This window comes from Pinus tabuliformis, chromosome 9 (genome assembly GCF_031772625.1).
Source record: "Pinus tabuliformis cultivar Carrire ecotype Pingquan chromosome 9, CPIR1, whole genome shotgun sequence".
NCBI classification, from domain to species: Eukaryota; Viridiplantae; Streptophyta; class Pinopsida; order Pinales; family Pinaceae; genus Pinus; species Pinus tabuliformis.
In genome coordinates this window covers 1,863,131,976-1,863,204,064 of record NC_142307.1, presented here as the reverse complement: position 1 = coordinate 1,863,204,064, position 72,089 = coordinate 1,863,131,976, and the positions used below count along the sequence as shown (strand labels likewise).

At 35.9% G+C, this 72,089-nt stretch overlaps 1 protein-coding gene across 1 annotated transcript; it reads right to left on the bottom strand.

Annotated features, from left to right (window-relative positions):
* Window positions 1-26,441: 26,441 nt before the first annotated feature.
* Window positions 26,442-28,728, bottom strand: LOC149156323 (GDSL esterase/lipase At5g22810-like). Its single transcript, XM_089444722.1, has 5 exons — window positions 28,476-28,728; window positions 27,718-27,848; window positions 27,322-27,555; window positions 26,973-27,228; window positions 26,442-26,678 (listed from the first exon to the last, which is right to left on the bottom strand). The coding sequence occupies exons 1-5, from the start codon at window positions 28,726-28,728 to the stop codon at window positions 26,488-26,490; spliced, it is 1,065 nt and encodes a 354-aa protein (XP_089300848.1). The 3' UTR covers window positions 26,442-26,487.
* Between the last annotated feature and the right edge of the window lie 43,361 nt (window positions 28,729-72,089).

Below are 72,089 nucleotides of genomic sequence, written 5' to 3'. Positions count from 1 at the left end.
CCAAATGTTTCTTTGGAGTACAAGAGGTGGAATATATGGGTCATATTTTATTCATGAAGGTGTGAAGGTAGACCCTAGCAAAATTAAAGCCATTAAGGAATGGAAAATCCCCACATCCATAAAGAATTTGTGAGGATTTATCAGATTGACAGGGTATTATCACAAGTTTGTTAATAATTGTGGTCGAATAGCAACACCTCTAACAACATTATTGAAGAAAGATGCATTTTTATGGACTCCATAAGCAACGAAGGCCTTTGAACATCTTAAAGAGGCAATGTGCCAAACACCGGTATTAGCTACGCCAGACTTCACAAAAACCTTTATTGTGGAATGTGATGCCTCAAGAAATGGAATTGGTGTTATTTTAATGCAAGAAGAAAGACCCATTGCTTTCAAAAGTCGTCCAATCAAAGGAAAGTATTTACACAAAGCTATTTATGAGAAGGAAATGTTGGCAATACTACATGCACTTAAGAAATGGTGACCCTACCTAATGGGAATACACCTCAAGGTAAAAATAGATCATGGTAGTCTTAAATATTTTTTAGAATAAAGAATATCTTCAGAAGAGTAGCAAAAATGGGTCACAATTATGTTGGGTTATGACTTTGAAATCATCTACAAAAAGGGAAGAAAAATGTTTTGGCGGATGCACTCTCAATAAAGGATGAGGATGTTGAAGCATTGCTTCATGCCATTTCTATTATCCAACCAGATTGGATAAACGAAGCAAGGGATGAATGGAAGAATGATGAAGAAGTATGGGAACTCATTCAAAATTTACAACAAGATTCCAGTACATCTGATACATTTAGCTAGAAAAATGATTCGTTATGGTACAAATATCGTTTATACCTATGTAAGAATTCCCAACTCAAATAAAATATTCTTATGGAATTGCACACCTCTCCCTTAGGAGGGCACTCAGGATTTTTAAAAACTTACCACAGGGTTAATAAGGATTTTTTTTGGGATGGTCTTAAATAAGATATTCAAAATTTTGTGATAGAATTTTTGGTTTGCCAACAAAATAAAGTTGAAACAATTAAGGTCCCAGGTCTATTACAACCTTTATCCATTCCAAGCCAACGTTGTGAGGAGCTTTCAATGGATTTTAACATAGGCTTACCCAAGTCCGAAGGAAAGAGTGTCATCATGGTGGTAGTTGACAAACTTAGCAAGTATGCACACTTTTATGCACTATCGCATCCATTTAAATCCAATATAGTTTCTATTGCATTTATGGAAACAATTCAAAAGCTACATGGAAACCCACAGATTATTATAAGCAACAAGGATCCCATTTTCACAGGAAATTTTCGGACAAATTTTTTTTCTTGTCTTGGTACTCAGTTAGCTCATAGCTCATCTTATCATCCTCAACCTGATGGGAAAACTGAGACAGTAAACAAATGTTTGGAAATATATCTTCGTTGCTTTGTATATGATAAACATACACAATGGGTAAAATAGTTGCCTCTGGCTGAGTGGTGGTATAACAATTCCTTCCATACTGCAGCAAAAATGACCCCATTTATGACACTTTATGGATATCATCCATCGTCTATCACATCATATTTAAGAGAAAATTCTAAGGTTCAAGCAGTGGAAGATCACATCGAACATCAACAACAAGTTCTCAAACTTCTAAAGGATAACCTCACTTTGGTGCAGAATAGAATGAAACAACAAGCAAATCAACATCGCATCAAAAGAAGTTTCAATGTAGGTGACTTGGTATTCCTACGGGTACAACCATATAAACAAATGTCCCTCAAGCAAGCTAAGAAGGATAATAAATTATCACCAAAGTATTATGGTCTGTATAAGGTGTTGCAAAACATTGGTACTATGGCATACAAATTAGAGCTTCCTTCAGCTTCTCGAGTGCACCCAGTTTTCCATGTTTCATGCTTAAAGAAGGTTATAGGTGACAAACTCCCAGAAATTAACGAGGAAGGAAAAATCATATTGGAACTTGAATCAATAACAAAAACAAGAACTCGACAACTATGAAATCGATTAATTTCAGAGTATCTCATCAACTGGAAGAACTTACCAGCTGAAGATTCCACATGGGATTGTGAGAATTTTCTACAGTAGCATCCATAACTACTTAAGCGTTGAGGACAACAATTTTTTGAAGGAGAGGGTCATGTTAATTCCCTATAATACTGGTGATTCCCCCATTACTATTGTCATTGTAGCCCTTATTGTTATTGTTGTGCCCCTATTGTCCCCATATTTTTATTATTGTGCTCCATAGAATCCCACTAATGTTATTGTTGTGCCCTTATATTATTATTGTTATGTCAACTTTGATTATATTGTGACCCCTTAGACTCCTACATATAGAAAGAAGGTTTTGTCATTTGTATCATCCAAGAATTGTTCATTTGTGTAATGTAAATGAGGTTTCCCTCTCAAAGAGGGTGATTTTAAAGGCGTTGATCTATCTTTTCTTCTATTTTATGAGCTCGTTGCATAACAATCTCTCTGCTCCTAATTCCACCAATGTTAATTATCACAACTTATTTTTTTGTCACTAAACATTGGTTCACTGGTCTTCCCACTAGAAGCCTTCTAACTCCATTAAGAAGTCTACACATAAAGGTCTTTTGGATCTTCCCTGAACTAGAGCTCCATAACTCTGCCTCCTAACAGATCATTAGTTCTTTAATGATCACTGTACATGAGTGCTTCAAGGAATTTTTCTAACGTGAATTCCGCTCTGATAGCGATTCCAGCTCTAATACCATGCAAAAATTTCTACAAATGTAGTTCTGATACCATGTAGAAATTTCTACAAATCTAGCTCTTATACCATGTAGAAATTTCTTGTAGATTCAAACTGCTTATGTAATTTTCTAAAACAAAAGACTTGAATCTACTCTACTCATCAACGAAAACAATTAAATGATCAAGAAATCACATCATAAACATGAGACAAGATTCAATCACATATGCTCAGAGATTAGTCTAAGGGGAAAGCAATTTCTCAAAACCCCTTCCTATTTTTATTACATTAATCAAGGAATATGGATGAATACAATATGCTATGCTCAAGCTTGAGTTTAACTTTCACAAGTATTTTCTATCCTCTGCTTGATTGACTGACCTTGGCCAATACTTAGCCAATTTGAAGTCTTCCCAAGCTCCTAATTATTTGCGTTATTTCTCAAGGAATTAGCCCCCTATTAAATAGGAAATTCCTGATCCAGAGTTGCACAATCCCTATAGTCCCTTCTCTAACTGCATGCACCACATGTACAACTAAGAAAATTATACAACTAATAGTACACTACCCTTTAACTTTAATATCAGCTGGGTAACCCAAATTTTGTGCATGCATGAGTTAATTTAGGCTGATTGATTAGTTAACTGGTTAAACAATGAAGTTGCACCCCACTGTTAGACCTCTAACTATTTCCTCCAATAGTTGGAATTAGTTTAATTGACCATAACTCAATTTAACTGAATTAAATTGTTACAACTGAAATTAACTCAACCTAGGCTCCTAAAATTTAGGAATCATTGTACATGACTCAAGTTCATGGCCCCAACTTGAATTAACTAAACCAACTAAGTCAAATTAACTTAGTTATCTTGTACAAGTTGTCTTGTGATGTGGAATTACAATTTTTCTCCTAATTTAACTAAAGGGAAAATTAAATCTAGATTTTCTTGTTGAATTTTCAACAAGATCCAACTCAAGCTACTCTAATATACAACCCTTTTATTATGAATTTGGAACATAATTACAAAAGGAATGAGTTGGAAAAAAAAATCTCTAATCTTCTTATCCCCTATCCTCTTCTCCTCTATGTTATCCTTTACTCAGATTTAGAATTGAATAACAACGAGCTATGTCCTCTCTCTCTTTTGAAAAACAACATAAATCCTCCTCTTGGCTCACATTTTTACCAAAAAATCAATGCACATGTAAGGAACTACAATAATTTTACCTTTAGTAGCTTCAAGGTTAGGTTGTAAATTTATTTATATAGTCTATTACTTGGTCTTTCTTTTTATTTTTTCCACATTGCCCCTTTTGATGTTCACTTGGGGGATTAGTTGGGACAATGCAATCTGTGTTTTATTGGGAGAGTGGTGAGAATTCTTTGAAACACATCTTTAGTTGTGTGTGGAGATCTGAGTTGGACACAATCTCTCAACAATTATGTACCTCATCCTTCCTTGGGTTTGATTGTTGGTTCCTTGTACACATCTCTTTTTTCATTCATTTAGCACTATCAAAATACTATCATGCCTCATGGAAAAGGAGGACACAACATGAGAGGTCATTGTAATAGTTTGAGACCATTTACATTTAGAGACCAAATTGCTATAGAGAACTTATCTCAGGTCTTTTTTAAAAATACACGACCATCAATACAACTTAAAATTGAATAGGTAGAAAGGAAGGTCACAATAAGATGAATATTCATATCAAATGAAGAAGTATTGGAGCAAGTTGGTCATTATGTTATGGGTAAAAAAATTGAAAGAATAAGGAACAACAAATATATGCAAACTATTGATATCTATTGGAAATTGAAATAAACCATGGGAAATGTATTGGTGGAAAGGTAAGAGGAAAAATAGAAAATCATTCTATTTGTAGATAAGATTAATAAATATATCAAGAAGCTATACATCGAGATGACAAAGATGACCAACAAAATTCATGGGAAAGGTATATAAATGAAATATAGTATATCAAGTGATGGAACCAACATAGGTCCAAACACATCATTATGCACCAACTGTAACATTCCCTGTGCCCTTGTATCACGAAAGGAGCATCTTAATCGATTCTTCTTCCCATATAAAACATGTTCATAGAAATCAAAATACAAAGAACAATCAGACATACCTTCTACCAGACCATTACCATGTAGTACTCGAAGGTCCTTCTCTTTGACATGCCCTAGTATTTGATGCCACACCATAGTTTACATGATCTACATGTATACTTGAAGAAGCCAAGTACACATTACCTCCTTCATTTGAGGAGGTTTTTTCTTTTGTAGAAGGAGCATCATTAGATCCCTTCACTTTTTTTAACAATTTTGCATCTACATCCTTTCTTGCAATGCTTTTGTTTTCCATATCTCCAGCATACCTTTACAAAATTTCCTTGTGATTTAGATTTGCTTTATATTTATATCTCAAACTTGAAGAATTATCTCTATTTCTATTATGTTAGCATCATCTTATGGACAAGGCATCTAGGATTAGACACTCCAAAATTTCCTTGTGATTTAGATTTGCTTTAGATTTATATCTCACACTTGAGGAATTATCTCTATTTCTATTATGTTAGCATCATCTTATGGACAAGGCATCTAGGATTAGACACTCCATGTTTTTTAATCTCATCTTGATAAAAAAGAATGAAATTATTTCCTTGAAACTAAAAGTAGTTGCATTAATACTTATGAAAACAAATAAACTACCCCAAAAGTTTGTTAAAGAACATAAAAAATTGATATACTTATCTTCATCTAAAAAATTGGTATCAATAAATAATAATTGATTCAGCATAATATTGAATGCATTTAGATTAATTATCATTGAGTTTCCATACTTCATCATCATGTTATAATTTTTTTTCCATAGGAACATTTTTTTCACCAGTTACTTAGACTAATACAATGTCCCTAACTTGTTCAAAAATTGCTTTACTATAGCTTCTCCTAAAACAATATGTAATATTGAATCTGAGAGACACACTAATATTGTGGTCTTTTCTTTTTGATCCAACTTAGTTTAGTCTTTTGTCTACATCCTCATTGATGTAAAACTTGGATTGATAATGATCCACTGATCTTTTTCCACCAATAGATCTACCATTTTGAGCTTCCATAGCTTAAAATTTTCTCATTGAATTTTTTGATATCTATCTTTGAACTTCTTTCCATTTCCTCTAACCACAAGAATCAATTATGCTGATCTCCCGGTGTAATGGGGCCTTCCACAAGAACAAGAAAAAACCCCTTAGCCACAAAAGTGACCCCTTGAATCCAAAACTACTTTGATACCAAATGTAGGTTTTAACACTATAAATTTAATTCCTACAAACAAATTCTTAGTAAAACAAAAGAGATGAAATGGTGTGCACACACATTAATACATAATTTTTATTTTCAAAACCAAAACTGGGAGAACTAGATCAATATATTCATCTTCATACATTAATACATATATCCAATTCATTTACCTTATGTTAGAATAAAACCATTGTTCCATAACTAGAATTACCAAACAATCGGCTAAATCACCATATGTCATACAACAACTAAAATTGAAAATCATGTATTGAAAACTACCAAAAGAGACATAAAAAATCAAAATTGTTTTTAACAAGGATGTTGCCTTTAAAATGCAATGTACGGGGGCTTTACCCCTTGTAAAAACCTTGAGTAGGGGGAACTCTAGCCCCCTACCCCATTACAGCCCCATTGAATAGGGTTTTTTTTATTCCCCTCCCCCCTAGTTGCCCTCAATGCAATGTACAATGCATGGAGGTTGTTGTCCAAATAATATAACACATACCAACAAGATTAAAGATATATTTTGAGATATGATGTTAATGGAAATTAAATGAAAGATGCTAGCTCCACTAACCAAGGTATAAATTATGAAAATGAATCAAACCAAAGGTAAAAGCCCTCCTATTTCCAAATGGTAAATGTGGGAGGTGGGATCTCAGATATTATAGCATTGTTGAAAGAATACTCCATAGTCTCCATAGGATGGGGGCCCATGAAAATACTAGGATTGGATGATGATAAAACAAAAACCACTATATTCTACACTCTAGATGTGGGATGTGGAATGCTATAGTGCACTCAAAATAAAATGCAGAGTACCCAAGACATTGCACTCCACATTCTACATATGGAGTGTATGACTATAGAAAGCAGATCAAATGAATACTTCCATAGGTGACTTGTGCTTGAAGTTATCTATTTACTAAAATTGGAAGAAAGTTATGCAATGCATTTGAAATTCTTAATATCTTTGTCTCCCTAGTTGAAAGGTAAGGTAGGAAGACTATGAACATGTTAAGAAGTGAAAATGGAAGTCATGAGTATTTGTTCAGTTGGTTCAATTTTTTATGCAAATATTAGGGAATTACAATGACAAATACTGCCTCACACACTTTGATAAAAATGGTGTTGATAATGGTGTTAAAGAGAGATAGAGTTGAAGCTTGATTGAGCCTAAGCATGAATTATGAAAGTGGAAGTTCGTTTGAACAAAATATTTTGTGTTGAAGTGGTTGCTACAACAAATTATTTGACCAATAAATTACCTATTTCAATTTTGGAAGAGAAGACACCATAAGAGGCTTGGAGTGGACAGAAGCACGATGTTTCATATCCCATACTTTTTGGGTGTGAAGCTTACATGCATATACTTGAGGTGAACATTAAAAATCTTGAAAACAAAACAATGAAGTGCATCTTTATTGATTATATAAAAGGATCCTAACAAGAAATTAGTGAAGTGCATATTTATTAATTATACAAAAGGAGTCAAAGGCTAAAATATTTTATTTTGTGTAAGAGCTAGCATAACCATAGTTAGAATTTAATGTTCAAGGACAAGAATCTTGTGAAGATCAATATGAATAATGTGTACTCATTGAAAGAGTATAATGTGTAACAATTTTATATTTAACTGAATTTAGGTTTTTGTGATCCATATCTTATCTTTTTGGAGAAATCACATTAGAGAAAATTCATCGGTGCGTTTTGGACCATCCGGTGTGGTTCATCGCCATGACAAGATGGAGAATAAGATCATGGCACCATATTAAATAGAAAACCAATATAGAGACCCTTAATATTTTAACGGCTATATTAAACCATTAGTTTTGAAAAAAAAATTAGGATGTTAAAATTGACTCAAGTCAAATTTTAAAAAAGTCAAATATTTAGATGAAGACTAAGTTAAATTTTTTTATTAAAATATAAATAAGTAGGAATTAAAATGAACTAATAAAATAATATTTTATAATATATAATCAAATATTTATATTGAATTATATTAAAATTAAATTTATTAATAAGTTATGGTTAGATATTAAGTCAAATATTTTAATTCAAGAATTAAATTATTTGAAATAAAATACTATATAAAACAAGGGCTACATAGTAGCTAGTACTTATGGCTTACCTTACATATAGCTTAATGAAAAAAAATCATCACAAAAATAAAATAACTCATAAATATTATATTATTGAATGCCATCACCAAAAATTAAGAAATATGATTAACTAATATTATTTATATCAAAATACATATATCTATATGTGTTTGTTCTATTTTTATTAATATATATAATTGTCTATAATTAAACTTATTAAAATATGTTTTTAATATAATAATATGTCACCTTAAATTCAAAATATTTAAAAAAAATTATAATTCATGAAAATAGAAATAATAGAAAATAAATAAATGAATGAAAAAGTTAAATAAAAAATAAATAAAACTAACTGCAAAAAATCAATAACTAAGGAATGGAAGTCACTAAACAACCCATAATAAGACCTCAACCAATCACCTTACAAATAAATAAATTTCAATAATAATAAAAATAATAAAAATTGAATTCCTAATGTTAACTAAGGATACCCAGTCAAAGGAAAAATTGAATGTGTTATACCATGCATACTGCAAGTATAATAAAGTATAAATTATTTAGTTTTAAATATGAAAATAATAAATTCAAGTCAATCTTAAAATAGGGTCAAGACAAAAACAAAAACAAAATAAAAATAAAAACAAACCAATAATAATAAATTTTTTTGAATGATAAAAAAAACCTAAAAATCATATAGATTTTTAATCCAAGTATTAAAGAAATAAAAATAAATTTGAAATCTCTCTCAATAAAAATAAAAATAAAATTATTGACCAATATATATTATTTAATTTAATTATTATATTTATTCCATTATTTTATTTTATTTTTATATTATATATATAGCGTTAAGGGTCAAATAAACACATTACAAAAGAGAAATGAAAATCAACTTTGAAGAAAATCCACTATTTTTATATTATATATAGCGTTAAGGGTCAAATAAACACATTACAAAAGAAAGAAAGGAAAATCAACTTGAAGAAAATCCACTATTATGACCGGAAAATATGCGTCATAAACATTTTCAAGTCAATAAAGGGAAGAATTTGAGAAAGAGCCTTTATGAGAGAAACATCATAAACATGTATGCTATGAACTAAATAATTTTAGTTGTTTATGTTTATATTCCATGATTAGTCAACCAAGAAGTTTTGAAGAGGATATTAATGGTGAAGAATCCTCTCAATGAAAGGAAGTCATGAAGAAGAAATGAAGGGCTGGGAATAAAACCAAACATTGCATGTATAAGATTTTCTTAAAAATAAAAAGGTGATTGGATGCAAATGGGTATTCAAGAAAAAGTTTAATGTAGACAGTTTTGTGGAGTGGTATAATGATCATTTGCTAAAAAAATGGTACTATCAAATAAAGGGTATAATGATCCTTTTCTAAAAAAGTGGTACTATCAAATAAAGTCTGTTATATTAGGAAAGGAATTTCTCTTAAGGGACTAATATGGCTTCTGTCAAGTTTGTTGTTACTATTGATATCCTTTTATGATTTTGAGGTGGAGATAATTGACTTGAATACTCCACTTCTTCGTAATGAGAGATTAAAAGGAATCTTTTATGAAGAAACATGAAATTGATAACATATAGTATTTAAGGTATGAGGGAGAGAATACTTGGTGTTTTAGTTAAATATGTCATTGAATGGATTAAGGTATGAGGGAGAGAATACTTGGTGTTTTAGTTAAATATGTCATTGAATGGATTGAAATAGTAGTCAAGTTAGTAGTACCAATAACAAATACGTTATAAGAAATGGGTTGTAAGAATTGAATTATAGCATTGCATTTCTTTCAAACAAGAAGGTGATAACTTCATTGTACATGTCAAATTTAGGAAGAGATTATTGAGCAATTATTGAGAAGATACTCAGGTAACTATAAGGAAATTGTGACTATGTTATTTTCTGTCAAAAAAATTCATATGCATGAGTTTAATGATGTTGATTAGGAAATTTATGTGGAAGCTACAAAGTCCATTGATGCATATATATTTACTTTATTTGAAATATTTATGAGTTGGAAGTGTAAGAGGTAACAAGTGGTTCCCATTCCCCTACAAAAGTGGAGTATATGGTAGCTTCATAAGCTTACATGGAAATCACTTGGTTGCTATAGTTATATAATGATATTGGATTTGAACATGGACATGTGCTTATTGTTTTGCTACAATTAGAGTGTAGGTGTTTCAATAAAGAATCTAAGTTTCATCCCCACATAAAGCAAATTTTAGATAAATTCCACCACATTAGAGAGATGGTGAAGTCTAGTTAGGTAAATACATCCAAGGATAGGAGTCACCATGATGTAGCATAGTCATTAAGTAATATAATGGACGAAAGAGAATTTACTTAGTGTAGAAGTAATGTGGGGATTCAATCTTGAAGTAGAAATTTTGTACATAAAAAGATGTAAAAAAAATCACTAGATTGCATTTTTGTGCTTTAAAATCATAATTATTTCATAGTTATGTTTTTGATTGAGTAAAGAAATTCTCTACAACCCATACACCGGAGATCTTGTAGTTACGTTAAGTAATAATAATAATAATAAAGTAATAAAAATAATAAATCAATTCAATTCACTTTGTTATATTACAATTTTTTTTTATTAATAAAATTAGAAACAATTTTTTATGAAAAAAATCATAATATGTAAATCACATGAAAATAAATTTAAATAATAAAGATTCATATTTATAACCATGATATTTCAAAACATATAATTAATAAATGTATAAAAACTTAATATATATGATTAATGAACATATAATTAGAAATAAAAATATTTGTTTTGAATCCCCGATTGGGGTGAGAGCTGGGACAAGGGCATTGATGGGATCTATGCCAATGGATTTCGGAGGCAAGGAAACATTACCAGGGTGGTTGCGAGAGGGATAAACAATGCTCGAGCTCAAGATGATGCAAGAAAAGTTTCTCCTCACAATCAGCTTCTCTGTGAGTATGTTCATATTATCAAACCCCCGCACACCATGCTCCTTGTGCATTGTATGTATTTAAAAGGGTTGTTGATGTTAGGTTCAGTCACGTCTTTTTGGTTTAGAATAAAATTAAGTCTGGAAATTCGAGGAGAAGGGGTTGGTTTGTATGCCAACCTGTTTGGGGGTTGGTGGCTCTTTACCAAGAAACTCACCACTATTCTTAGTAACTTGTCGTTCCCTGGGATCATGTATGTTGGGGATATGTATCTATCATGGTTGCTAGTCGATTGCATGCTTGTAACCATCAATAACTTGAAATTTTATATGCACCCTCTGGACGGGTTGACTCAAGGCAGATATGTGGGGGAGATACTATGCATACATTCTGTTTCCTCTCTCCAAGATGACAGGGTTCTTTATAACACGTGGGTCAGACACATTGAACACACAAACGATGATTGTGTGGGGAAATCACTTTTGTTTTGGTTTATTGATTATCTCTGCAATGCATTTGTTTCTCTAGACTCTGTAGGTTCACACCTTAGTTTGGTTCTCTAGTTACTCCCTCTAGGCCAACCTCCAAAATTTAAGTGTGCAGCCAGGAAAAGGAAATTTGAAGAAGGGGCATTTGTTTCCCTGACGATTTTCAGGCTCCTTCCTTGTTGCATTCAATTGCAGGAAATGGACCGACTTGTCTCGCAGTGGGGGCGAGCCTTGACTGTTGGTTGGGGACACAGTCGTGGCTGTAGGAGGGAACAATCACAACCCACCAGAAGTTGAGGTCCTCAGAGCAACAATGAATTGGTCTCAAATGCGACCAATAGCTATAGGACCAACACCCATCCTCGGGCTTGCCAGATCATCAATGGGTGGGAAACTAATATCAGGTAGCAGGTAGATAACAACGAGCACGAGATTAATGAGTGGAAGGATGTTATTCTAGACCTTGACCATACTTGTGGTCGTCGCACTCAGTTTCAACAGACCTTATATCTTTTCTAGATAACGAAGAATCTCTTGGCTAAAGCTTCGACAACCACTTTTATAGGAATCTTAGGGCCAATAGAAGAATTACAGGAAATTCACAAGGAGTTCCAGCTTATCCAACACTAGATCCAACAACAGAACACTTGCCTTGCATGCACAAAGTGACACATTCCTTTCCTGCCACAAACTGAGCTGCCGATCTCAAGTTCCAAAGACCCAAATGGTATAAGGCGTATGGTCAATAAGAGTTACAAAGACACTCAAGTATATTTAGCCTTACTGAACACTCTTAGACAATTCAGATTTTGGATGGCTTATAATGCAATCATATGGTCAAAAAACCTAGTTTCCCACTGGGCAGGTTGAGACTATCTGGTTATGGTTGATGATATTGTAATATCTGCCTCTTCTTGAAAAAGTAATAGAAAGGAATTGCCAAACTTACAAAAAAAAGAGCATTTGCTTTGAAATTGTATAAAATATGATGACAATGATGATAATTAACATCCACTAAGGCTTCAATGGTCTACAAAGATAAGAGCAAATAAAAAATGACATTAGTAATTATAAATTAACATCTATTTTACCATATAGATTAAAATAATTATTTGTATTCATAACCATTACATTTAAGAACTTCATATTTAAATTTAATTAAATTAAAAAAAATCACAAAATATGTCAAAGGAAAATATAATTGATATTATTAGGAATTAACATAAATTCACGTTAATTCCACATCTACCAAGTGCAATGAGGAAATCAAATCTCTAGCGTAAAATGAATGAAATCTCTTGAAGTGAAAAACCTTTCTTCAAGTTTTGCAATCAAAAGAGATTTACATATTGATAAATTTGATTCCTCTAGAGACTTCATAAATCCAAAATTAAGATGAATACTCAACACAACTTTTATAGGGCGAAAGTCAAAAGATTTTGTTTTTGAAACACCTACTCTTGAGGCACTTGGAGTCAAAAAGCCATCACATGTCATGAAACAAAATTTACAATGACTAATTATTTTTGTTTTAAAAAAGTTATAAAATCAATATATATATATATATATATATATATATATATTTCAATTATAGTTCATGGTGAGCAACTCAATTGGTGATAGCCATATTATGAAGTAATATGTAAACTATGAAATTCAAAATTAGTTCAATTGGTGATAGCCATGTTATGAAGTAATATGTAAACTATGAGATTTAAGGTTTAAATTTTTTTGTCAAACAGAAAAATATAATAATTTTTCAATTATATTTATGCACTTTAAAAATGAAAAATAAATTATAATAAAAATCCATAGAAGTAAAGGATCTTAAAGCATATTATTATGTTTAAAAATGAAAAGATAAAGAAGGGTAAACTTTGACTATAAAATCTCCTTGAACTTTAAAGTGTTAAACAATTGCTTTAACCTAAATATTTGTGTTTCATGGAATTGGGGATCCAAATATGCGGGCAGTAAATCAGGAAGACCCGCCAGATCGGCTGTACGCAGTTGAAATGGTTAATCATAGCACTGCCTCCTATATTCATCGCGATCGTACTATTATCTTAGTACATCGACCAATAAAACCTTCCGTTGTTTTAACTGGTTAACCCAACTGATCGCTGCTATTGTCTATATATATATGCGAACCTCAGTGTCTCTCTAACGGTCTTCCTGTAATGAGTTTGGAAAAATTATGTTTCTATTACATTCTATAATTGAGCATGGTTACAAGTGTTTTAAGTGTTTTATTTGTTTTATGTGTTTTTTTGTGATTTTGACTTTTTAAATTGTGGATTGTGTTTCTAGTTATTTTTTTGTTTCCTTGTCATATATTGATCGTATTGATCAACAAATTGAAACTACCTATATTTTGCTATTATTTTAAACATATAACCATATTTTTTTATAGTTCTCTTTTGTATTTGAATAAATAGCTTTCATACCCTAAGCTGAATTATCAAACTATGACAAGGTGAACAACCAGAGTAGTCTTTGGTGAAAAAAAGAGGGCACAATAGAATAAATAGCTATGATTCCCAACTTATAAATAAATATCAAAAACCTCACAAAAACAGTATAATTTGCAACATGCAAAACATAGATTTCAACAAAACAATACTCTGCCAATTAAATTCAAGTGAAAAAACTTTGAAAAATTAACTTGTCACTTAAATTAACAGTAAATCACAATAAGCATAAATTATGATGAAATACATTATTTAAAAAAATGATAAAAAATGCATTAAATAAAATGGTTCTAATGAAAAATAAAATTAGCATTAAATAAGATGGTTCTAATAAAAAAATAAAACTATTATTATCAAACAATAGTTTGATTTCTTAATAGAACCATCTTATTTATTAAATAATAGTTTGATTTTTTATTAGAACCATTGAAATAATATTGATTAAATAATAGCTTGTTTTTTATTAGAACCATCTTATTTAATGTATTTTTTATCATTCTACTAAATAATGCATTTCATCATAATTTATGCATAGTGTGATATGAGGTTAATATAATTTATGGATAGTGTGATATGAGGTTAATTTAAGTGACAAGTTAACTTTTCAGAGTTCTCTCATGTGAATTTTATTAGTTCTCACTTGCTTGTAAAATGTTATACCATTTTATTTTGAATTTTTAAATATATTTTAGGTCATAAAGTGATTCAAAATCAAATTTTAAATAAAATCAACATTTTTTTAAGATATAAATGTTTGTGGAGATATAATATTTGAATTACATAAATTTTTATCTTGATTGACATTTCATTGATTTAACTTTGATCTGGTTAAGAGTGCATTTATCACTATAATTAATTTTCCATCAAATTAGATTTTTTAACATTTTTATTTTTATTGATTTCATTATTATGCAATCTTGTAAAAATAAACCAAATCAAATATATGAATTAAACAAATTGTATAATTTAAAATTGATTGCAACTCCTGGTGGCAATTCGCCTTGTACTCAGTAGAAACTTTCATGGACACTGCTTAAATCGTGGTTTCAGGACCAATTGGTGTTGCATAATGTATCCAAGTAGAGCATTCTGAGTCACGTAGAAACGTGTTATATGAACATGTTAAAATTCGATAGCTAGTGTGAGTGTCCGTAGTGGTAGGTTGGGTGATTAAGCGTGGAAGTTTAATCACTTTACAGGTTACAATTTTAGAATTTTTCATTATTGCCGTCTCAATCCTTTTCCTACTATGTTCACTGTCTATAGTTTGTTTAGTCTTTTCTTATAACTGTTTCCAATCTTGCAAGTTATTATCAATATTATTTCAACCCTTTCCATTTTATGATTTTTCATTTAAATGTCGAATTCCAAACATGGTATCCTCAAATTTATTAGAAAACAAAAACAATTTGATCGATGCTTTCCACTTCAATAAGATGTGGCCACTGGAGATTCATATATCATTACACCAAAGCCATAAAGCTTCACTGGAGATTCATATATCATTGCACCAAAGCCATAAAGCTTCACATGGTTTTTTTTTAACTGAAGAAATCAAATCCATAAAACTTTACATGGTTTTTTTTCCAACTAAAAAATCAAATCACAATTAAAACAACTTTGGAACATATATAATCTTACCCAATTTCTGTTATATATTAATCTAATTTTCTAATTTTGGTGAGGACCAAACCTCCCTCACATAATTTCTGTTATATATTAATCTAATTTTCTAAAGGAATTGCGAAAGTTTAATGATAAATATATGTCAAATCCAATGTGAGTGTCATTGTGAAAGGCGTAGCTGGAATATTTTTGCACCGAATTCCTGGGTACTTGATATAAATGGATTAGGTATGGAATCTATTTATAATTAATATAACAAATATTATTTATTATAGTGTTAATATTTTATTATTAATATTAGAGTAGTACGTTGTAGTTTTAGAGGCTTATAAGAGGCTTAGAAGGAAATGTTTTGGTTATATTAGTTATGCAATGCCATAGACTTGAATATGGGTACATGCATATTTGTTGAGACAATTGGAATGTGGTAGTGAAGTTTAGTGTAGTAATTATATTTAAAGTTAGATTTCAATATTATGTGGGATATTTTTTACTTAAAATTATAGATGAGAAAAAATTGGTTTGATATAAAAATAATAAAAAAATTTAAAATACAATTATTTATATATATATATATATATATATATATATATATATAAATATATAAATTATAGATGAGAAGAAATTGCTTTGATATAAAAGTAATAAAAAAATTTAAAATACAATTATATATCTATATATATATTACATTTTTAAAACAAAATAGAAAAGTTTTATAGCGAAAACAACATTCAACCAATTTCGAATTTTCAATGAGAATTAATTTTATTGCTTTCTAATTTTTGTTTTAAAACAAGTGTTGTCACATGCCCCGGTAACCTAGCATGTCAAAGTAGGGAGTTAGAATTTTTTTATACAATTACCACAAGTAATTAATCAATTCACAACTCCACAAACCATCACTAACCATTAAATATACTATTCATTAGTACATCAAGTAAATTGCCATCAAAGACAGTCAGTTTCATAACCATTGCGTAAGCTTTAACCATCACTGTAATAACACAAACTGTCTTATGAATCCATGCATCCATTTCTTGATATCCTTAACCATTTTAGATAATCATGTACTAAGACATTATGGTTGTCACATCAAATAAAGAGCCATCATCATAAAGGACCCATCAATATCAACGGACACATAAAGCAATCACATCAATCACACCATTGAACACGGATATACCCTGGAAACCCCGTAGGGTGAAAACCAGCAAACGTTTAATCTTATTATTAAACGCTCGTGAGGGTTTTCACCCCTCACTCAATGGTTTATAAGGGATTCCATCCCTTAACCATTGTCTTAAAATCTTTACAATGAATTATCATTAAGCTGTCACATAACTAGCTAAAGGCTAATACAATTTACATGTAATCTTTTATTTACATACCGCCACATGCAACATTCCTTGTGGCATAATTGTTCCAGCAATGGACAATACTGCAGCTTGACTTCATCTGCATGGACGAATAATCCTTTTTCCTGCCATAATGTTAAACATCACTTTCCTTGGCACCATCTGCCATCGTTTCCTGTCAATGCAGTCATCAACAATCTTGGCAACAAGATTAGTTACAATATTATTCAACAATATTCAACATCTACTCATATGCATGAGCACGCATAACATACTAGCTAACTAGCATATATATACCCAAATAATACTGTTTGACCTCCACAATGTTTACTAATGCATAACTCTCTTTAAGAATTCTAACTCGTTAGCTCATGTAAAACCGAGGAAAGAACCAAAACCAGGTTCCTATTTTCCAAGATAAATCTTTGTAAATAACAGCCATAATGATAATCTTTCACCGCATGCATTATCGTATGTTTTCTTCACCAAGAAAGTACATCAAATAATCATTTCTATCTGCATGCATTAACAAATTTTCTACTAAGAAAACATATAATTTAAACATTCTTTCACTGCACATAAACAAAGAGTATTACACGAGGTCAACTTATCTCTCTTTCCTTCGACATCTTCGTCGCCATAACGCATGCTGAGGTCCTGCGAAGACCCATACTCAAGAATCTGGTTAATAGAGGCACATTGCCCACCAACTACATGTTTAGCAGTAAAATCTGTGCTTGTTAAAGATCCTAATTTGTTTGTGCAAGATTTGCACCGATCTGCCCAACTCCCATCAAGCTAACAGAGGTAGCAGAAGACGTCAATCCTGACTGTCAAGACACAGTCCGAGTGGTTAATACTGCAGCTGTACCCATTCCGCTAGATCTAGCTGAGCCTGGTGTCTGATGCCCTAGTGTGCCCGCTCGTGGCAAAGAACTTCCCGCAGGATCAGTTACAACTTTTCCTCTTACCGCAGGATCAGTTACAACTTTTCCTTTTACTCGGGTGGACTTACCAGAAGATGAGGAAACCTTTTCCTTCTTATCTTCGGAGGCCATCCTTCTAATTACAAATGACACGAACGTCTAGCGGATTTGCCTCCGCAGTTATGTTTTCCCGAAACTGTAAGCCTCCTCCCTATCCCATTCGTTTCTTCTCCTCAAATACCGGCGCACAAAGATTGGAATCTGAGTATCGATATTTAGTCGAGCCCAAATATCAACCCTCGGACTGCTTCCAATGGCCAACAACACATAAGCTATCGCCATCCCTGAAGCGATCTTTGCCGGTATTTTCCCGTCCACACCAAGACTTTCGTGGAACGCACAGCACACGCTTTCAATGAAGCGTTAAGGTCCCGACTTTAATGATAACCGCGTCATTTTATTAGCGCCCCCCAACCAACACAAGGCTTCCCATTTAATAATAATCCGCAGCATCCAAACAGAACCAAGAATCAGTTTCCGAAACTAACTAGTAACTATTCATAACTGTTATTTTACGGGATGTTACATACTCCCCCCCTTAACAGGAACACCGTCCTCGGTGTTTTTCTTTCATTGAGAACTTGAGATTTTACTCATTGTATACCATCTAAACCACACAAAATGTGATCCTTTCCTTTTGAAATCAACGATTCCATTCCAAGAAAAGACGACAAACAAAAATAGTAATGATATAGTCATAAGAAATATCATTAGTTATAAGCATCAATAGTTGCAAAAATATGCAACTTCTAATCGCCACCACTTGGCCCTTATTCATTCAAAACCATTCTCTATGTCAACTTACCATTACTTACCATCTATTCTTGAAAATCATGAATACTTTCATGTAAGATTTTTAATAGTGGTTGGACAACTCTTCAACCCTCCATGGTAAGTAATTCCTGTAATATATGACTACAAATTCAATCGCATTAGTCACTGTATTTTGAGTCAATGGAATACTTTTGACTTTCAATCAATTGTGCAATGCTAAATGATTTCTAAATCACAGTACTTTTACAAGTACTTAAAGAGCACTAACACTAATCACTTCTCACGTGCACACTGAACGAATTCTCACTAAAGACATCCGCAAAGTGCTTCTAGATGTACCAAAAGAGCACCTAGCTCTCTAATCATCAAAACAGTCTATCACTGCATCAAGCAAAAACTGTCTTAGCTCCCACTAAGATGTTCACAAAATTAATAATACAATAAAGGAATTAAAATTTCCAATTACTCCTTATTGAGCACTAAGCTCATTTCTTGTTAAATGTGCATAACATATTTTACACAACTATATGTAAAATTCATTTCTAACATGACATATAGCTGATTAGTTAATTCCTTTAGCCATGAGACCACAATGGACTAAAGAATTCCCAACCCATGGGAACTGGTTTCCACAACCAAACCGAGTCATTTTCACATCCAGACAGTTTCTTTGATAGAGACCTTACCAGGTCTAACATGGAATTCCACTGGCCAACCAGCTCAAGAATTCCAGGGAGAGTAAATCTGGGCAGACAAGTACCATCAACCCCTCCGGGCAGGTAGCTGCCATCAACCCAAGGCAATCCAGCCTTTCACAATCCGGGCAGACAAGTACCATCAACCCCTCCGGGCAGGTAACTGTCATCAACCCAAGGCATTCAAGCCTTTCACAATCCGGGCAGACAGGTACCATCAACCCCTCCAGGCAGGTAACTGTCATCAACCCAACTATCCGCAACTGTCTGGCATGTTAAATTTCTCTTTTATTACTCTTTCTCAAAGTAATTTACACAATGAACCATATAATCCTTATCATTAGCACAACAAACATGCGTGTATATCATGCATTTACACTTAACCCCCAACATGGGTCCACAACATCAAGATTGATGGGAAACATATCCATCATACACGTTGTATGCATGCAAATTTTCCAAATAACATAATTCATGCATATCATATAACATCATTCTTTCTCATTTATAATTGCATTTCACATTGCAGCAATTTATGTGATGAGTTTTCTTGTTGCCATTAAGCTACCACTACTTAATCCCATCAGCAACGTTAGTTATAAATATGCATCAGTTAACACATATTCCATTTCCAAGAATGTTCATGCATACAATATTGTCATGTATAAAAGCATATGCAAATACTCATTAATGTATAAATGTCAATTGAGTTAATACTCTCAGCATTCCCAATTTTTCCATAGTCTGTTGTTCTAATTCAAATCATCATTAATGGAGTATTATCTTACGTTTACTATGGCTAGCTTGGGTCATGCATTGTTAATGTAATTAAACATAATCTCTCTAACATACAAAGATCATAACTCTATATCATAATGACTAATATTTGTGCATACCATTGCTTATCATATAAGCCTTTCACTAGAATACTACCATCATCTCATACAACAACTACATACCTCTTTCTTAAGGAAGTCATTTTTAAATTCATTCTTCTATCTTCCGATGTGAGGGTTGCTCAAGATTCCTTTTCAAGAAATTATGAAAGATATCTATCTTTATGCATAAAAATCAAGATACAAAAACAAGGTTTACTTATCCTTTATGCATCAAAATCAAGCAATCGACACAGCTCATCCAATAAGACAATCTCTCCAAGAGATTATTATTTTCAAGGAAGCTAACACGACCACTTTCTCTAAGTACACACCGACTCACAATTCCAAGGTCACAATAGCTACCAATATGCAACATGTGTTCTCCTAGCACAATTACCTTACCTCAATGCACATAGTTCTTTTCATAAAACAAGTAAGGATTTTGGTTCTCGTATGAACACTATTATAATGTGTCTTTAAGGAAAGAGCCTCTATTTTTATTTTCAAGAAAATTCTCATAAAATCCTGCATCTTCATACATGAAGTATGCATACTCTTAGGATGCGACTATATTTATGTATATATGTAATATACTCTTTCCTCAAGAAGTTAGAAATGAATATCTATGTGCCTAGAAGCACATCCTTAGCTATATGATATCATGCATGTAATGCATAATCATTTCACTAGAACTTAGAAACTAACTAGAATTATAATGCAATTAGCATATATATATATTTCCAAGAAGCTTTTATCAAATAAAGATACATATTTTAATTCAAGAAAACTTGACCACCTTCCATGCTATGTCCTCAGGACATTTATATGCCTCATCTTCTTTTCTCAAGAAGATACTTTGGCTATATTTAGCAAGAGACAAGCATTTCACACACAAGACTCACGTGGAGTCTTTCTAATAGGAACTACCTATTTTCTTTATTAAGAAAGTATATAAAATAATCAATCTTTAGCTGCATGCCTTAACACATTTCCTTTACCAAGAAAATCTATAAAAGAACTATTCTTTTATTGCATGCATTCAAATACTTTCTCTACTAAGAAATCATATAAAACATTCATATGTGTTCCTCAAGAAAGTGAGCAAGATACTTATCTTATCGTTGGATCAACATGCATAACTAACAAATTGAACCACCCTTACCGGAAGCAATTGCTCTACTTATGCAATTAGAAGCATGATCTCCTAAGTGTCACACCTGCACCAGGTTTACCACTTGATTCTAGATGCAACAACTATTATAACACTACTGTGTGTCCATTTCAGAATAATGACTTGAAGGAGACATTACAAAAATCATTAACATCAACACACTATAGTTCTCATTTTCCAACTCCTTAAGCATGGTCAAGGGAATACTCACATGCACATCAAGCGCTATCTAATCATCCCCAGACTTGGAGTCTTCTGCAAGATTCTGACACCCAAAGCTTGCGCTATCTGGTCATCACCAGACTTAGCGATTTCTTTTCCCATCTCCGTCTGTCCCTACAACACGGTCTTCTTCCTTCTCCTTGCTTCCTTTTCCTTTGGAAGCATCCATAGTTGGGGAAGGTAGTTAGAGTTTACTGACAACTGTATTAACACAAGTAGTCTATTTATGAGTAATTATCATATGTAACTCTACCATGAATGGGTCCTAGAAATGTTACCCACTGGAAATGCAACATGCATAAGAAATCCACCATTCCCATAGTAGAGATAAATTCAGCCATCATTAAATCGAGGCTCCAATGGTTTTTATCTCCCAACAAGTAATGATAAACACATACCATGCTAATGGATTTCTCTTAATTAGAGGGTAATCATCATTAAATCTATTAAGACATAAACATATACTATTCATCATGCATTCTCATGGTGAATAAAATTAAGAACTCTTCTCATGAACAACTAGACTATAGCACAAAGAGAGTAAAAATCTTCATACACACATTCCATGCATGTGACATCAATCAACCTTCACTTATTTTCGATTTGTAATAATCTTAAGTCCAATTGAATTAATGCATATAAGTTCTATGGGTTAGTCATACAACACTAACCAATCTCAACTACCAATCGTCTTCATGCATCCATGACAAGACTGAATCAAAAGTTAGTTATGACAATCAAGTCTCGCTGCTTGACTCATTGCATGTTTTCAATATCTAAAGGGGTTCTTCTATTGTCCTTTTTTTAAAACAATTTTTCATCCTATTCAAGGATGTTCCCCTAATTTATATTCATGCATTGGCTCATTAAGTTTTGTTCATTGTAACTTCAATTTTGTTCATTAAATGCATCATTGTTATTGCCATATTTGCAAATCAAACTTGGTAGTTGATTGTCACTTCCCTCAATGAGTGTTCAATATTGTTCATGAATGTAATGAGTACTCAATATTGTTCTTAGGTGAGACAAAAATCTCGTTGTCTTTTATCCTCATCAGGAATTTAACGTTATGAACGTAGTTATGAAACAACTTATTACTTACCACTTAAAGCAGTTATAACATCAATCACACCTATCATGCCAAAAGTAGTGTACTACATAATGAATATGTGAATGATTAAACTCATACCTGAGTTAATGCCTACTGATGGCGTACCTCAATATCCTTTCCGCTTACCAATTCCCAAAGGCGCCAGTACTGCAACCTTTAGCTCTGATACCACTTGTCACATGCCCCGGTAACCTCGCATGTCAAAGTAGGGAGTTAGAATTTTTTTATACAATTACCACAAGTAATTAATCAATTCACAACTCCACAAACCATCACTAACCATTAAATATACTATTCATTAGTACATCAAGTAAATTGCCATCAAAGACAGTCAGTTTCATAACCATTGCGTAAGCTTTAACCATCACTATAATAACACAAACTGTCTTATGAATCCATGCATCCATTTCTTGATATCCTTAACCATTTTAGATAATCATGTACTAAGACATTATGGTTGTCACATCAAATAAAGAGCCATCATCATAAAGGACCCATCAATATCAACGGACACATAAAGCAATCACATCAATCACACCATTGAACACGGATATACCCTGGAAACCCCGTAGGGTGAAAACCAGCAAACGTTTAATCTTATTATTAAACGCTCGTGAGGGTTTTCACCCCTCACTCAATGGTTTATAAGGGATTCCATCCCTTAACCATTGCCTTAAAATCTTTACAATGAATTATCATTAAGCTGTCACATAACTAGCTAAAGGCTAATACAATTTACATGTAATCTTTTATTTACATACCGCCACATGCAACATTCCTTGTGGCATAATTGTTCCAGCAATGGACAATACTGCAGCTTGACTTCATCTGCATGGACGAATAATCCTTTTTCCTGCCATAATGTTAAACATCACTTTCCTTGGCACCATCTGCCATCGTTTCCTATCAATGCAGTCATCAACAATCTTGGCAACAAGATTAGTTACAATATTATTCAACAATAATCAACATCTACTCATATGCATGAGCACGCATAACATACTAGCTAACTAGCATACATATACCCAAATAATACTGTTTGACCTCCACAATGTTTACTAATGCATAACTCTCTTTAAGAATTCTAACTCGTTAGCTCATGTAAAATCGAGGAAAGAACCAAAACCAGGTTCCTATTTTCCAAGATAAATCTTTGTAAATATCAGCCATAATGATAATCTTTCATCGCATGCAATATCGTATGTTTTCTTCACCAAGAAAGTACGTCAAATAATCATTTCTATCTGCATGCATTAACAAATTTTCTACTAAGAAAACATATAATTTAAACATTCTTTCATTGCACATAAACAAAGAGTATTACACGAGGTCAACTTATCTCTCTTTCCTTCGACATTTTCGTCGCCATAGCGCATGCTGAGGTCCTGCGAAGACCCATACTCAAGAATCTGGTTAATAGAGGCACATTGCCCACCAACTGCATGTTTAGTAGTAAAATCTGTGCTTGTTAAAGATCCTAATTTGTTTGTGCAAGATTTGCACCGATCTGCCCAACTCCCATCAAGCTAACAGAGGTAGCAGAAGACGTCAATCCTGACTGTCAAGACACAGTCCGAGTGGTTAATACTGCAGCTGCACCCATTCCGCTAGATCTAGCTGAGCCTGGTGTCTGATGCCCTAGTGTGCCCGCTCGTGGCAAATAACTTCCCGCAGGATGAGTTACAACTTTTCCTCTTACCGCAGGATCAGTTACAACTTTTCCTTTTACTCGGGTGGACTTACCAGAAGATGAGGAAACCTTTTCCTTCTTATCTTCGGAGGCCATCCTTCTAATCACAAATGACACGAACGTCTAGCGGATTTGCCTCCGCAGTTATGTTTTCCCGAAACTGTAAGCCTCCTCCAATACCGGCGCACAAAGATTGGAATCTGAGTATCGATATTTAGTCGAGCCCAAAGATCAACCCTCGGACTGCTTCCAATGGCCGACAACACGTAAGCTATCGCCATCCCTGAAGCGATCTTTGCCGGTATTTTCCCGTCCACACCAAGACTTCCGTGGAACGCACAGCACCCGCCTTCAATGAAGCGTTAAGGTCCCGACTTTAATGATAACCGCGTCGTTTTATTAGCGCCTCCCAACCAACACAAGGCTTCCCATTTAATAATAATCCGCAGCATCCAAACAGAACCAAGAATCAGTTTCCGAAACTAACTAGTAACTATTCATAACTGTTATTTTACGGGATGTTACAAGTGTAATATGTAATGTTGTTGTTAGTACTTTTTTTTTTTAATTTATTTTTTTGTGTAAAACATAGAGAATCATTATGGGGTGAATGTGATAATATAACTTAGTTATATTAAGTGCATGATTTAAGCACCACAACTTAGGTGGAGGGGAATCAAATTACTACAAATCTATCGGTACATGATAACATAGTTTTATGAAAAAAAGGTGAGCAACAATTAAATAATTTAACTATCAAAAAATGTTATGGTTAATAAAATATATTGATGGAAAAAAGTTGAAAAAAACTTTATTATTAAAATAAAACTTTGTTATTAGAAGGAATACAACAATTAATAGAAAGCAAACTAGGAATGATTATAGGTTAATAATTATTTATTGTTAAAAATAAGTACCATAATGAATGGAAAAAAATATTAATTATTGAAAAATCCATATATTTAATTTAGTTTTGATAATTAATTTATGATAAAATACAACCATTAATAGAAAAAAAAGTAAATAATGATTATAGGTGAATAAATATTTATTGTTAAAAATAAGTATGATAATGAATAGAAAGAAAATATTAACTATGGGAAAATCCATATATTTTATTTTTTTGGATAATTGCCATTATTGGTTTTTTTTTAAACAATTTTTAATTTTAACAAATTGATTTTAAACTGCATAAAATTAGTCATTAGTCAATAAAAAATTAGAAATTCAAATTAAAAAAAATAAATAAAAATTATTTCAATTTCTAAAAAATAAATTTAATATTTAATTTATCACAATTTTAATAAACTTTACCAATAATTTTTAAAAATTTACAAATTAATTAGGAGTCAAAACATTTTAACCCAAAAACAAATATACAAAATTATATATGATTTTCAATTTCTATTGATCTTATAATTATCTTTAAATTAAATAATAATTACAATTTACTCTATACGTATAAAAAAATTATATACTATCTTTATTGATAATTTTTTTTATTAATTTTTAAAATTAGCCAATAATATTTAAAAATATATAATAACAATTAATAGAAATATCTTAACCACATAATTATGTTTGGAAGAAAAACAACACCGACAAATATCTGCCTCCAATATAATCAAGCTCTAAATTTTAATATCTTAAATTTTAAGCTCTAAATTTTAAAATGCTACACCATTGCTTTAAGAAAGTATGGACAGTCTTTAAATGCCCATAATTTTGAAACTGGACTTAGATTTATTATCCGGTTCTAAATCAACAATTTACAAGGAGGGAAAAATATCAATAATATTTGAGGAACCAAAACCCATTCCATAACTTAGTTGGACGTTGGCACAGTAAATATTATTACAGTTTTACGATTCCCTGCAGATTAATGAATAGTGGACGTAACAGACGCAGTGGCGTTAGCTGATAAGCGGAAGAACTTGTGAAAATATGGTTTGGGCGAGGATCGCGTAAACATGGCTTGTTGGATGGACTGAATCCCAGAACACATATTTGGATGCATCCGGACAGGTTGGAGTTTCCGAGTTGCACATATACGCTGTCTCTATCAAACCCGTTCCACAGCAACCTGTCCTAGTTTGTTCAAACCCTGCAACCAGAAACAACACATTACACTGTCAAATTTGGAGAAATTTATAAGTATCCAGGTAGATCGATTCGAAGGATCTATCTGCCGGTCAAACTAGCAAGGAAAGAGATTTAATCCATAACCTCTCAGCAAAACAAGGTACTTAGTATCAGAATTAGACCTACTAAAAATTTAGATATATATTTATTTTTATAAAATGAAAAAACATATTAGGCTAAACCATATTAAAAAAACTTAGTTAATAAAGAAATTAGGTTACGATGAAGGCAAGCGACCCGAGATACAGAATATTACCATATGCACCGGGATGCTGTATAATGTCAAACAACTTGTCATATATGTGAATATAAATCATTGTAAGGCCAGGAAATCTGGGCTTCAGCGCCTCTAATAATAATACAATCTTCTGATTAAAAGAAACAGCGACATCATTATACTCGTCAATGCAGGTGTTACCCATCAAGTTATGCATAGTTATTTGTGAAGGTAAACAGCCAAAAGGAGGCAGGCCAATGACAGCAAGTCTGCGTGCACCCTCGGTGTATATACGCTGTCACACACGCATCTTAACGGTGATTTAATATAGACCCAATAAATGCCTAACATCACCATTTATAATTGCATTGATGAAAGTATGGATCACCTGTACAAATTCCGAAAGAGAATGTAACAGAATATCCTGGAACTGCGTTACACTGTATTCTTCACTTAGAATAGGATTCATATAATAATTAAGAGCAAAGTCATTAGTTCCCATGCTTATCCCAAACAGGCCTCCTGATATTATCTTGGTGGCATTAAAAGCGCCAACCATATTCGCAATCCGGCCTTTATACTGCCTGAAATACTCCACTTGTTGCCCCAAAGTTAGAACATTCTGCACATGTTAAAGCTGAAAATTATAGATCTGGAAATTAAATATCTGAAATGAGTTTGTTTGGTAATTAGTTCAAGAAAAATAATGCGCATGTTAAAGTTGAAAATTAAATTTCTGAAATGAGTTCGTTGGGCAGTTAGTTTAAGAAAAAGAGATATACTAACAAGAGAGAGAGGTAGAATCATAGTATCCAGCTGCAGCAGAAGCGAAGCTGGCGCCTGTAAGCATTTGTTTTCCTTGGAATTGGGGATCCAGATATGCGGGCAGTAACTCAGGAAGACCTGCTAGATCAGCTGTACACAGTTGAAATGGTTAACCATAGCAGCATTAACAAGTAGGATCAGTTTACATTTCAGAATATTTAGACCAGCGTTATTCTAATGATTTGTTGGTGTATTTTTTTTTTACAGGTAGGATCAGTTTACATTTCAAATATATTTATAATAGCGTTATTTTAATGATTTGTTGGTGTATTTTTTAGTAAGTTTAGTAATATTATATTTTTATCATGTCTAATATATAATTTCGATCGAGGTGAGAAATTTCGATCGAGATGAGAAATTAAATAAATAATTTCACTCAAAAAGTACCTTAACAGAATACAAGATTACTGTCCATCTAAAACCTTCAGACATCACTCTATCCAAAACTCTCAGAATGGAAAATTGAATGACTTACTTCACATAAAAAGTACCTTAACTTAAAGTGATGTTACTTTCCCTTCCTAAGTCCAACATTAAAACGAAGCTATCAAGTAGGATCAGTTTACATTTCAAAATATTTAGAACAGCGTCAGTCTCAAGCTTCATAGCTGTAGTGTTGAATTAAGACAATCTGTGATAGAATTTTAGTTACACTCCCTTGGTAAACTATCATATGAATTTAGTCTACAGGTTACTAAGTTGTACTTCGAGTCATACATAACATATCTGTTACTAATTTTCCATTAGTAAATCGACCAGTAGGTTTACGAGCCGCAAGATCTCTCCCATATGGAGGAAAGTTGGCTTTGAAAATCGTTGCAAGTCCATCATTGTTGCCAGGATCTACAGTGGAGTCTCCAAATATGTAGGCAGCTGACACTATAGGTTTTCTGGGGCTAGTCTGTGCTGCGTTCAGAGGCAATAATGCCAGCAGACACGTTACAATACCAATTTTGGCAAACCGTTCCATTATTTCTATTTGCTTCCGAAATGCTCAACAGAATAGCTCAGAAGAAACTGCTTAAATCATGGTTTCGGGACCAATTGGTGATGCATACTCTGTCCAAGTAGAGAACTCTGAGTCACGTTGAAACGTGTTATATGAACATGTTAAAATTTCATAGTTGGTACGAGTGTCCGTAGTGCCAGGTTGGTTTATTAAGCGTTAAAATTTCATAGCTGGTCTGAGTGTCGGTAGCGCCAGGTTGGTTTATTAAGTGTGGCAGTTTTGTCAATTTAGAGGTCCAATTTATAACTTTTTATTAAATTCTTATTAGGTTCAATCCTTTTCATGTTATGTTGACTTTGTACACGCTTGTTGCGCAGTCTCTGTATAAGCTTGTTTCAGTCTTTCCCGATAACGGGTTCCAATCTTGTGGTTGTTATCAATATTATTTCAACCCTTTTCATCTCGATAGAATCCCAAACATGGTGGGCTCAAATTTATTGACAAAAGACACAAATTGATCGATGCCTTCGGCTTCAAATGAGACGTGGCCACTACACATCCACAACTATTTTTTTTAATTTTTTTTTTTTTTGGAAAAAACAAAACATCCTTCGCACCCACAAATTGTTACGATCGTACTGTTGCCTTATTGCTCCAAAGCCATGAAGCCTCACATGGATGCTGTTATAGTCAACCTAATTTTCTGGTGGAAATGCAAAAGTTTAATGGTTCACATATCTCAAATCCAATGTCAGGCTCGTTCCTTAAGCATAGCCGGAATATTTTTGCGCCGAATTCCTTGGGTGCTCACTTTAAATGGAACAGGGATGGAATTAAAAAAATAATAATTATAATAATTATTTTAATATTATTTATAAATAAAATAGTGTAGTGTTAATTTTATTTTTTTATAAAATTTTAAATTTGTCTATATATATATAAAGATTAATGGTTTATATATATAGAAAATTAAAATAATAATAATTTATGGGGTATAGAATACATAATGATTGGGTGTATTGTTAAGGCACTTTTTAATATGAAGGCCAAAAATACTAGTGATGTTAAGGGTTGGTGTGGCATAGGCCACGTGTGGTGATTTTGACGGTTTAGATGTCCTTAAGTCCAGGTTTCTCAAGCCAAAGATTAAATGGGTAGTCATCTGTGTACTCACACAACTTAACAAACAAAAAAAATTAAAATGATAATAATTGAAAAAAAGGAAAAACAATTTTATTAAACATGGAGGTACTTTTTAAAGTTTAATATAATTAAAATGTATACTTCCAAATACAAAATTGGAATAAGAAATATAATATTTCATTTTTCACCTTAATAAAACACACACACACACACACACACACACACACATATATATTTTAAGTTTGAGGTTAAGTATCTCTAGCATAATATTCAAAACCATAATAACTTACCGGATCAGTTCGCTTATCAAATCAGTGAAAATTTGACTACTCAGATCTCAATGAACGAATCTTTATAAAAAATACATAAACTAATTATTTTTTAATGAAAAATCTATTTTTAAGATTTAACACCATCATTCCAAACCAATACATACAAAATATACAAAGTTTTCTCATCTATATACCATGTAAAGGTGAATATATAAAAATGACACTGAGTGAAATACATATCAACAACAAAAGACACAATTAATGAGGTTGTAAATGATCTCTAAAATCCCAAAAAATACTACAAGTTATGGGGCCAGTGGCCTACAACAAGTCTATGTATCAGTGATCAACATGATCACTCCTCATCATGATCAAACTCATCACAACTACTAGACATGGGATCATCAACCTAAGCTACATAAACATCATCTGGCTCATAGCCTAAGGACTCCTCTGCAACCTCAATAGTAGTAGTAGTAGCAAAAAAACTAGACATCAAAACTACAAAACATTGCTCAACATAATCACTCATGAAACTCATCATTGATTCAACACTACTAGAAATGGGATCATCAACAAGAGCTACATAAACATCATCTAGCTCAAAATATTCAGGCTTGGATTGATCAACCTTATATATGGTATAAATTGAAAAAGTTTAACATGTCTAACTAATGATTTTGTTTTGAGTGAAGGGTTCATCTCCTCAACTTTATAATATGGTAGAAAAAGCTTAGCATGCCTAACCATTGTTTTCCTTTTAGTGAAGGGTACATTTTTGTTGAGGCCATGGTAGAGGATTTCAACAAGAAATACCACCAACATCAACAAACTTCAACAATCAATGCCACCAACATCGACAAAGTTCAACAATCAATGCCACCAACATCAAGGTACTTAAATGACTTCATGATCTTGATCAAATGCCAATCTCATACCATAACACATGACATAATCAATTCAAAACATTTCGATCTCCTAAATCTTGAAATCATGAAAACCATTAAGTCTTTTGAATTTTGAGTGATATCTAAAAATGTAGTTTCTCCATATGAAATCCAATAAAGTTGAAACTAGTCTCAAACATCCTTAGTCATTCCATGGTAATGCTAAAAATTTAGGTAAAATGACGAAAATGAAAGATAAAGGAAATGTCACTTTTACTTTAACAATTTAACATTACCATTGATTGCCAACATTGCTAGGGTTGATATGTGTGAGGAAAATGAGAGGTGATACATCCTTTTAAAGGTTTGGAGGGGTTGTTTTTGGAGGTAAATAGCCACTAGTTTCTCTTAAAACTACTGAGAAAAGCCAAAAACACAACTCATACGGGCTTTGCAGCCAAGCTAGTAATGAACCAAGCAGTGTATGATGGAATCAACTTGTTTATGGAAAAACCTACTAGTTCTATCATAAACTAATTGGTTTATGGTAGGTTAATGGAAAACCTTAGCCTGCAAATTATCCCAACCAAGTTTTTCAATCGATTCATCCATGTTAGCTAATGAACTAGTCGATTTGATTGATTTCTGGTTCAAACCGACTGGTTTTGAATACTATGATCTCTAGAGGATAGTCGATAAAGATAAAGAATTTTATAACCTATAACCTAAAAAAATAAAGAGAATGCATCTAGTTTTATCATTTTCATAAAAGAATTTCATGTTACAATTATAACTCCTATTTGTCTTAAGTGTGATGCTTTTTAAGTAAAGGTGTTCATTCCTAGTCTTTAAGAAGTTGTTAGATCTAACTAGGTTGATAGATATTCTCAATTTACTAGATCCCTATATCGGTGTGAGGTTGAGAGATTTTTTAAACTAGCTTATTGTATGACCAAGTAATTTCTCTATCTTGAGAAAACATTCGGGTATTTATATTGTAACAATATTTGATTAATACAAGTGTACATAAGAAATATTAATTTGGTATTGGAGCGGCATTGGGCTTAACTCCCTTACGTCTAAGGACCCAATATGGAGAGTAAATGGTTTACTTGTTTGTTATAGTGTGAAAATACTTTTCTTTTCCACCTATTATGTTGATGTTTGGTGTTGTAATGAATGTTGAAATATGTGTGAGGAGGAGACACCATTTGACAAAAGGTGCCAGGTTATATATATTTTGAAGATCATCAGCATTGCATAGATTCTAGCAGTGTGTTTCTGGACTAGTTTAAGGCAGTAAGTTATAGCAAAACTAAAGTGTATGGTAATGTGTCTATTATAGTAAATACTATAGAGAATTCCATCACGTTTTTTATTAATGGAGACCAACAGATAATGAAAAGTTCTCCAAGGAACTTGGGAAAAAGGAACACAACAAATCATTCGATGAAAATGGGGGCGAAGAAGTTATAATAGTCAACGTCAGGCCCTCTGGGTTAGTTGTTGTAGCATGCATTGTAGACCTTAGAATTTGTAGTATCATTTTTGAGCAATATTATCACATGACATCCTTGTGGAAATACTAGATGTATGATCGAGTGATGTTGCAGGGTGACAAGCAATTCTCCAAGCTCCCTATCATACCTAATATGAATGAATACCTTATGTTTCTTACTAGGAACCAATTTATTTCTTGCTTGGAAAAATATGCTAGAAGTCCTAATATTTAGCTGTAGATTTACCAGTCCTTGGAGCTCGCAAGATTTTGTCAAGAGACAAAAAAAATGGCATGTCATTGCAAGGTGTTCTTTGGATAATTTTTAGAAGTACCTCGAAGGGTTTCTAGTTATGGCGAAAGGCGAATTCATTGAAAATTTCATGTCAGATGTTTCCACGTTGAACATCTTTGGAGGAATCATTGTCCATTTGATTGATTACAAAAATGAAAAATATTTCGAAGGCAAGAAATTTATCTTCGTGAGATGAGGATATTATGGCACAAATTACTGTTGGAGCTTGTATGTAGTGACACAAGGCCATTGGCATCTATCATATTTTGTAATCGAACCCAGGTCCTACTGTGAGAGTGATCATGGACACCAATAATTACCAATAAAGGTACCATTGAGAAGTAGATAAATTTAAGGTTTCAAACTTATGTCAAAACACTTAGAGATACCATTATGGACATCAGAATGGGGTTTATTATTGTTGACTGGGTGTGATTGGTATTTAATTAGTGTTTAAAGTTTTAATTGATAAAGCTTCCCATGGGCAAAGATGATATTTTATTTTTATTTTTAGTTATTTATTTATTTTTTTCTATTTCTTGGAATCATGAGTAAAATTATAGGGTCTTACTGAGCCTAGTTAACTCAATATAGATATAGTTTTTTTTTTTTTTAGATGCACGACTCTAAAAATTGACAAGTAAAACTTAGAGATCCAAGACATTCATTGAATGAAGATGCTAAAGATTTGGGCCAAATTTCCCACATTGTAAGCTACTTCATAGGAAGATTGTATTCATGTGATCTTGTCATTATCTCTTGTTGATATATGTAGTAATCCTGCAATGTTTAGTTATGTAAGATCATTGATAAGTCTTTAAAGTAATAATTTTTGTTGTTAAAAGGGTATCCTAACTATGATATTTTTCTTCGTGAATTGTTTGTCGAGTGGTGCACCATAAGACTTGATTGGCAGGTGTAGAGAATGTAAGCTTGATATGGCTACATTCTATTAGGTCCCTATACTACTAGTGTAACCCCTTATTGTTATTAGTACAACCCCCTTATTATATTAGTATACCCATGTAGTCCCCATATTTTTATTATTGTGCCCCATAAAAGCCCATTATTGTTATTATTGTGCCCTTACATTATAATTGTTATGTTGGCTTTGATTATATTATGACCCCTTAGACTCCTATATATAGAAAGGAGGTCTTATCATTTGTATTGTCCAATAATTGTTTATTTGTGTAATGTAAAGGAGGTTGCCCCCTCGAGGAGGCTGAATTATAAGGCGTTGATCTATCTTTTCTATCTTTTTGTGAGTTGGTTTCATAAAATTTGGTATCAGAGGTTTGGATTCTAGGGTTTTGTTGCTCCAAACAGGTCATCGTGAAATTTTCACTATAACTATTTCTCTACGAAGTTTCAGAAGCTAAAAAAAACCCATTTGAGAAGAAATCGGTCTGAACCTCAGGACCAAATTTCAGATATTGTATCGCTATATTTTCGTAGATATGATCTGAGGAAGTTAGGGTTTTTGCAATCTCTAGAATTTCATCTCAAACAGGTCATTGTGGAATTTTTGCTATAAATTTGTTTCTATGAAGGTTCAGACTATGACATTAAAATCCATTTGAGCTGCAACCTTGGTGAAGCTTAAACCTGAATTTCAGATCTTGGTTCATTATTTTTTTGGAGATACAATCCAAGACATTTAGGGTTTCTGCAAGCTTCTGAATAACATCCTAAACAGGTGACCTTGGGAAAATCGTCATAACTTTCTCTCTGAGCATCAAATTTAAATTTCATAAGAAGTTGCAGAAAGAGGACGAATTTAGCTTTATGTGTATTGGTTTCAAGTCCTAAGGTTGAAACAGTGACACGCGGCACTTTGTACAAGTTTTTTCCTATTGAACTAGTCGATAATCAGGTCATCATGGGAGATTTGACATAACTCTTCCTTGCAGAATCCAATCTTTATCAGACTTATGGGGTTAGAAAGAAGACTTAAAGGGCTACTATAGGAGGGAATTTGAGAACTTGGAGCTATGAAATTACAGATTTACAGTCGTTTCAAGATCGAGATCCTAAAATCAAGAAAAGGTGATATGAAGAACTTTGATGGCAAGGATCCGATAAATTGGATACTATAGATGGAGCAAAATTTTGATATACATGAGGTGAAAATGTTACAAAAGGTACGTATCGCATCTTCATATTTAGAACCAGATCTTTTTTTATGGTATAAAGGGCTTTGTTCTTGTAAACCACTTGTTACGTGGTCAATTTTCACTGAGGAAATGATAGCACATTATGAGGATACAAACAAAAACACCTTCTTTAGCCAATTGATAAATCTCAAGAAAAACTGTTCAATGGCAGAGAAAATTGAGGACTTTCAAAAATTGAATATAAGGGAAAATGATATTCTAGATAAGCAGAGGATTGATATCTCCATAGGGACTTTAAAGGATAACATTCAACATGAGGTTCATATTTGGGAACTTTATTCATTGGAGAAGGAATACATGTTAGCAAAAAAATTAGAAAACAAAATATGGCAACAAGGAAGTCTACCCCTCACAACTATAAAGATGGAAGTGTTGTTTCTCCTAGCCTTCCACAACCTACAAGGTTGACACCACAAAAATTGGAAGAAAAAAGAGCTAAAGGGCTTTGTTACAATTGTGATAGCAAATACATTAAAGGTCATAAGTGTGCTGAGAAGAAATTATTTTACATAGATTGTGAAGAGGAGGAATAAAAGGATAAAAAAACTTCAAAAGAAGAAGATATACAAAGGGAACCAACCCTAGGGAAAGAACAAATTAATCCGACCATATCTTGCACTGCATTGGCATGGATTACCACTCCTCAAAATCTCAATATACAAGGACATATCAATAAGAAGAAGGTTGAATCAGTGAAATATCAAGAAGAAAAGGATCAAGAAACATCAAAAGAAAAGGATACTCACTAGGAACCAACCCCAGAGAAAGAAGAAATGAATCCGACCATATCTTGTAATGCATTGGCCAGTATTATCACTCCTCAAACTCTCAAGATAGAAGGGCATATCAAGAAGAAAAAGGTAATAGTGTTGATTGATTCGAGTAGTACCCATAATTTTATTGATTGTTAGATAGCCAAGGAATTAAATTGCTTCCTATATCTAGCACCAAAGTGTCAAGTGATGGTTGCAAATGGAGGAACCATAAATTTCTCTAAAAAGTGCCATAATATCAAGATATCCATGGGAGAATATGTATTGAATAGTCCAATGTTTTCCATTCCAATGGGTGGTGCTGATGATGTACTAGGATACCAATGGCTACAATCCTTGGGTACATAAGCTTTTAATTTTCAAGAACTTTTCATGAAATTTTCTTCGGAAGGAAAGGAAGTTGAATTAAGGGGTATCACAGGAAAACCGAGAAACATAATCATCTCTAATGGAATGACAAAGCTTATAAAGAAATAAAAAAGTGGCGTAATTATGAAATTATGTTTGCTAGAGGTTCCCATATTGAAATCATATATTTCTCCATATCTCCAAAAAGTATTGGACAATAATTCCAAGGTATTTGATACTCCCAAAGGCCTCCCCCTATTCGTGAGAAGGGTGCAAACTCATTCAAAAGTTGGAGAAGACCCCAGTTCAAACAATACTTCTAGAAGTTGACAAGGAAGGAAGAACAATATTAGAACCTAAAGTAGTCATAAAAACAAGAAAATGACAGTTACACAATCGAACAATTTCAGAGTATCTCATCAAGTGGAAGAACTTACCCGCTAAAGATTCCACATGGGAGGACAAGAATTTTATACAAAAGCATCAAGAACTACTCTAGTGTTGAGGACAACACTTTTTGAAGGAGAGGCGCATGTCAGGTCCCTGTACTACTAGTGTAACCTCTTTTTGATATTAGTACAACCCCCTTATTATATTATTGTGCCCATGTAGTCCCCATATTGTTATTCTTGTGCCTCATAGAAGCTCACTATTATTATTATTGTGCCCTTACATTATTATTATTATGTCGTCTCTAATTATAATATGACCCCTTAGACTCCTATATATATAGAAAGGAGGTCTTGTCATTTGTATCATCCAAGAATTGTTCATGTGTATAATGTAAAGGAGGTTTCCCTCTCGAAGAGGATGAATTCTAAGGCGTTGATCTATCTTTTCTATCTTTTTTCTGAGATGGTTTCGTAACACATCCCATATCCATAATGATTATTTAGACAACTGACAAGTACATCAGATGACACCCATGTATCTAAGTAGATTGAAATAGGCCCATAAGTTGGTTAATTAAGTAAACTTCACAGTCAATTAATGTTAGGCCCCAAAGTACAATAGGTTCCTTGTGAATTTGTGGTATCCTTGGTATGCTTTATTTCTAGCCGGTACAAAACAACAATTCTTCAGATCAAGGGAGGAGCTTGGACACTTTTTTAGGTAGAATTGAGTTGTATTATTCTCACTTGAAAAAACCAAGTGTTGGTTGTAGGTTGAATTTTAGGAGATGAATGATGAGTTTTCTGCAAGAAGGATAAAGGTCCTCGATATAATAGAGAGATATTTGGATTTTCTTCCAAGGAAGACATATGCCAATGCTATGGAATCAAATATATTGGTTGGAGAAACGACTGATATTGGATGGTGGACAAATATAACTAAAAGTGTGAAGAATAATAAAACTAACACATGATCATATTATAATGTGTCACACATTGTAGCAAGTCTATAGTTTCATGTTTAGCTTGATGTAGTGATCCATAAGAATGTATGTACCCGGTATCTCCATGCTTGGAGTCATTGAATTTGGCTGAGTCAGTTGTGACGAAAGCTTGATGAGGCATCTATATCCCGATGTAGTTCATGACAATATGAAAATCACTTTGTAAGTGTAAGTGTGTGGTAATTTGAAACTACTGGGTGTGATGTGATGAAGTTTGTGAGAGATAGGGAACATTTGGATGGGGAATCATATAAAGTGTTGTTGTTCCTTAGGAGTGTGATATAGGAGCATTGAGAGCATGGTTGAGCATAAGATGACAAAACCCAAAGCATGGTTATGAGTGAATTAAGAAAACCTAAGCTGATGAAGATGGTGAAGCATGGGGGTTGAAGGTACAGGTACAAGCATGAAGATATGTTGGTTGAATGAACCATGTAAATGAAGGATTCGAAACATAGGGTAGATTCCAAGTAGGTTTCATCCCTTCCTCTACTTAATCTAAGGAAAACATTGGGTCCTTTGTCTTTCTGTTGTTCTAGGTTAACCACCCAACCTAGGGGAGATACTTTTGTCTACAATTGTAAATCCCACATAAAAATTTGGTGATTTTGCTGGGGATCGGTGTATTCCCATGAATGTTTCTTTGTCCATTGTGTTTGATTACCTCCTTGATAGAGCTTTGTTGCTTTAACCAGCCAAGCCTAGACCTAGGAAGACCTTTCATTTAGATTTACTTGAATTTTTTGTGTCGGAACTTGGCTTTCCTTTATCACCGCACTCTATGGTATAGAGACATGGCATTGCAGTGTACCCTAGCCCTTTCAACACCTGCTATGATCCCAGTTTGATGTAACAAATTTCCTTTTTGTAAATTTCACTTTGATTAACTTTGTTCTAGTCGGTCCTCCTTATCTACTTTAGTGTGTCTTGGTCTCTCATAAGCCTCCATTTGGTTTGCTTTTGTTTTTTAGTGCCTTTGATAAGAATTTGTTTAGATTTTCCTTTGTTCTTATCATTAGGTCACTAGAAAACTAAATTGTTTGATCATTGAGTGCTTGAAGGAATTGGTGTTTCAGTAATCATTTTGAATTGCTTATTTTATCAATGATTAGGAAAATATCTTAGTTTTCATCTGAAAATTAAATGGAATCCAAAATAAAAATCTTATGCATCATGCATTGCATATAGGGATTTGATTTTGATTAGAAAAGTGAAGTTATAGAGATCGAATGTTGCATCACTTAGTGTTTGCATTTTTTTATTAATTCCCTCTCCCCCTACTTAGTTAGGCCTTTCATTATTAAAAGGAAAATGAAAAGAGTCATTTTTGTCATATTAGTTTCATCATAGGTGTGTTCAGGTGACATCGAGTTTTGAACCTTGAAACTGAAACCTAATTCAAGATTAACTTAAAATTTAATGAAGCAACCTAAGGATAATTTGTAACCTTAACAAAAACACATAGAGGTCTAGGCTAGAGACATGTTCTGGCATCATTAAATCTAGGAGTTGTCATTGTTTTCCAACGTTACAATCCGGGGGTGATATTTCGTTCCATGTATGTAAGTGTATAGGATCATTCTCCACGTACCTTCGGGTATATCGGATGACGCTCCACACATGATAAGTATATGGGAATGCTCTCATCGAACGGTTACACATTAGAAAACACTACTACAGATTACACTCCCATGTACCGTCGAGTATATTTTGGGAGTACCCTATAGGTTGCTATCCATCCATAGCTAATTGAGTTGTCTGCATTGTATACCATGATACACTGAACACAACATTCATGGATATTTCCAGCACGTACGTTAAGTCCTTGGTTCAAGGTGTATATTGCAATTCACAGTTGCTTGGTAAACCTTTATGCCTAGTTACCCCTTTGTTTTGTTTATGTCTTTAATTTCTAAAATCAATTAATTGACTGCGAAAAAACATCCTCCCAGTGGAAGAACTCCTTAGTTGATCTTAGGAAGGGACTAATGGAAACAAGTCCAGAGTTTGCCAATCAAGGGAACCTCTATGATGGGAATCCTGTTCCATATGTTAAATACACATGGGAAGCAAGAGAAAATATGAAAGATAAAAGATGCAGTACATTTTTTATTAGCATGAGATATACATTTATAGTACATTGTTGTGACCGTTGGGTTTCACATCCCAAGGTCTCTTGGACTACTTAGTCTATTTAGCTTCCACACTAACCCATTTAGGATTAGGTGTCCAACATTCCCCCCCTTAATCCGAAGGGTTATGCATGAGTCCAAGAAGAGAGCTGTAATACAAAATGTGCAAAAAATGCATGGCAGCACTAGGCTGAATGTGCTCTATGAAATGTTGGTATAAAGGGCAGTGGTTTAAGGATGACCACCAACACTGGAACGCTTAGAGCAGTTTTCGGAACTCTTCCAAAATTGGAAAGAAGCTGAAGTCTTCTGCTAGAGGAAGTGATCCTATTGTTTTGAAGAGGGAAACCTTCAACCAATAAAGGGAGGTCTCACCCCACATAAAAGGGAGAACTTCAACCTGAAAAGGGAAGTCTCAACCTATGATGGTTTAAGGATGACCAAAAACTGTGGAATGCTTAATGCAATTCCTGGAACTCTTCCAAAACTAGCAAGAAGCTGGAGTCTTTTGCTAGAGGAAGTGTTCTCCATTGTGTTCCTGGAACTCTTCCAAAACTGGCAAGAAGCTGAAGTCTTCTACTAGAGGAAGTGTCCCAGATTGCCAACTGAAGGCATGTTCAGGGGCATCTTTTCTCTGGCTACAACTCTAAAACTGGTGTGGCAGGTTGTGGCTCAAGTTTGGTTGATGTGACTTTGAAGCTTGTAGATGACCATCATTTCCCCCCCGTTAGATACAAGGTGAGAGGATGGAGAAAACTCAACTGCAAGTCTGTTCAATATTCTGGAACAAGTTCTGACATGTGTTTGGAATATATTCTTGGCTGTTGATGCCCATTGCCAAGAAGCGATCCATCCAAGATGAATCTTTGTTCTTGCAGGGTGTTTGTTTCTGAAGCATCTATTTGAAGAATGACTGGTTTTATGACAGTGCTTACATGGATGAAGATCAAGATAGTGATCTTTCATATGGCCAACTCAGTCACAGTGTTGGCATTTCACGATCTGTTGTTTTTGTTGTTGTTGTTGTTGTTGTTGCTGTGGAAGAGGCGCAGAATCTGGAACAACTGGAGGTGAACTGTCATGAGGAGCAGGTGAACTGTTATGAACGAATCCAACACTCTGAAACTGAATGGGCTTGGCATAGTCTGGAATATGAAAGGACAAGTCCTTGTCATATCCAAGACGAGTTCTATGCTTGTTGTGGACAAGCTATTCCCAAGGTCTGATGATGGGCTTGGGAAGTGCAGACTGAGTTTCTGCATCTACATGTACAACTGCTGCTTTATTTGAATGAACTGTAACATTATTGTCTCGCTGTTTATGGGAGTCTGTTTCAATCTTTTGAATAGAAACAAATGCAGAATGATGACTCCACTGTTGTAATTCTTCCTGCTGTAGCTGAGATTCAAGCTACAAAAAATCAATTTTCTCTTGTGCATTTTGTAGGCAGACCTGAATGTCTGTGAGAGAAACTTTGCTGACTTTTAATGTATCATGATTATAGGAATGTATCAGAGTTTTTAAGAACTCTAATATTTCAGTAATTCGAGCCATATTTTCCATTGTCAAAATTACACTTTTTTTTTTTAAACTAATCACAACTATGACCCAATGAGTAAAAGTAACACCCACTCACAGTACAAAGACACAGAATAATCCTTTGTAAATGTCAGCAAATGATCAGTGTGCAACATAAAAGATTACAATCAGCTCACCAAACTCTTTATGCAGTAGTGGAATCAAGGAATCAATTCACTATAATGAGTTTTAAATACAATGCCACAATTGGGGTAGCAGCAACTGCAAACTTGTTTGGATCCTTCAAGTACTCCTTCAGAAATTATGGCTATCAAAACTTCAATAATTATAACACCATGTCATGGGCATTCTTTTAACTGTAATTTATAGTGGTCAACCTCGGCAAAGCATTAAACATATGAATGGCACCAACAATCAAATCAGATCCAACTATAGGGACAAAAGCACAAAATCTCGGTTGCAAATGGAATTTGAACTATTCAAAGTGTATTTGAAACCAATCACCATACCATTGGATCGTATACCATTCAGGCCTCATACGAACTTATTTAAAACAACAACTTCAATGTATTTCAAGCAGCATCATAACGTATTTAGGCAGCTTTAATCACAGTTTTCGATGCATTCAATACAACTCCAGGTCAGCACACAAATAAATCAATGAGCGATATACAAAAATGATTTCTTTCTCTGCAATAGAGACTTAATGTCCAACACATACAGTGCACATATTAAGAGCAATAATCATCACAAAAAGAAACGACCTTTCCAACGAACGCTCAGGGAATTGAATTAATTTTCAGCAGACATTTGACGGACCATATTTTTAGCGCAAACAACAAATATGCACCAGCCTTAAAAAAAGAACGCACGGGTTTCATTAATTAAAATGAAACGGCCAGACCGCTTCAAAGAAAAACAAAGAAAAAGCAGACCGCTCTGATACCACTGATCCGGATTTAAACAGGAACGCAACAAATTACAGAGATAACCATATACACAAAGATGCAGCGGAAATAATACTTCATTTCATTAATGGAGAATACTGAAATATGCTTACAAACAGAAATGGAAATAAACTAGCTAGGGCGATGGTAGCTTATCTCTGAGAAGAGATGTGATGGCTACATGCCTCTGAACTGTGTTACAATGAGGCTCGAAGGCCTATTTATTGTTGAGAAACAATGGAAAAACCCTTAACATTCCAAAACCTAACCCTAGGAGATGAAACGCCAAACTGTGGGTCCCGTTTGGGGGTAAGTTGGTACATCAACTTCCCGGGGTCGTAACTTTGGCATATGATCTCCGTTTGACGCGTACAATAGCTCATTAGAAAGATCTATCCTATCACTATCATTGTTGGAACGGGAAACACTATTCCATTCCATGGCCTCGTGTTGCCCCCGGATTCCCCAAAAAACGTCGTTTAGGGCCTCAAAACGGCTCCGGAAGTTCAGGACCCGAAAAACTGCTAAAAATAGTAAGTTATGCTACAATTAAGGAAACTGAAAATGCTGAGAAAGACAATGGTGGGGGTCCAGGTGGACTTGGCAGGTGGCCACCAATATCCACCTGGATCATTCCTCCCCCCTTAGGAAGCAATGGTCCCCATTGCGTTGAGCTCCTCCATGAGATGAGGAAACTTCTGCTGAACTTGTTCCCTGGTGAGCCACTTGGCTTGCTGAAGGAGTTGGCCCGCTTTGACAACTCGATACAGTTGGATATTCTGTTGGCAAGTGTTCTTGATCTGTGTGTCCATGATCCGATCAGTTGCAGCTTGTTCCATGCAATCTGGATTTAATTCTGTGGGTTTGAGCTGTTCTGCAATGTCGGATGTGTCTAGATATGGTGGAAAGTATGGCCGAAGGCGGTCCACATTGAATACTGGGTGCAGGGCAAGGAATGGGGGAATGTTGAGCTCAAATGCATTGTCTCCCATAGCCTTAGTAATGGTGTAAGGACCATATCGGAGTGGTCTCAATTTCTGATAGGCTCCAGTAAGGCATTCCTTTTGCAAATGCAACTAGATTTTGTCGCCCACCTGAAACTTGTGTGGCACCCGATGTTGATCATGTCGCTGCTTGTACTTGGCATTTGATTTCTCAAGAATGTCATGGACCTGCTGGCGAATATGTTGGATGCGCTCAATGAAGCTGGTGGCCTTATCTGTTTCGGACTGGACATGAGCTGAATTCATGTGAGTAGCTGCAAGTGGCATGGCCACATCAATGGGGCATAGTGGCTGGAATCCCAAACCCACCTGAAAAGGGGTATGGCCAGTGGAGCTGTGAAGAGCTCGGTTGTAGCTGTGCTGAACGTAGGGGAGGCTCTCGTCCCATGTGCGTGGATGCTTTGAGTTATACATGCGCAGAATGTGCACGATCATCCTATTGACAACCTCTGTCTGGCCATCAGTTTGAGGATGGAAGGCTGTGGACTTCGTGAGTTTGGTATCCCGCATTGACCAGAGACTGGACCAAAAGGTGCTGAGAAACCGACTATCCCGATCTGAGATGATAGACTGTGGGATCCCAAAGTGCACCCACACTCGTTCAAAGAAGAGTTTAGCAGTGGCTTCTGCTGTGATATTCTTCTTGCAGGCCATCATAATGGCCATCTTTGAGAACCTGTCGACGACCACAAAAACACAGTCATTTCCATGCTTAGTGGAAGGAAGGCCTGACATGTAATCCATGGAGATGGATTCCCAAGGTCGACTAGGGGTAGGCAACGGGGTATAGAGGCCTTGCTTCTTAATGGTCGGTTTGGCAATGGCACAGGCAGTACATGATCGGATGTACTTCCCAACATCCTGTCGAAGATTCGGCCAATAGAAATAGTTTTGCAGTATTGCCACTGTTTTCTCGACCCCGAAATGCCCAGCAGCCCGACTGTAGTGTGCTTCCCGAATCATCTTGGCACGCTCGCTTGAAGGAACACAGAGGTGACCGAGGTGGCATAATAGGGCATCCTGGAGGTGAAAATCTGCAACCTGCCGACCCTCCAAGAGTGTTTGGTATGTGTGGCCGAATTCTGGGTCGCTTTTGTAGAGAAGTGGCCAATCAGAAGTCTCGTGCCCGCAAGATTTGAGCACGGTGGTTAGCACCATGATCGGTGGTCGACTGAGGCAATCTGCAACATTATTGGTGCTGCCCTTTTTATACTTGATATTCAAGTGAAATTGTTGCAGGTATGTAGACCACTTCTGATGGCGATCATTCTGCAATTTCCCTTGGGTCTGTATGAACTGCAGAGGTCGGTGGTCTGTGTGGATGACCATTTCCTTCCCCAAAATGTAATGCTTCCATTGTCGGCAGGCCTGTACAATGGAATACATCTCTTTATCATAAGTGGGGTACTTCCGGACTGTGTCTGAAAGTGTTTCACTGTGATATGCCATTGGATGTCCATGTTGAGTAAGGACTGCCCCAATAGCATAGTCAGAGGCATCTGTCTCGACCTCAAATGGTTGTTGTAAATCTGGTAACGCGAGCACTGGTGCCGTGCAGAGGCGATCCTTAAACTCCCTGAATGCCTTCTGTTGAGATTCAGACCAAAAGAATTTTGCTTTCGCCCCCCCTTGGTGACTTGACTCAAGGGCCAAGAAATATGAGAAAATCCTAACACAAACCTGCGGTAGAAGTTGGCAAGACCTAGAAAGTTGCGGAGCTCTGTTAGAGTGGTTGGAGAGGGCCAATCCCGAATGACTTGGACCTTGGCTGGATCGACATGCACCCCCTGTTCATCAATGATGTATCCCAGATACTGAACCTCGGTCATGCCAAAAGTGCATTTCTCCAAATTGGCACATAGCTTGTGTTGCCGTAGTGTTTGGAGAACCTGTCGGATGTGGTGGAGGTGCTCTTCCCAACTCTGGCTGAAGATCAGAATGTTATCCAAGTATACTACTACAAAGGAGTTGGTGAATGGCCGCAAGATGTCATCCATTAGCCTCATAAAGGTTGCAGGAGCATTCTTCAATCCGAAAGGCATGACCAACCATTCGAAGAGGCCTTCCTTGGATTTGAAGGCAGTCTTCCACACATCTGAGGGTTCAATTGGTACCTGGTGATATCCTGACTTCAGATCGATCTTGCTGAAATATTTCGCCCCCTTTAGTTGGTCTAGGAGGTCATCAATCCGCGGGATCGGGTACCTATTACGAACAGTGATCTTGTTCAGCGCCCGATAGTCAATATAGAGTCTCCACGTCCCATCCTTCTTCTATACCAACACTATCGGGCTCCCACAGGGCGAAGAACTCGGACGGATGTGACCTTTCTGCAGGAGCTCCTGAATCTGCCTCTTGATTTCATTGTTCTCCAGAACGGAGCGTCGATAAATTGGTCCATTGGGTAGCGGCGCACCTGGGGTCAGATCGATGGAGTGCTTGACTTGACAGTGCAGAGGAACCCCTGTCGGGGAGGTGAAGATGTCTTCGTACTCCTCCACAATCTTGTCCATCTGTAGCTGCCGTGCAGAGGGACCCCGTTTGGAGGCCGCGGCCACTGTCTTCTTCTTCCCTTGAGGGCGTATCATCAGGAAAACAAATTTCCTGGTTTTGGAAATGATCTTACTGCATTGTTTTGCAGTAATCAAAGAGATGGCGGTAGGTGGTGCTACCTCTGGTATCCTGAACAACTTATTTCATAATGTAATAATAACAGCACGGGGCCTTGATTCATACACAGCATGTCGTTTCCACAAGTATGGTTGTCCTAGTAATACATCACAAACTTCAAGGGGAGCAATGTCACACAATACCTCATCCGTGAAGGGCTTGATGTTGTATGGAAGGCGACACTGCTGGCTCACGCGAAGATCTCGCCCTTGGTGAAGCCACCCAATGGTGTATGGTTGTGGATGTGCTGTGGTCGGTAAGCCCAACCGCTTCACGACCTCTGCCGAAATGAGGTTCTTTTGACTCCCGCTATCAACAATGAACTGTATCGGGGAGCCCTTTACCCACATCTGGGAGTGGAAGAGACGCTCCTCCTCCTCTGGATCTTCGGGTTCATTTTTCTGGATCTTTGCGGTAGCAACAGTGGCGCTGGGATCCGCATCAATGATCTGCTTCCCTTTTTCATACCCCTTATCGGGTTCTGACTCAGAGTCGGAACATGCATCTGATTCTGAAACCTTTAGCTCAGCCACCAGTGACTTCTTGGCCCGACACTCACTTGTGTTGTGAGTGGAGCTCTTATGGAACTCGCACCATTTTCCAGTGTCCTTTCTTGGTTTCGCAGCGTTGCTCTTTGCTTGCAGTTTCGGCTGGCTATCTTGGGCTGTCCCGCCTTGGCTTTTTCCTTTGTTCTGTGGTTTAGGGGCACCTTTCCCCTGCTTTGGATTCGCAGATCCAAAGTCTCGCTTCTTTTGTTTAAACTTCTGCTCGACCTTGATGGCATACCGGTATGTTGCGCCGAGCGAGGGGATGTTTAGGAACTGTATTTCTTCCTGGATGTACTTGTGTAGGCAGCCACGGTATTTGAGTATCAAATGTTGCTCCGAATCCTTGATACCCAACTTTGTGCGAAGGGTATGGAAAAGATTGGTGAACTCCGGCACGTCTTGGTCCCTTCCCTGCCGCAGCATGGTCCACTTTATGTATTCATCCTCATAGCTTCCGAAAGGGTAGTACTGCTCCTTGATGGCATCCCGGAACGAATCCCAGGTGGGTGCGGCTGAAAATAGCGAGCCAGTACTTTCATCCTTCTGCTCGCAGCAGGTTTCCCACCAGTCCTTGACATGGGGGGCTGCTTTGAGAAGAGCAAAAACAATCTTTTCCCGACTCGAAAATTCATGAACAGAAAAATAACCCTATAGCAGATTTAACCATTTATCTACGGCATCGGCGTCTATCTGACCCTCGAATATGGGGATTTCAAAATTAACTTGTACCTTAAAGGGTGTGGCGTTTCTAGAGGAGCTGCTGGAAGCCGATGCGCCGCTTCTGGGTAGCCGCTGAAGGATCTGCGCAAAGTTGTCCATCATCGCGTTCCGTTGTCGCTCGAGCGCTTCTTCGAGCAAGATTTTGATGGGATCTCCTGCCCCCTCGTCTTTCTTCTCGTCCGCCATGGGAGGCCATCGGGATTTGCGAGGCTGGTCTTGCAAAGGTTCAACCAGTTCAAGCCCTAACTCCTTATATCCCGACCTTGTTGGGGACATACAAAGAAAAACAGAGAAAAAGAAGACCGCTCTGATACCACTGATCCGGATTTAAACAGGAACGCAACAAATTACAGAGATAACCATATACACAAAGATGCAGCGGAAATAATACTTCATTTCATTAATGGAGAATACTGAAATATGCTTACAAACAGAAATGGAAATAAACTAGCTAGGGCGATGGTAGCTTATCTCTGAGAAGAGATGTGATGGCTACATGCCTCTGAACTGTGTTACAATGAGGCTCGAAGGCCTATTTATTGTTGAGAAACAATGGAAAAACCCTTAAAATTCCAAAACCTAACCCTAGGAGATGAAACGCCAAACTGTGGGCCCCGTTTGGGGGTAAGTTGGTACATCAACTTCCCGGGGTTGTAACTTTGGCATATGATCTCCGTTTGACGCGTACAATAGCTCATTAGAAAGATCTATCCTAGCACTATCATTGTTGGAACGGGCAACACGAGTCCATTCCATGGACTCGTGTTGCCCCCGGATTCCCAAAAAAACGTCGTTTAGGGCCTCAAAACGGCTCCGGAAGTTCAGGACCCGAAAAACTGCTAAAAATAGTAAGTTGTGCTACAATTAAGGAAACTGAAAATGCTGAGAAAGAAAATGGTGGGGGTCCAGGTGGACTTGGCAAGTGGCCACCAATATCCACCTGGATCACTGAGAATCAAACACGCGTCCACCGACTGGTATACACAAAGCAGAAAGTCTTTGAAGACCAGAGATATTGCTGCAGCTACGAGATATCAGAGTTACCATGACTCGAATGTATTACATATAGTTTCATATTCCCCACGATAAAGCCCCAATATCAAACCATATCATCGCATCCAACTGCGATTTCTTCAGTGGCAAACCATGGAGCAACCTCAAATGTAAAACAACGGTAGACGAAATGCTGAAGTAATTAAAAGAGATTGATAACATCTAAATACAACGCAACGGCCGCCCATATGTATTTTTCATATGAATACCGCTTTATCAGATCATCCGTGTAATAAATTATGAACCCACTGCATATAATGGACGCCAGAGCCCCATGTATCATCACCGACAACCTTCCCAGTGGTACGATTATCTGAATCAAAATAAAAACAAGTTACACCATGAATCCAACAAAGAGAATGGGTGCAAGAAAACTAAAATCATGCCCCCTCCTTGCACCGAACTATCGAACGCAGACCAATCAATTTGGTATACGTAATCGGAGTAACTCAGTATCTCTTGGATTAAAGCAGGGACTGCCAGCAATGGGTCTTTACCAATGAAGTAAAATGACCTTTCTTCTTTGAAGTGTTGGATCAATGGGTTGGCAAATAAGCCTTCAAGAAGTACACAGTGAAATGCTTCTCCCCACACATTCCGAACTTTCTTCTTCACCTTAATTTTACTAACCACCTTAATTTGACTAAGTTGCGTTATTGTGAATGCAACATCAGATGTAGAGTTCGCAATTGCAATCAAACGCAATAGGAATTGCAGTCAAACACAAATACACTGAAAACATGTAACGCATTCTTCTGGTCCACAAAATGCAGAGAATTATTTGACAAGAATCCTCGGATCAGTGCAATGTAGCGTTAAAAACACAGACTTTATAGGATTCCTCAGAGCAACGCAGCGTTAAAAAAAGCAGACTTTACAACGCTTAGTTAGGACAGTGCTCAGGTCAGGACAGCATTCAGGTGAACGTTTTATGACAGCCCTCAGACAGGACAGTGCTCAGGTTAGGACAACGCTCAAATGTTTCAATGTCAGGCCAGCATTCAATGTCAGGCCAGTGCTCAACTATTTACAGTATGACAGCGCAAACGTTTCAAACCAAGTCAGGATGATAGTGCAATAGAAGAGCAGGGCGCAGGTTTTATAAATAGTATATGGCAAACAGACAAACATTCATGGAAAAACCTCTTCTAGCTGACAGAGATCCAGGTAAAAGGAATATGGCAGACAGAGGTCAGGTAATGCAGAACTGACATATATAGAGACCACAAAACAAGTCACTCAAAATGAAGCAGGACCAGCAATCGCCTGCTCTGATACCATGTTAAAAACACATGGGCAGCAAGAGAAAATATGAAAGATAAAAGATGCAGTACATTTTTTATTAACATGAGATATACATTTATAGTACATTATTGTGACCGTTGGTTTTCACATCCCAAGGTCTCTTGGACTACTTCGTCTATTTAGCTTCCACACTAACCCATTTAGGATTAGGTGTCCAACACCATATATGGAAACATTGTCCCTTCTTGAATTTACCATTGATTTTCCAGTTTGGTTGTTTTCGATCCCTATGGTTTTGAATATTCAAACCTCTTCTCAACCAAGTTCTCTTCCACCTGAACAATATCAACCTCAAGTTTATCCTAAATTTGACCCTTTTCCTTATTCACCTGTTCAGTCTTCTTCCTGTCATGCGGAAAGAGTCAATTTTGCAGACAAAACCGACCTCCGTAGAAGCTAAGGCTTTCTAGTGACAAACAAGACAATTAAACACTACCTTTCTCTAAATATGCATTTAGAATACAAGTAATGAGGTGTTTATAACATACCTTAAGTCCAACGCTTTGTAGTAGTCCAGCCTCGCCGATCGGGATGATCTCCTCCTTCTCTTCGAAACCTGCATAAACTAACAAACAAAAGATTACATAGCACCTGAATAACTCATAAAATAAAACATATTCATCATACAGACCAAGGAGTATATGAAACAAATCATGTATAACAATCTGTTGAGAAAAATGAGCTTAATTGTATTAAGTGGAAACAAAAGAAACCATTACAACATGAGCCTTGGTGTTGTGCAGGTCCCTCCTAGGGTCCAACAAGAGTTCTCCTTTACTTTGATCAGCTCACCCACTTCCAAATAAGGCTAGGAAAGGATGGGAATCTCTCCTCTCAAGCTCTATAAGGGAGTCCTAATTCCAGCAGCATCTACCCTTAGGAATGTTCAGCTTTCAACCTCCCCTCCCTCTGGCCCAATGCCTATATTTATAGTGCTTTGGAGGAAGTTAATCAGGTCCACCATCAATGGGATAAGCCCCTCTTTGAATGGGATAGCTCCCCTCTTGATGGGATAAGTTCCTCTTTCATAGGGATACATGAACCATCTGGAGGCGCTCAATACACGTCAAACAAACTTCTAGAATGCTCTAGAATTGACCACAAGTAACTCTTTTGAAGTAAAACTCGCTCCTTTTGACCTTTACAGGGGTATGCACCCACCCCTTTACAGACAGAGCGTACAAGTACGCAAGGAATGTGAACTTGAGGTGCGTACACGCAGGTAAGGCTAAGAGAAACTGCGTACCCAGAGTTATATAGATTTTTTAAAGACTTTCTCTCTTTCTTGGAGTTTGACATGAAGAGCAGAGGTATAAGACTTGCCAAGGAGTATAGTATGACAGTTGATGGAGCCATACTAACTGCAAATAGTCATGGTGACAAATTTTAGTGTAACAGATTGCCCCCTAAAGTGTGAAGCCTGTAGTAGATTAGGGTTTCATATCATCTAGGAAGGGTGAAGTACTTTTATCATTTCAAGGATTATCTTGTGGAGAGCCCAGTCGGAACCTGCAAATATTCAACACAAAATACATATATAAGATCATATCATCGCTGAGGTCAGCATTCCCATACTCAGATTGAAAACTTTAACTAAAAAACTACTGCTCTGATATAGGAATGATTTCGCAGTACATCATAATCATAGACTCTTGTAGACACAGTATGGACGCAACCATATGTTTATGATTAGTCTACTGTATAATGAATAAAAAACTCCTCGCAGCCTGGATGGTGGAAACTAGATCCAGGGTCTTCATTTCTACTTCCCGAAATAGTACGATTCTATCCATGCGAATAAATGAGTTGATGTCGAACATGGTAGAAACCTTCTTGATTACCAGTTGATGATGTAAACTGTTAACAAGTGTTAGAGAGACCACCAGTGATGTCAATGGTTCTCATAGTACCCAGTACAATCCATGAGATGTGAATGAATGAGTTGATGTCGAACATTTCATGGAATCCTTCGATCGAAAGTCAATGATGTAAACCGTCGTCAAAGGCGAGAAACCTGCCATTGATGCATGCAGATTCCAAGGTACTGACGATTTCTAGGTCATATTTCTAGATAATGTGCTGATGTCGATAGAAAGCGACCCATTGCAGGCAAGCCCACAACACGAAATAATAGATCAAGTTGAAGAAATGTAGCTATAAGGACTGACTCAGGGATGGTCGAGATGGATGACAGGTATTTTGTAGATGAATGTTTTATTTGCAGTGACCTCTTGAACACATAACGACACAACAGATGACTTGGTGACAATTGACCCAAAGTTAATACCCAGAAACCAGCTGAAGACTTTCAATGTGGTTTGATCAACTATTAGGCAAAGGATTTCCCAACCCAGGTGAATGAAAAGTGTTGTGTTCAAGAGTGGTGATAAGGTTTTTCTGAGACAAAGGATAACAAATAGGCTCATTTTTCTATCTTTTCCCCCACCATTTCTGGCAAGTACCTCTTTATTTTTTACAAGCTTGAGGAGGATAACATATGCTTGATTATAAGCTCATCCTTCGGATGAGTCCAACTTAGTTTAGATTCGAACCCTAAGAAGGAGTGGTCCGTTCCTGTTTGTAATCGCACAGGTCCTTTACTGTGAAATTTTAACGAGTCCAGTATAGGAGAAACTCGGTGTTTTTCAATTTTAGAGAGTCTGAAAAAGTTAAGAAGACTCTAGGGTTGAACGTTTTCGTAAAATTGTGTCTCCCAAGCCCGAAAAAGTATAAAATAATACTTGAGAGAACCGCTTGATCTTTACAACCAAGGAGTACTTTCATGATTAGTGTCTCTGACCTGAAAAGTAGAAAGCGATCAAGGACACGTCATTTTATTTCCAATATCGAATTTGAAACGAAAAAAATTCGGCAATCTTTTCATGTTTTTACGGTCAGAAAAGGGATGTAAGAGGACCGTCTTTTAATTCCGTTTTAACGAGTGTAAAAGAAACGCTCTGCAATCTTTTCATGTTTTAGGAGTCAGAAAAGGGCTTAAAAGATGACTCTGAGGTTTCACTTTTTCGTAAGTTTTAACGAGTTCGAAAAAATGATAAAAATGTACTCATGGTTTTCATTTTTTCGTAAGTTTTAATGAGTTCGAAAAAATGATAAAAATGTACTCATATGGCCGACTTTCAATTTAATTTACGAGCAGGAAAAGACAGAAAGGACTCAGAATTTTCATTTGTTTTACGAGAATGAAAGATGGCAAAATAATCTCGGGATTTTCATGAGTTTAACGAGTCTTGAAAATAACTGAAATTGACTTGAGATAGGTTTCATTTTTACAAAAGCTTGAAACAAAGAAAAACTATGCTTTAAAGTAGTTTCATTTTTATGCAAGCTTGAAACAGAGATAAAATTGTGCTTGATGCCCCCTAAGCATAACTGCTAGAGCGCATGCCCCCCCCAGCTTCATTTCATTCAACTAAGTACATTAATCAATAGCTGGATGGAATGAAGGTTTATGTATGAGATCGTTTTAAAGACTTGACCTAAAACTGTAAGAAAATTATGCAAAACACTGAAATGACTAACCTAAATATAAAACTTAACATTTATGAGATCTAGTCAAACTCTCGACTCAATTAGAGGAGGATTTGTTTCATTTTTTAACGAGTCAATGGAAGAGTAAAACTCGCGCCTTTTGACCTTTTACAGGGGTACGCACCCACCCCTTTACAGATAGAGCATACAAGTACACAAGGAATGTGAACTTGAGGTGCGTACACGAGGTAAGGCTAAGAGAAACTGCGTACCCAGAGTTATATAGATTTTTTAAAGACTTTCTCTCTTTCTTGGAGTTTGACATGAAGAGCAGAGGTATAAGACTTGCCAAGGAGGATAGTATGACAGTTGATGGAGCCATACTAACTGCAAATAGTCATGGTGACGAATTTTAGTGTAACAGACAGGGAAAATTTTAAGAACCCCCCCTAAATTTATAAATATAATAAATGGGCGAATCTCCATGGTATATAGGAAAAATGGAAGGCGATTTTATCAATAATATAATATGTATATATAAGTTTTTTGCGAATCTCTCACCAGGCATGACGAATATTTTACTCAATTATAAAATCTTGTAAGATCTTGGCGAGTCTTTCACTAAATAATAAAACTTTGTAAAGTCCTAGTGAATCTTAGCATAGGCTACATGCTGGTTTAATTCCCCCATTTAAATAGGCTACATTCCAGGTGAATACCATGGGTCAATACCATGTGCCATTTTGGTGAATACCATGGGTCAATACCATGTGCCATTTTTATTTTTATTAATTCTAATATTAGGGTTAATAATGGTTTTTTGCATGGTATTAATAACAATCTAGTCCATGGTATTTGTCCCATAGTATTTTGGCCATAGGTTTCACCTAAATATAACCCATTTTTTGAGTGTTCGTAAATATGAGGTGACTTATGGACTAAATATAAAAAAATGTTTTATTTGTTTACCATACCTCTTGTTTATTTATATTTTTATTAATTTACCATACCTCTTTTACAAATATGGTATTTGGCCCATAGGATTCACTTAAATAAAACCTCTTTCTTGAGCCTTCATAAATAGAACGAGGGTTATGGACTAAATATAAAAAGAGGTTTTATTTATTTACGATACGTCTAGTTTATTTATATTTTTATTTATTTACCATACCTTTTGAGTAAGTATAAAAAGACGTTTTATTTATTTACCATACCTCCACTTTACTTATATTTTTATTTGTTTACACCCTTACATGTATATAAGGTGACTTATGGAGTAAATATAAAAAATGTTTTATTTATTTACCATACCTCTCATTTATTTATATTTTTATTAATTTACCATACCTCTTTTATAAATATGGTATTTGGCCTATAGGATTCACTTAAATAAAACCTATTCTTGAAAATGGGAGAATGGATTCACTTAAATAAAACCTATTCTTGAAAATGGGCGAATGGAAGGTTGTAAATCCTAATTTCAAGGGCTAAATTTACCTTTTTTACCCTCTCCCTTAAAATAAGGTGGGCTATTTGAGGTGATTTCTAAAAATGTACTATGATACAAAATATTCGCCCACCAAAAATTTAAAACCCCTTAATTTCGCCAAAGGGCGAACATTCGCCCCTAAAATTATCCTTGGTAACAGATTGCCCCCTAAAGTCCGAAGCCTGTAGTAGATTAGGGTTTCATATCATCTAGGAAGGGTGAAGTACTTTTATGATTTCAAGGATTATCTTGTGGAGAGCCCAGTCGGAACCTGCAAATATTCAACACAAAATACATATATAAGATCATATCATCGCTGAGGTAGGCATTCCCATACTCAGATTGAAAACTTTAACTAACAAACTACTGCTCTGATATAGGAATGATTTCGTAGTACATCATAATCATAGACTCTTGTAGACACAGTATGGACGCAGCCATATGTTTATGATTAGTCTACTGTATAATGAATACAAAACTCCTCGCAGCCTGGATGGTGGAAACTAGATCCAGGGTCTTCATTTCTACTTCCCGAAATAGTACAATTCTATCCATGCGAATAAATGAGTTGATGTCGAACATGGTAGAAACCATTTGATTACCAGTTGATGATGTAAACTGTTAACAAGTGTGAGAGAGACCACCAGTGATGTCAATGGTTCTCAAAGTACCCAGTACAATCGATGAGATGTGAATGAATGAGTTGATGTCAAACATTTCATGGAATCCTTCGATCGAAAGTCAATGATGTAAACCGTCGTCAAAGGGGAGAAACCTGCCATTGATGCATGCAGATTCTAAGGTACTAACTATTTCTAGGTCATCTTTCTAGATAATGTGCTGATGTCGATAAAAAGAGACCCGTTGCAGGCAAGTCCACAACACGAAATCATAGATCAAGTTGAAGAAATGTAGCTGTAAGGACTGACTCAGGGATGGTCCAAATGGATGACAGGTATTTTGCAGATGAATGTTTTATTTGCAGTGACCTCTTGAACACATAACGACACAACAGATGGCTTGGTGACAATTGACCCAAAGTTAATACCCAGAAACTTGCTGAAGACTTTCAATGTGGTCTGATCAACTATTAGGCAAAGGATTTCCCAAGCCTGGTGGATGAAAAGTGTCGTGTTCAAGAGTGGTGATAAGGTTTTTCTGAGACAAAGGATAACAAATAGGCTCATTTTTCTATCTTTTCCCCCACCATTTCTGGCAAGTACCTCTTTATTTTTTACAAGCTTGAGGAGGATAACATATGCTTGATTATAAGCTCATCCTTCGGATGAGTCCAACTTAGTTTAGATTCGAACCCTAAGAAGGAGTGGTCCGTTCCTGTTTGTAATCGAACAAGTCCTTTACTGTGAAATTTTAACGAGTCTAGTATAGGAAAAACTCGACGTTTTTCAATTTTAGAGAGTCTGAAAAACTTAAGAAGACTCCAGGGTTGAACTTTTTCGTAAATTTGTGTCTCCCAAGCTCGAAAAAGAATAAAATAATACTTGAGAGAACCGCTTGATCTTTACGACCAAGGAGTACTTTCATGATTAGTGTCTCTGATCTGAAAAGTAGAAAGCGATCAAGGAAACGTCGTTTTATTTCCAATATCGAATTTGAAACGACAAAAAATCCGGCAATCTTTTCATGTTTTTACGGTCAGAAAAGGGCTGTAAGAGGACCGTCTTTTAATTCCATTTTAACGAGTGTAAAAGAAACGCTCGGCAATCTTTTCATGTTTTAGGAGTCAAAAAAGAGCTTAAAAGATGACTCCGAGGTTTCACTTTTTCGTAAGCTTTAACGAGTTCGAAAAAACGATAAAAATGTACTCATGGTTTTCACATTTTCGTAAGTTTTAATGAGCTCGAAAAAATGATAAAAATGTACTCATATGGCCGACTTTCAATTTAATTTACGAGCAGGAAAAGACGAAAAGGACTCGGCATTTTCATTTGTTTTACGAGAATGAAAGATGGCAAAATAATCTCGGGATTTTCATGAGTTTAACGAGTCTTGAAAATAACTGAAATTGACTCGAGATAGGTTTCATTTTTACAAAAGCTTGAAACAGAGAAAAACTATGCTTCAAAGTAGTTTCACTTTTACGTAAGCTTGAAACAGAGATAAAACTATGCTTGATGCCCCCTAAGAATAACTGCTAGAGTGCATGCCCCCCCAGCTTCATTTCATTCAACTAAGTACATTAATCAATAAATGGATGGAATGAAGGTTTATGTACGAGATCATTTTAAAGACTCGACCTAAAACTGTAAGAAAATTATGCAAAACACTGAAATGACTAACCTAAATATACAACTTAACATTTATGAGATCTAGTCAAACTCTTGACTCAATTAGAGGAGGATTTGTTTCATTTTTTAACGAGCTTGACGCATGAAAAGAACTATGCTCGGATTTAGTTTCATGTTTATGCAAGCTTGAAACGAAAAACTATGCTTGTTATAAGTTCACATGCCCCCAGCATAATGACGCAAATCAAGGTACATGCCCCCCAAGCTTCATTGCATTCAACCAGGTGGATAAAATGAAGGTTCACTTTCAAAATCTTGGAAAGACTTGTGGGAGTTGTTTCATTTTTTAGTGAGGTTGACACAGGAAAATAACTATCCTCAAAACCGTTGTTTCATTTTTTAAACGAGCTTGACACAAGATAAGGTACTATGCTCATAACTACTCTACAATCTACCTACTTAACCTACCCTTGTTTCATTTTTTAACGAGCTTGACACAAGACAAGGAACTATGCTCAAGACTTTTTGTTTCATTTTTTAACGAGCTTGACACAAGACAAGGAACTATGCTCAAAAAGTTCGCATGCCCCCAGTATAATGATGCAAAGCGAGGTACATGCCCCCCAGGCTTCATTGCATTCAACCAGATGGATGGAATGAAGGTTTACTTTCAATATTTAACTTGAAAAGGGAGTTGTTTTATTTTTAAGGAGGCTGACACAAGAAAAGAATTATCCTCATACCTGATTCATTTTTTAACAAGGTTGACACAGTAACATGAACTATCCTCAAAACTCTACTTTCTACAATCTACCTATATAACCTAAAACCTACCTGATTCTTTTTTTAATGAGGTTGACTCAGTAAAAGGAACTGTCCTCATACCAACTGATTCATATTTTAATGAGGTTGACACAGGAAAAGAACTGTCCTCATACCAACTGATGCATTTTTTAATGAGGTTGACACAGGAAAAGAACTGTCCTCATACTAGCCTGTTTCATTTTTTAACGAGGTTGATACAGGAAAAAACTATCCTCGCAACATCCAGTTTTATTTTTTAACGAGGTTGAGACAGGAACAAACTATCCTCGTGGACACCTGTTTCATTTTTTAACGAGGTTAGTACATGAAAAGAAACTATCCTTGTGCTCACTGATCATGGATTCCAACTGGAAGAAAGACATGTTAATGGACACACCTTGATCATGGCTTCCAAGAGGTCTTCATCAGAAGGAAGAATAGTTCTCTGGAAGGAACACATGTCAAGGGACTCAAAAGGGATAAGAACATCGTGTTCAAGTAATCCCATAAAGGTTTCCATGTCAATTACCAGATCTAAATCAAAGGACGATGAGCAAACAGTGAGGGGCTCACTTACATCGGTAACTGAAAACATGGGACCAGTTGCCACATAATTAACCCGTGGCAGGGTAGATACCACTTTAGAATCAGGAACATTTAGGGGTGTCATATTATTTGTAGTCGAAACAAGACTAGGGAACGAAAGCTGGTCTACAGTCACAATACTGCCATTGTGAGGGAAAGACATCACGCGAAAGAGTGTCGATACGACAGCTTTCAGTTCATAAACATAGTCTCGCCCAAGGAGTAAATTGAAATCCAAGGGACCTCGAACTACCATAAGATCAATACAGACAGTTTTACCTTCCAAGGTAATAGAAAACTTAGGAAGGATTCCTAAAGGTTCACTAATGGTTCTGTTAAAATCTTTCAGATTCTACGTAATAGGCGCAAGCTGAGGGGAACCCAAAGCTTTCCAAATAGTTGAGGATAAAATACTAACAGAAGCACCTTCATCTACCTGAGTATGATGTATGTCCCTACCACCAGCATTGACAATGATTTGGAAAGGGATGGAGGAAGGAAGACGAGGTTCTGTCAGTCTATTCCAATCAAAGGAAAAGACCTCAGTACTTGGAGGGGGTTCTGTAGAAACAGGTGAAATGCCCCCCAGCATAGAAGAATCTGATGTAACAAGAAGAACCTGAGCGGTATGAAGTTCACTCTCTAAAGGGAAAGTGGGATCGATTGAATGTGAAATTGAATCGACCACTTGATCAACTAATGGATCATCAACCTGAGTGACATGAGTTTCACTCTTCAATGGAAGAGTGTGATCGACTATACTTGAATTTAGATCAATCACTCCGTAAGTTGATGGTAGGTTGGGAGAAATTGTACGGTAACCAGGTGGAAATTCTTGCTGTGGAACAGTAAGGTTTTCCAACAATGTTGAGGCTTCATCCATGTGAGGGCAAATGTGAGTTTGATGACTCCCTTTGCATAACTTACAAGGAAACCTAACTTTACTCTTTTTCCCAGGAACTTGACTATCACTGGTTGATGGATCAATGGAAAGTTGATGAGATTTTTCTGACCATACTTCCAAGACCTTTGGAATACCAGGACAATTGATAAGGAAGTGGTCACCCTTACAAAGCCTGCAAGGGTATTTGGGTTTACGATGCATGTTGGAGGTTTCCTCAACACAACTAACACTTACATCCATGGTTGGTTGGTTGACTTCTTTCTTGTCTTGCTTCTTCTTCTTCTTCTTCCCTTTCTTCTTCTTATTAGACACCTGGTTACTAGTGTCAAGGCTTTTACCAAGCGAAGAGGAAGAAATGGAGGAAGAAAAATTAGGTGAAGAAGGTAAAGGGTCAACAGAAGGTTGGTGATGTTGAGATGGTGAATTCTGTTGAGGTGAAGCATTTAGTTGAGGTGGAACAATTGGGGTATTTTGGGCCAACGAAGTTGAAAATAACCATATCGGTAAACCTATTGTAAATCCAGGTAATGACAAAGTAGCCATATAAGGAGGACCAACATTTCCAAAGTAAGGAAAAGTACTAGGATTCTCGTTAGGAGGGGTTCCTAGGTTGGTAAATTTCGGAACATTTGCCATTATATTCAACTTCAGTGAATTTTATTAACAATTTACAACAAAAATTAACAATCCACAATTCACACCTAACAATTAAAATTCACAATTCACACCTATGGTCTCTAAAAGTAAAAACAAACAAATTAACACGCACTATGAAATCTACGAGTCAAACCACACACAAACAGTAACTTTCCAGACCGAAAACACTAGTTGGTGATGAAATCCAACATTGCAGAATTCAGTACAGAAATGGCGGGTGGAACAGTTACCCAGGCAACCTGCTTAATGAATAGACTGGACCAAGTTCCTCCACTTTAACCGTCTCAAGTGAAGTGAACCCCCCAGAAAATCCAAGTGAGTCTAGCCGATGTCTGCTCCAGGTACAGTGGGATCTTCCCTCCACCGTCACCTTGGGTAGAACCCTAAATATAATGGTCACTAAGGTCACCAACAACAACAAATATACCTGGGGGAACAGTCTACGATCCGATAGCACGCAAGGGCAGAGTAACAAGCTCAATCCCCTTGCCGGCTCCTTGAAATTAATCCAAGGTTTACCGACAAGTGACCCCAGGCTCCTTGACAATGGTCAATCTGAGGTTTACTGTTTGTAGTACGTGCGTATCTGGCGTCATTCCCAATGAAGGAGGATTGATCCCCTCACTGGTTCGGACACGATATCGTGCTTCTCCTTTAAGAGGAGCTTTCCCAGAGCATAAATGTAACTATTGGATTTATCCTACCACAAGATGAGCTACTTGTTTGGTTTTGCTGTCTTGGAGAGTTAATTACTCTCCTACTCCAAGACACTAGCCTGATCTATATTGGTGTTTCAGAGCCCTAGAAATGTAAAAATTACTAGATGAATTTTAATTAAGCGCTGTGTTATTAAGGTTGGTATTAATCAAATGGGTAAATGGATACGAAACCAATGGTGTTATGACCCGACTCAATTGAATGCAATCGAATATGATAATGTAATCTTTTCAATTCGATGAATCATAACTAAAGTAAGGAGAGAGTTTCCATTCACTTCCAACAATGTAAAAAATTGATTACTAAGAGAAAATATAACAAATTTTCTAATGCACTAATTTCATCAAGAAAAACTAATGAAAATCAATTCCAAAATAGTTTTTTTTTATTTTTATTTTTGTGTAAATTCAAATCAAAGAAAACTGATCTAAATCTACGATTGATTTTTCAGAATGTAAACTAGGCAATTGTAATCTATGCACAATTCAATAATATTCTGAAAATGAGAATTCTAATTATACAAATGTGATCTATGCAAGAGAATTCTCAAACACAAGATGATTCTAATGTAATCTAAGAACCAATCAAGTGCAAGTCGAGAAAATTGGGTGAGAGTTCCAAAGATCAAAAAATAAAAACACTCAAAGGCGATTAACACTCATACACAATTTAGCCCCCCCCCCGGCGAATGAGGGGGGAATTTTTTTGCAAAAAAAAAAGAAAAAAGATGCAAAATTGTGAAAATACTGAGATAAACCTCCAAGTAATGACCAAAGGAAATCAAATTAAGAATTTCTCAAAAAAGAGACTTAAAACACCCAATTGATGAAAGCTTAAAGCAGGAATGCCAATGAAATTAACCAAGGAAAGTTTCTGACAGGTAACCAGTGGATGTGGGCAGCAAAAACAAGCTATAAACAAAATCTAAAAGATAAAAAAGAAAAAATTGAAATTTTCTAAGCTTTTGACAGGGGTACACAGGCAGCCTATTTTCACAGTTGCGGCCACGCTCTGTGTACACAACCAAAGTGTGTACAGGTATGCACTGTGCTTAACACAGAGGGTGCGTACTACTCTCAAAATCAAGAAAAAATAAAAATTAACTCAACCCTAAGCTATTCCACCCAAATTCACAGTCAATCAGCCAAAAACCAGAAAGAAAACGACTTTTCTCAAATCAAAGTATCAATCAAAAGAGAAATCAATCAAATCCATGGATTCCCCAGTGGATTCGCCATTTTGTCATGCGGAAAGAGTCAATTTTGCGGACAAAACCGACCTCCCTAGAAGATAAGGCTTTCTAGTGACAAACAAGACAATTAAACACTACCTTTCTATAAATATGCATTTAGAATACAAGTAATCAGGTGTTTATAACATACCTTTAGTCCAACGCTTTGTAGTAGTCTAGCCTCGGCGATCCGGATGAGCTCCTCCTTCTCTTCGAAACCTGCATTCACTAACAAACAAAAGATTACATAGCACCTGAATAACTCATAAAATAAAACATATTCATCATACAGACCAAGGAGTATATGAAACAAATCATGTATAACAATCTGTTGAGAAAAATGAGCTTAATTGTATTAAGTGGAAACAAAAGAAACCATTACAACCTGAGCCTTGGTGTTGTGCAGGTCCCTCCTAGGGTCCAGCAAGAGTTCTCCTTTACTTTGATCAGCTCACCCACTTCCAAATAAGGCTAGGAAAGGATGGGAATCTCTCCTCTCAAGCTCTATAAGGGAGTCCTAATTCCAGCAGCATCTACCCTTAGGAATGTTCAGCTTTCAACCTCCCCTCCCTCTGGCCCAATGCTTGTATTTATAGTGCTTTGGAGGAAGTTAATCAGGTCCACCATCAATGGGATAAGCCCCTCTTTGAATGGGATAGCTCCCCTCTTGATGGGATAAGTTCCTCTTTCATAGGGATACATGAACCATCTGGAGGCGCTCAATACACGTCAAACAAACTTCTAGAATGCTCTAGAATCGACCACAAGTAACTTTTTTGAAGTAAAACTCGCGCCTTTTGACCTTTACAGGGGTAAGCACCCACCCCTTTACAGACAGAGTGTACAAGTACGCAAGGAATGTCAACTTGAGGTGCGTACACGCAGGTAAGGCTAACAGAAACTGCGTACCCAGAGTTATATAGATTTTTTAAAGACTTTCTCTCTTTCTTGGAGTTTGACATGAAGAGCAGAGGTATAAGACTTGCCAAGGAGGATAGTATGACAGTTGATGGAGCCATACTAACTGCAAATAGTCATGGTGACAAATTTTAGTGTAACACTTCCTCTTCTTCTGGTGAAGGCCTACAAGTTAGTAACTAGGTGGATAAGAAGAAGAAGAAAAGGAAGATTAAAAAGAGCAGAAATAAGTAGGGGGACAGCCAAGAAAGAATTGCTACCTGTGTGACCAATGTTGAGAAATATTTCAATCAGCCCCGTGAAGTTAAATTCCCTTGCATGTTATGTAAGGGTGGCCACCTTCTTAGAGATTGTCCTCGCATTCCCAAGGCATTAGAATTGTGGTCCACAGGCTCACATCGACCTTTGTCGTCAACTTTTCGAGATAATGTTGGTAACAAACCCTGAACTAGCGATAGTAAGGTCCATGGGAAAATGGGCAAAGTCAAACTTCCCTGTAAGCTGTGTGAAGGGAATCATCCTATTCACCTTTTTCCTTATATGGATGAAGCCTCAAAAATTTTGGAAAACCTTAGTACTTTTCAACCACATCTTCTAGCTGGTTATCAAAATCATTCTCCCAGTCCTCCACTAGTTGATGAAGTGATTGATCAGAATTTGAATCTGGTCAACCTCACTCTCTCTGGATGTGAATCCCATGATTCCATTCCCAACAAACCATTGGTTTAGAAAATGGTTGACTCAATTCCACCATCAGTTGATCATACCTTTCCCGTAGGGAGCGAACTTCATACCACTCAAGTTCTTCACATTTCTTCAGGTTCCAATGAATTGGGGGATAGTTCTCCCATTCCCATGGCACAGGGGGGAAATCCTCCTATTCCTACAACACTGGAGAGTAGTTATCCCATTCCAATAGCACAAGGGGGAAGTTCTCCCATTCCCACAACAACCGCTCCAAGTAGTTTGGTCACTTCTTTTGATTGCAGTCAATTGGCAGGATATCATCTTCCTCCTTACATGCAATAGAAAGACATGGCTAACCTAGAGAAAAAAAAACACAAAGGACCCAATGTTTTCCTTAAATTAAGTAGAGGAAGGGATGAAACCTACTTGGAATATATCATATGTCTCACTCCATCTTTGTCTTGAATTCTCCAATCCTAGCTCGATCTATGAAAATTAGAACCTGCATAACCAGATAACACAAGCCAAGAAACTACAAGATCTATGTAGCATCATCTATCTACTTTATTCAACAGATCAACGTGGTAATTAAATGCATTAAATAATGACACCACATATAGGAAAATAAAGAACTCTTTTTATTGATATGAATGGAGTGAGTTACAACCATAAATAAGTGTTGATCTTGTAGAAGAGCTCCTCCAAGTTATTGACTTGTCCTTCCTTTGTCACAAAGTACACCTCCAATCACCCCAAATGCATGAAATGATAACTCTCACAACAAAAACATAAGGGTAAAATCACTCTCGAAAATCCAACCCCTTGTATATGGAAGGCTGTAATTATATATAGGAGTGAGCTAAGTTGTGAGTTCTTATCCTTTTAACGATCTTGGGATTAAGATCCAGTCTTGATGGGAGGATGAGATCTAAGGAATAGGGATGGAAAATCCAAGGTAGGATAGGATAGGATTTGAGAGTTTTATCTAAGGTAAATGGTTACAATAGATCCTGGAAGCTTATGGAAATGGAGGTTTCGGGCTTCTCTCTCTTTCTCCCGAATTTCTAGAACCAACACATGTGTAAAAGAGAGAAACCTATAGGTGATCAATGTTGGCCACAATGGAACAACCAGTAGGTTAATTCTGTCCAGCAAGAGGCCATGGTGTGTTGGTCCTAAAAATGGCTCAGATGATGCATTTTAGGACAAAAATTGTGGGGAATGAGAGAGTCATGCATATGGATTTGTGAAATGATGATATAAAGGGGGAATATGATGTGAATGATCCCATTATGAGGTTGATTGATTAGATGTGACAAAATAACCTATAACAGAGTGCCCCCTAAAGCCCAAAGTCAGAGATGATGACTGATGATTGAAGTGCTTTACCTTGTGACAAGTTGGGATCAAGAACAACCAGCGAGATCGACTTCTGTTACAAAACATTTACATCATGACATCTTTTTGTTGAGGGAGGCATACCCATACTCAACACGTAAGCTAACATTATATGTATAATGATTAAAAGACATGTCCACTAATGACTAATGGTGGAGCCATGAATTAGTGACTGTCAGTATGATCATAGCCATCATACATAGTGATCTCTGTATAATCTTGAAATTGCAATCGGGATGGTGGAAACTAGATTCTAGGTCATATATCTCATTCACATGACCAACCAATATACGAGTCTAACCATGTGAATCAATGAGCTGAAGTCAAACAAGGTAGAAACCATCTAATTACCGACCAATGATGTTAATGGCTCTCAATGCACTCATGTACAATCCATATGGTGTGAATAATTGAGCTGATTTCAAACACCACCAAAAATATTTCGGTGAAAGGCCATTGATGTAAACTTGTTGTTGATAGCAAGGATACTTTCCATTCATGTATGTAAGAACTAAGGTACTGATGGGTGTTTCTAAGTTAACTTACTGGATGATGTGTTGATGTCGACATGAAGTGACCCATCATAGGATGGTTTTGATGTATCCACCATCAACGACAAGAAACATGAATAATGATTGAGACAAAATGATCAAAACGATGCTAAAATGGAATTGGACCAGGAAAGGAAAACACAGAATGAAGGCTTATGAGTATTGTAACAAATGTCAACTGAATGAATTCTCATGAACACATAACTGACATTAAATGGAGTTGGCAACATTGACCCAAAACTGAAATGGAGGTTCTGTGAAGGTATAATGAACCAAAAGAAAAGGAGATTACCTAACCCAACAATCATAGAGATGAAGCAGAAGAGTGTTGTGTTCAAGAGTAACTCGTTTCCATTAACAAATGGAGTACCATATTTTCCCAATTTTTTAACAAGCTTGAGGAGGATAACATATGCTTGATCTGTAACTCCTTCCTTTGCATGAATCCCTCCGAGTATGTTTAACGAAACCAAAGAAGGAGCGGTTCAACCTTGTCATGTTTGACAAGTCCATCACCGTTTGATGTTTTAAAGAGTCCAGCAAGGGTGAAAACTCAACTTATTTTTCATGTTTAGAGAGTTTGAAAAAGAGGTGAAAAAGAAAACTTTAGATGTTCCTTTTCATAGGTAGTCCCTTAGGTTCGAAAAGGCAGGAAATAATACAAAAGCCTTAACCTTTTATCCATGTCCGACTAAGGTATTCCTTTTTCGTAGTTAGTCTATCTCAGTCTGGAAAATGGGTAAACTTATACTGAGTAGACGTCTTTTCATTTAATTTTACGAGTTTGAAAAGGCAAGTTCTCGACGATCTTTTCATTTTTGGGGAGTCTAAAAAGAGCTAAAAGAGGACTTCACCTAGAGGAACGAGTGGTATTAAGGGTAGAAACTGGTTCCACTCATGATGGAACTACTTAAAACACATAGAGGTTAAGAGGATGTCTAATAAGACCACTCATCGCATCGGTTCCTTAGGAAAGGGTAAAATAACCAAGTGAAAGTGTATGATCGGCCAAGAAAATGGTGATGATGGAATGAGAAAACCAAGGCTCATCTGGAAAAATAAGTTGTTAAAATATGGAAATCACGAGGGATAAAATGGGAATGGTTTCATTCTTACAGAAGCTTGAAACAAGCTTTCATGCCCTGTTATAGCTCCAAATCCCACTCTTATGGTTTGTGATGCTGCACTCATGGCCTAGGGCAACCCCTCCTTCCAGACCTGGTCCAAAAATTTAAAAAACAGTGTTTTATTCCCTATACGCGACATTTCCCTGAGTTACACGCGTGTACACGCGGGTCTGTCATACCCAACCCGCGTGTATCTATTAAAACACTTAAAAAATATATAATTTCCTCTTTTTCGGGCGGTGATCGCGGGTTTACCTGCTGGATCACCTGTTAGTGCCCGTGGCCCAACTGTTCCCAACCAACTCCTAACTAAAAAACTACTTTGGAGAGGGTATAAAAAGACATCAATGGGAAGGCCAAGGGGAGAGAGAAGAGAGAGAAGAGAGAGAAGAGAGAGCAAGATTATTATGCTGAGATTTTTCCCTTAGATCAGGTCTGAAGTCCTTGGTGCTGTCTGCACTTCCCCCATCTTGCATAGGAAACCCTTGTTTCCATGTGTATTGATGATCATTCATCCTTGGTATCATCATTGGAGTAGGACTTGGAAGGAGCTCTTGTCGAAAGCTTGAGGCTGGAACGAATCCGGGAGGAAGCTTGCTTGGAGCCTGCTGAAGGTGTTCAGGTGATATCTTTCCGATATCTGTACTTTATTTGCCTTTATTTATAAAGAAACACGTCTTTGTTCCCGAATAATCTTTCTTTATGCTTATGAAATTCGTGTGTTGAATTCTAGTGAAAGTGGTTACTTAGAGATCTTTTATAACTAACTTTATAGCATGAAGATGATTTATACATAAGTATTTGTACAGGTACTATTGTGTTCTTTGATTTGTTTGTCTTGCAGGTCAAAGAAAGAAGAAGGGAACTCCAAGGAGGGTTTGCACCCTAACGGTCTTCTCGAACGTAGGACCATTGGTATGTGCCCTAAACCTTAGAATTTGCTTAAAAGTAAAGATGATGGCTGTGTGTGTGTTTCTTTAAAATAAGCAATTTTCAGTCTGGTAGAGTCTTAGCCCAAAGGACCCTAGGGGTACTTTCCCTTAAACCATGCCCCCAACATAATGACTCAGTACAAGGTAAATGGCCCCCAAGCTTCATTTCATTCACCTAAGTAGACTACGGGTTATTGGGTGAATGGAATGAAGGCTCATTTACGAGATCAAGTGAAAGAATCGACTGGGAATGTATGTGATCTAATCAAAAACTCTAATTGAAAGGGGATTTGTTTCATTTTTTAACAAGATTGACATTGGAAAATAACTATGCTCATAGGAACCTATTTCATTTTTAAACAAGGTTGACATAATAAGAGAACTATCTTGATAAGAGCTTGTTTCATTTTTTAACAAGCTTGACACAAGAAAAGGAATTCTACTCCAATCCTAATCATGGCATCCGAGAGACCATGGCTTCAAAGAGGTTCTCATCAGATGGGAGAACATTGTTATGGAAGGGATATATTAAGTGATCTAATGGAAATATCAGACTCCAATTCCCCTAGTAAATGATGCACAACATCACCTACTGGATCTAGGTCGAAAGAAGTTGAGTAGATAGTGAAAGGCTCATCTTCATCAGTAGGTATGTGAATGGGATAGGTTGCTACATACATAACCCATGGTGGGGAAGATACCACTTGCATATAAGGACCATTTAGGGAATTTGGTTGATTAGGAGTCAAATTGATGCAGGAGCATCAAGGGCGTTTTTTTTATTTTGTAAATATGTTAAAAGGGGGTGTGATGATTTTTAATATTTTATAAAATAGGAAAATGTGAGGATTTTTGTAAATATCTTTTTATTTAATAAAAGGATATGAGGGAATTTAATTAGTGGAAGGATTTTAGGGATAAAGAGCTATCCTTTAGGGATGTTGAGAGATTTAGGGGTTTGTTGAGGAATTGAAGGGATTGAGCATTTAATTTAATGATTTTTTTAAATTGTATAAATAGGAGTAAGTTTTGAGAGAAGAAGACAGGGAGATTGTGAGAGAATTGTGAGACTGAGAGTAGGCTTGAGCAGTAAGGCTGTAAGCCTTCAGCAATTGTAAGGGGCCACGACATTGAAACATCTGGCCAGAAAAAGTTGTAAGTCATTGTTTTGTTTCAGTTTACAGAAAAAGATCGATATTTATATAACAATTGTCCTCTGTATAATGAGCTTATCTATGTCAAGGGAGTAGTTATGTTAAATCGATCTGAATTTGATTATTAAGGGAAAGAGGAGAGCGCCAGTAATTGTGAAACCCGTTCTGCATGTTTGATAAGTGTAAAAAGTGTTAAACCTCTGCGTAAAGAGGTATTTTAATACATTTTAAAATTCACAGTTTAGTGAGAAATCCAGTGCGCTAAACTCTGTTATGTTAGACTGAGTGATCGATAGCAGAAATCGCTATCTGTTGGTGCGTTGAGACCATTGTTGAACTGAAGGGCAAAAAGCATATAATACTGTGAATTGAATGTGTTGAAGGAATGCAGGAACAGGTGTCGATTCTCTTGGCAGAGGATTAGATGAACGTCAATTGGATAATGATTTGGAAAGTCGACTTTATGAAAAGTGTTAAACTAAACAGGGTATTTTTATATGCGTTAATCAAATTGTCATGCGGTAATACAGAACAATAGCAGTTTAAATCGATCTCATCCATAGAGGATTTTGATGCGCTGTTTTATGTGGATCAGTATTTAAATTGTTAATTGCAGAAATCGATGGATTTATATTAGTTTGCAGCTTGTAAAAGTTTTTGAACAAAGCGCAGATTCGATTCAGTGGAAATTCGAAGCATCGATTATGAGTGCTGGAGGTTGAAAGTCGATTTTATCAGAGAAAGAACCAGAACGCTGCAATAAAGCATTTGCAGAGTTGACAAAAGACCGAATTTGAGAGCGGATGTGTAATTTCAAAAGCCGATTCATGCCATGATGCGTTGAAGGCAGAGAGCGGAGTTCACACATGAGGGCATATTGAAGGCGCTGAGACTTAAAGTCTTTGATTGATATACACATGAGGGCATATTGAAGGCGCTGAGACTTAAAGTCTTTGATTGATATTGGGGCAAGAACGCTCTTAGGAAAAGCGTTTACAGGTATGAGTAGCATCGTTTCTAATTTAAATGAATAAATTAGTGAGGCTGCGTTGAATTCAGTTAATTGAAGATTGACCATAGAAGTGATGATATAAAAAGGGTGGAATAGTATAATGCAGTCGGACATTTTAGAAGTTCAACACTGTTGAAGACATATATTGCTACTATGGATGGAAGCGTTGAACGCACAATTGAAATTGCCAGAGCAATAATGAATGATGAAGGCGCAATATGAAAATGAAGACAGAGGAAGGTGTGTTGGCAAATAACGAATTGAGCAGTTAAGGTTGCAGCGTTCAAGGAGGTAAATAGAATGGCAGATCGTTGCAGATGGTACAACGCTGGAATGAAGTTCATTCCTGGTCAAAGATGCAGATATCCAGGTATGAAATTCAGATACAATTGTCTGAATAAGGCGCACATATAGATTGCCATTTTAAAATCCGAACAGTGTTATTAATTTGCAATGAATTGGAGTTCCATTATGAAGATGGTATTGAAAGCTGTGGCATGAAATGTTTGTAAAAACAAACCAAGGGCGCATTGGTTGATTTTGATTGTATTAAAAATCCATGTTAATTGGGAAGTGAGTTAAATGCATTCTTAATGAGAAGCATTGGGGCTTTAAAATAAAACAATGAAACTGATGGTTTTTTAAAAAAAGTCTTTATAAGACTTGAACAAGGGATTTTTAATGCTATTGAACCTGTTGAAAAGAAGATGGTTGGGTTATGGGTTTTGAACCATTTGTTGAGGACAGTTTCTGCGAATTATTTTGATTTTGAGTTTGCTAAGAATTGCCGGATAAGTTTCTGCATATTAATTGAGATTGCCAGTGGGTGAAAATTGCCGTGTATTGAAGTTTGAATTGGGTAATTGTTTGAGGCGCATGTTATCATATACATGAGTTTAGAAGATCCTGGAGATTGCAAGCTCTCTACTTGCGTCACAAATTAGGACCAATGAACAAAAGGTGGTCAACAGTCACGTTCTTCCTTCATGCAGGAAACACATCACATGAAAAAGTGAAGAGACAAGAGATCCCATGACATAAACATAGTCACACCCAAGGAGTAAATTAAAATCCAAAAGGCCCTGGACTACCATCACATCGATATAGACAACCTCTCCTCCCAAAGTAATAGGCAACTTAGGAAGGATCCCAAATGTTTGACTCTATTATAGGTTATTTTGTCACATCTTATCAATCAGCCTCCTAATGGGGTCCATTAGGGGAATCTTGAGGTCTAAAATGGGCCTCCTGAGAAAAATTTACTACTAAAATAAACTTTCTAAGGACCAATAGGATTGAAAATGATGATGTCAAGCATGGGGGATGATCCACCATTTTTGGAGTAAAAAATTTAAAAAATAATAAAATAATAAAACTACGTTTTCAACTCATATTTTGAACTTATCCCCTTAAGGTTTTGCTCAAATTCCAAGTGGGAGTACTTGTTAGATGAAAAATTTAATTCCTCATCGAAGGAGTACCCATGTTGCATACTTTCGATGGACCCTGGTACATGAAAAATGAGAAATACATGAAACATCATGATTGCAATCACATGTTTCATGTATTTCTCATTTTTCGTGTAGCAAGGTCCATCAAAAGTATCTAACATGGGTACTCCTTAGACAAGAAATCAAATTCTGCATCCAACAAGAGTTTCTGCTCAAAGTTTTAGTAAACCCATAGGGAGATAAGTTGAAAATACAAGTTGAAAAAATAGTTTTTTCATTTTTCCCTCTAAAATTTGATGATGTAATGTAATCTTATTTTATTATTTCCATTATTATTTTATAATTTCATTAGGAGGCCCATTTTAGACCTTAAAATTCCCCTAATGTCATTAACATCATATTCCTCCTTTACATCATCATTTCACAAAGGCTTATGTACGACTCTCTCTTTCCCTACAGTTTCTGCCCTAAACTACATCATCTAATCCAATTTTAGGACCAACGCACTCCATTTATATCAATACATCATCATTCTACTTACTTTAAGAACAACATTGGGCCCTTTGTCTTTCTGTTGTTCTAGGTTAGCCACCAAGCCTATGGGGGATACTTTTGTCTACAATCGCAAATCCTACATAACATACATTGTCAACACTCCCTCCTCCACTCTTATATTTTCTACTTCTTGTCCATATGTAGCTGCCACAATAGAGATATCATAAGCATAAGAATTTTTGGAATTGAGAAATCGCGGTGGATAGCATAGACTGAATTTTGTTGTAGGGAAGGATATCTCTCACCATCAAAACATTCCAAATCAAGGGCCATGACTTTACATAAAACACCTTTAATAATTGAACGTCGAATTATAATTTACCACAACAAACATTAAAAAACACATTCAATAATCTCATCCTCCATTATTAGTTTAGAGGGTCAACATTTAAAAGGAACTAGGTCATGTAAAACTAAGGATTAATGAATAAAATTAAGTGTGGGTTATTTAGTTGTGCTTTTCCTTATAGAATGTTTTAGTATAAATGATTAAAGGGGCAATTAAAAAATAAAAGATTATTTAGAGAAAGGGTATTTTTTTTACAAGGGAAAGGTTTATTTTTTTAACTAAAAGGTAAACATTCAAGTAAAAAGGGAATTAAAAAAAAGGAAGAATATATATATATATATATATATGTATGTATGTATGTATTTATGTATGTATGTATGTATGTATGTAAAAAGGTGATTTGAGAAAGGAATTCAAGAAAGGAACAGAAGATGAGTTCCACACAATAATCATTATTTTGGGCTAAATCTCTTTTT

Bases quoted from the DNA above. Each gene is read 5' to 3' on its own strand.
- LOC149156323 (XM_089444722.1), bottom strand. From the start codon at position 28,728: ATGGAACGGTTTGCCAAAATTGGTATTGTAACGTGTCTGCTGGCATTA. The intron at 27,229-27,321 runs GTGATCCATACT...CGTGTGTGACAG, and splicing joins CTCTTTCGGAATTTGTACAG to CGTATATACACCGAGGGTGC. The intron at 26,679-26,972 runs GTAATATTCTGT...TTCTGGTTGCAG, and splicing joins ACAGCATCCCGGTGCATATG to GGTTTGAACAAACTAGGACA.